We start from the raw sequence: 69,211 nt of genomic DNA, 5'->3' as shown, positions 1-69,211 counted from the left end.
ATGAGTGTGAGTGTGAGGATGAGTGTGAGTGTGAGTGTGAGGGTGAGTGTGAGGATAAGTGTGAGTGTGAAGGTGAAAGTTCTGTTGGTAGTTCTGACACTGCCCCGGTAGCCAGATGGAAGACACCACAAAAGTAGTTCTACCTGCTTTCTGGGCTGAGATGGGCAATCGCTGACTTTTGGAGTTGGCTGATGACAAATGTTGCAAACACACCCCATGCACAACTCCCCCGGGGAAGGTGCCAGAAAGGAGTTCTGTTGGTAGTTCTGACACTGCCCCGGTAGCCAGATGAAAGACACCACAAAAGTGGTTCTACCTGCTTTCTGGGCTGAGATGGGGAACCGCGGACTTTTGGAGTCGGCCTGTGACAAAACGTTCCAAACACACCCCATGCACAACTCCACCGGGGAAGGTGCCAGCAAGGAGTTCTCTGGTAGTTTTTACATTGCTCCGCTAGGCAGCTGAAAGACACCACGAGTGTGAGTGTTAGTGTGAGGGTGAGGGTTAGGATTAGGGTTACGGTGAGTGTGAGTGTGAGGGTGAGAGTGAGTGTGAGGGTGAGTGTGAGTGTGAGGGTGAGGGTGAGTGTGAGGGTGAGGGTGAGGGTGAGTGTGAGTGTGAGGGTGAGTGTGAGTGTGAGTGTGAGGGTGAGGGTTAGGGTTAGTGTGAGGGTGAGTGTGAGGCTGAGTGTGAGTGTGAGTGTGAGGGTGAGTGTGAGGGTTAGGGTTAGGGTTAGGGTTAGGGTTAGGGTTAGGGTGAGTGTGAGGGTGAGTGTGAGGCTGAGTGTGAGTGTGACTGTGAGGGAGAGGGTGAGTGTGAGGGTGAGTGTGAGGGTGAGTGTGAGTGTGAGGGAGAGGGTGAAGGTGAGTGTGAGTGTGATTGTGAGGCGGAGGGTGAGGGTTAGTGTGTGTGTGAGTGTGAGTGTGAGGCGGAGGGTGAGTGTGAGGGTGAGTGTGAGTGTTAGTTTCAGTGTGAGTGTGAGGGTGAGTGTGAGGGTGACGGTAAGTGTGAGTGTGAGGGTTAGGGTTAGGGTTAGGGTGAGGGTGAGTGTGATTGTGAGGGTGAGTGTGAGGGTGAGTGTGAGTGTGTGTGTGAGTGTGAGGGTGAAGGTGAGGGTTAGGGTTAGGGTGAGTGTTAGTGTGAGTGTGAGTGTGAGTTTGAGTGTGAGGGTTAGGTTTAGGGTTAGCGTGAGTTTGAGGGTGAGTGTGAGGGTGAGTGTGAGTATGAGTGTGAGTGTGAGGATGAGTGTGAGTGTGAGTGTGAGGGTGAGTGTGAGGATAAGTGTGAGTGTGAAGGTGAAAGTTCTGTTGGTAGTTCTGACACTGCCCCGGTAGCCAGATGAAAGACACCACAAAAGTGGTTCTACCTGCTTGCTGGGCTGAGATGGGCAATCGCTGACTTTTGGAGTCGGCTGGTGACAAAATGTTCCAAACACACCCCATGCACAACTCCACTGGGGAAGGTGCAAGAAAGGAGTTCTGTTGATAGTTCTTACACTGCCCCGGTAGCCAGATGGAAGACACCACAAAAGTAGTTCTACCTGCTTTCTGGGCTGAGATGGGGAATCGTTGACTTTTGGAGTCGGCTGGTGACAAAATGTTCCAAAGACACCCCATGCACAACTCTACCGGGGAAGGTGCCAGCAAGGAGTTCTGTTGGTAGTTCTGACACTGCCCCGGTAGCCAGATGAAAGACACCACAAAAGTGGTTCTACCTGCTTTCTGGGCTGAGATGGGGAATCGCTGACTTACGGAGTTGGCTGATGACAAATGTTGCAAACACACCCCATGCACAACTCCACCGGGGAAGGTGTCAGAAAGGGGTTCTGTTGGCAGTTCTGACACTGCCCCGGTAGCCAGATGAAAGACACCACAAAAGTGGTTCTACCTGCTTTCTGGGCTGAGATGGGGAATCGCTGACTTTTGGAGTCGGCTGGTGACAAAACGTTCCAAAGACACCCCATGCACAACTCCACCGGGGAAGGTGCCAGAAAGGAGTTCTGTTGGTAGTTCTGACACTGCCCCGGTAGCCAGATGAAAGACACCACAAAAGTGGTTCTACCTGCTTTCTGGGCTGAGATGGGGAACCGCGGACTTTTGGAGTCGGCCTGTGACAAAACGTTCCAAACACACCCCATGCACAACTCCACCGGGGAAGGTGCCAGCAAGGAGTTCTCTGGTAGTTTTTACATTGCTCCGCTAGGCAGCTGAAAGACACCACGAGTGTGAGTGTTAGTGTGAGGGTGAGGGTTAGGATTAGGGTTAGGGTGAGTGTGAGTGTGAGGGTGAGAGTGAGTGTGAGGGTGAGTGTGAGTGTGAGGGTGAGGGTGAGTGTGAGGGTGAGTGTGAGGGTGAGGGTGAGGGTGAGTGTGAGGGTGAGTGTGAGTGTGAGGGTGAGTGTGAGTGTGAGGGTGAGGGTTAGGGTTAGTGTGAGAGTGAGTGTGAGGCTGAGTGTGAGTGTGAGTGTGAGGGTGAGTGTGAGGGTTAGGGTTAGGGTTAGGGTTAGGCTGAGTGTGAGGGTGAGTGTGAGGGAGAGGGTGAGTGTGAGGGTGAGTGTGAGTGTGAGTGTGAGGGTTAGGGTTAGGGTTAGGGTTACGGTGAGTGTGAGGGTGAGTGTGAGGGAGAGGGTGAGTGTGAGGGTGAGTGTGAGGGTGAGTGTGAGTGTGAGGGAGAGGGTGAGGGTGAGGGTGAGGGTTAGGGTTAAGGTTAGGGTGAATGTGAGGGTGAGTGTGAGTTTGAGTGTAAGGGTGAGTGTGAGGGTGAGTGTAAGTGTGAGTGTGAGTTTGAGTGTGAGGGTGAGTGTGAGGGTTAGGGTTAAGATTAGTTTGAGTGTGAGGGTGAGTGTGAGTGTGAGTGTGATGGTGAGTGTGAGCGCGAGGGTGAGTGTGAGGGTGAGTTTGAGGGTTAGGGTTAGGGTTAGGGTGAGTGTGAGGGTGAGTGTGAGGGAGAGGGTGAGGGTGAGTGTGAGTGTGATTGTGAGGCGGAGGGTGAGGGTTAGTGTGTGTGTGAGTGTGAGTGTGAGGCGGAGGGTGAGTGTGAGGGTGAGTGTGAGTGTTAGTTTCAGTGTGAGTGTGAGGGTGAGTGTGAGGGTGACGGTAAGTGTGAGTGTGAGGGTTAGGGTTAGGGTTAGGGTGAGGGTGAGTGTGATTGTGAGGGTGAGTGTGAGGGTGAGTGTGAGTGTGTGTGTGAGTGTGAGGGTGAAGGTGAGGGTTAGGGTTAGGGTGAGTGTTAGTGTGAGTGTGAGTGTGAGTTTGAGTGTGAGGGTTAGGTTTAGGGTTAGCGTGAGTTTGAGGGTGAGTGTGAGGATGAGTGTGAGTCTGAGTGTGAGGATGAGTGTGAGTGTGAGTGTGAGTGTGAGGGTGAGTGTGAGGATAAGTGTGAGTGTGAAGGTGAAAGTTCTGTTGGTAGTTCTGACACTGCCCCGGTAGCCAGCTAAAAGACACCAGAAAAGTTGTTCTACCTGCTTTCTGGGCTGAGATGGGCAATCGCTGACTTTTGGAGTCGGCTGGTGACAAAACGTTCCAAACACACCCCATGCACAACTCCACCGGGGAAGGTGCCAGCAAGGAGTTCTGTTGGTGGTTCTTACACTGCCCCGGTAGCCAGATGAAAGACACCACAAAAGTGGTTCTACCTGCTTTCTGGGCTGAGATGGGGAATCGCTGTCTTTTGGAGTCGGCTGGTGACAAAATGTTCCAAACACACCCCATGCACAACTCCACCGGGGAAGGTGCCAGCAAGGAGTTCTCTGGTAATTTTACATTGCTCCGCTAGGCAGCTGAAAGACACCACAAAAGTTGTTCTACCCGCTTTCTGGGCTGAGATGGGGAACCGCTGACTTTTGGAGTCGGCCGGAGACAAAACGTTCCAAACACACACCATGCACAACTCCACCGGGGAAGGTGCCAGCAAGGAGTTCTCTGGTAGTTTTTATATTGCTCCGCTAGGCAGCTGAAAGACACCACGAGTGTGAGTGTGAGTGTGAGGCGGAGGGTGAGTGTGAGGGTGAGTGTGAGTGTGAGTTTGAGTGTGAGTGTGAGGGTGAGTGTGAGGGTGACGGTAAGTGTGAGTGTGAGGGTTAGGGTTAGGGTTAGGGTGAGGGTGAGTGTGATTGTGAGTGTGAGTGTGAGGGTTAGGGTGAGGGTTAGGGTGAGTGTGAGGGTGAGGGTGAGGGTTAGGGTTAGAGTGAGTGTGAGTGTTAGTATGAGTGTGAGTGTGAGTTTGAGTGTGAGGGTTAGGTTTAGGGTTAGCGTGAGTGTGAGGGTGAGTGTGAGTATGAGTGTGAGTGTGAGGATGAGTGTGAGTGTGAGTGTGAGGGTGAGTGTGAGGATAAGTGTGAGTGTGAAGGTGAAAGTTCTGTTGGTAGTTCTGACACTGCCCCGGTAGCCAGATGAAAGACACCACAAAAGTGGTTCTACCTGCTTGCTGGGCTGAGATGGGCAATCGCTGACTTTTGGAGTCGGCTGGTGACAAAATGTTCCAAACACACCCCATGCACAACTCCAGCGGGGAAGGTGCCAGAAAGGAGTTCTGTTGGTAGTTCTGACACTGCCCCGGTAGCCAGATGAAAGACACCACAAAAGTGGTTCTGCCTGCTTTCTGGACTGAGATGGGGAATCGCTGTCTTTTGGAGTCGGATGGTGACAAAATGTTCCAAAGACACCCCATGCACAACTCCACCGGGGAAGGTGCCAGAAAGGAGTTCTTTTGGCAGTTCTGACACTGCCCCGGTAGCCAGATGAAAGACACCACAAAAGTGGTTCTACCTGCTTTCTGGGCTGAGATGGGGAACCGCTGACTTTTGGAGTCGGCCGGTGACAAAACGTTCCAAACACACCCCATGCACAACTCCACCGGGGAAGGTGCCAGCAAGGAGTTCTCTGGTAGTTTTTACATTGCTCCGCTAGGCAGCTGAAAGACACCACAAAAGTTGTTCTACCGACTTTCTGGGCTGAGATGGGGAATCGCTGACTTTTGGAGTTGGCTTATGACAAATGTTGCAAACACACCCCATGCACAACTCCACCGGGGAAGGTGCCAGAAAGGGGTTCTGTTGGTAGTTCTTACACTGCCCCGGTAGCCAGATGAAAGACACCACAAAAGTGGTTCTACCTGCTTTCTGGGCTGAGATGGGGAACCGCTGACTTTTGGAGTCGGCCTGTGACAAAACGTTCCAAACACACCCCATGCACAACTCCACCGGGGAAGGTGCCAGCAAGGAGTTCTCTGGTAGTTTTTACATTGCTCCGCTAGGCAGCTGAAAGACACCACGAGTGTGAGTGTTAGTGTGAGGGTGAGTGTGAGGGTGAGGGTTAGGATTAGGGTTAGGGTGAGTGTGAGTGTGAGGGTGAGAGTGAGTGTGAGGGTGAGTGTGAGTGTTAGGGTGAGGGTGAGTGTGAGGGTGAGTGTGAGGGTGAGTGTGAGGGTGAGTGTGAGGGTGAGTGTGAGGGTGAGGGTTAGGGTTAGTGTGAGGGTGAGTGTGAGGCTGAGTGTGAGTGTGAGGGTGAGTGTGAGTGTGAGGGTTAGGGTTAGGGTTAGGGTTAGGGTTAGGGTTAGGGTGAGTGTGAGGGTGAGTGTGAGGCTGAGTGTGAGTGTGAGTGTGAGGGAGAGGGTGAGTGTGAGGGTGAGTGTGAGGGTGAGTGTGAATGTGAGGGAGAGGGTGAGGGTGAGGGTTAGGGTTAGGGTTAAGGTTAGGGTGAATGTGAGGGTGAGTGTGAGTTTGAGTGTAAGGGTGAGTGTGAGGGTGAGTGTGAGTGTGAGTGTGAGTTTGAGTGTGAGGGTGAGTGTGAGGGTTAGGGTTAAGATTAGTTTGAGTGTGAGGGTGAGTGTGAGTGTGATGGTGAGTGTGAGTGCGAGGGTGAGTGTGAGGGTGAGTTTGAGGGTTAGGGTTAGGGTTAGGGTGAGTGTGAGGGTGAGGGTGAGTGTGAGGGTGAGTGTGAGGGTGAGTGTGAGGGAGAGGGTGAGGGTGAGGGTGAGGGTGAGGTTGAGTGTGAGTGTGAGTGTGAGGCGGAGGGTGAGTGTGAGGGTGAGGGTGAGTGTGAGGGTGACGGTAAGTGTGAGTGTGAGGGTTAGGGTTAGGGTTAGGGTGAGGGTGAGTGTGATTGTGAGTGTGAGTGTGAGGGTTAGGGTGAGGGTGTGTGTGAGTGTGAGGGTGAGGGTGAGGGTTAGGGTTAGGGTGAGTGTGAGTGTTAGTGTGAGTGTGAGTGTGAGTTTGAGTGTGAGGGTTAGGTTTAGGGTTAGCGTGAGTGTGAGGGTGAGTGTGAGTATGAGTGTGAGTGTGAGGATGAGTGTGAGTGTGAGTGTGAGGGTGAGTGTGAGGATAAGTGTGAGTGTGAAGGTGAAAGTTCTGTTGGTAGTTCTGAAACTACCCCGGTAGCCAGATGAAAGACACCACAAAAGTGGTTCTACCTGCTTGCTGGGCTGAGATGGGCAATCGCTGACTTTTGGAGTCGGCCGGAGACAAAACGTTCCAAACACACCCCATGCACAACTCCACCGGGGAAGGTGCCAGCAAGGAGTTCTCTGGTAGTTTTTATATTGCTCCGCTAGGCAGCTGAAAGACACCACAAAAGTTGTTCTACCTGCTTTCTGGGCTGAGATGGGGAACCGCTGACTCTTTGAATAAGCCTGTGAAAAAACGTTCCAAACACACCCCATGCACAACTCCACCGGGGAAGGTGCCAGCAAGGAGTTCTCTGGTAGTTTTTACATTGCTCCGCTAGGCAGCTGAAAGACACCACAAAAGTTGTTCTACCTGCTTTCTGGGCTGAGATGGGGAATCGCTGTCTTTTGGAGTCGGCCTGTGACAAAACGTTCCAAACACACCCCATGCACAACTCCAGCGGGGAAGGTGCCAGAAAGGAGTTCTTTTGGCAGTTCTGACACTGCCCCGGTAGCCAGATGAAAGACACCACAAAAGTGGTTCTGCCTGCTTTCTGGGCTGAGATGGGGAATCGCTGTCTTTTGGAGTCGGCCGGTGACAAAACATTCCAAACACATCCCATGCACAACTCCACCGGGGAAGGTGCCAGCAAGGAGTTCTCTGGTAGTTTTTACATTGCTCCACTAGGCAGCTGAAAGACACCACAAAAGTTGTTCTACCGGCTTTCTGGGCTGAGATGGGGAACCGCTGACTCTTTGAATAAGCCTGTGAAAAAACGTTCGAAACACACCCCATGCACAACTCCACCGGGGAAGGTGCCAGCAAGGAGTTCTCTGGTAGTTTTTACATTGCTCCGCTAGGCAGCTGAAAGACACCACAAAAGTTGTTCTACCTGCTTTCTGGGCTGAGATGGGGAATCGCTGACTTATGGAGTTGGCTGATGACAAATGTTGCAAACACACCCCATGCACAACTCCAGCGGGGAAGGTGCCAGAAAGGAGTTCTTTTGGCAGTTCTGACACTGCCCCGGTAGCCAGATGAAAGACACCACAAAAGTGGTTCTACCTGCTTTCTGGGCTGAGATGGGGAATCGCTGTCTTTTGGAGTCGGCCTGTGACAAAACGTTCCAAACACACCCCATGCACAACTCCACCGGGGAAGGTGCCAGAAAGGAGTTCTCTGGTAGTTTTTACATTGCTCCACTAGGCAGCTGAAAGACACCACAAAAGTTGTTCTACCGGCTTTCTGGGCTGAGATGGGGAATCGCTGTCTTTTGGAGTCGGCCGGTGACAAAACATTCCAAACTCATCCCATGCACAACTCCACCGGCGAAGGTGCCAGCAAGGAGTTCTCTGGTAGTTTTTACATTGCTCCGCTAGGCAGCTGAAAGACACCACAAAAGTTGTTCTACCGGCTTTCTGGGCTGAGATGGGGAACCGCGGACTCTTTGAATAAGCCTGTGAAAAAACGTTCCAAACACACCCCATGCACAACTCCACCGGGGAAGGTGCCAGCAAGGAGTTCTCTGGTAGTTTTTACATTGCTCCGCTAGGCAGCTGAAAGACACCACAAAAGTTGTTCTACCTGCTTTCTGGGCTGAGATGGGGAACCGCTGACTTTTGGAGTCGGCTGGTGACAAAATGATCCAAAGATACCCCATGCACTACTCCACCGGGGAAGCTGCCAGAAAGGAGTTCTTTTGGTAGTTCTGACACTACCCCGGTAGCCAGATGAAAGACACCACAAAAGTGGTTCTACCTGCTTTCTGGGCTGAGATGGGCAATCGCTGTCTTTTGGAGTCGGCTGTTGACAAAATTTTCCAAAGATACCCCATGCACAACTCCACCGGGGAAGGTGCCAGAAAGGAGTTCTGTTGATAGTTCTGACACTGCCCCGGTAGCCAGATGAAAGACACCACAAAAGTGGTTCTGCCTGCTTTCTGGGCTGAGATGGGGAATCGCTGTCTTTTGGAGTCGGCTGGTGACAAAATGTTCCAAACACACCCCATGCACAACTCCACCGGGGAAGGTGCAAGAAAGGAGTTCTGTTGATAGTTCTTACACTGCCCCGGTAGCCAGATGGAAGACACCACAAAAGTGGTTCTACCTGCTTTCTGGGCTGAGATGGGGAATCGCTGTCTTTTGGAGTCGGCTGGTGACAAAATGTTCCAAAGACACCCCATGCACAACTCCACCGGGGAAGGTGCCAGAAAGGAGTTCTTTTGGCAGTTCTGACACTGCCCCGGTAGCCAGATGAAAGACACCACAAAAGTGGTTCTACCTGCTTTCTGGGCTGAGATGGGGAACCGCTGACTTTTGGAGTCGGCCTGTGACAAAATGTTCCAAACACACCCCATGCACAACTCCACCGGGGAAGGTGCCAGCAAGGAGTTCTCTGGTAGTTTTTACATTGCTCCGCTAGGCAGCTGAAAGACACCACGAGTGTGAGTGTTAGTGTGAGGGTGAGTGTGAGGGTGAGGGTTAGGATTAGGGTTAGGGTGAGTGTGAGTGTGAGGGTGAGGGTGAGTGTGAGTGTTAGGGTGAGGGTGAGTGTGAGGGTGAGTGTGAGGGTGAGTGTGAGGGTGAGTGTGAGGGTGAGTGTGAGGGTGAGTGTGAGGGTGAGGGTTAGGGTTAGTGTGAGGGTGAGTGTGAGGCTGAGTGTGAGGCTGAGTGTGAGTGTGAGTGTGAGGGAGAGGGTGAGTGTGAGGGTGAGTGTGAGGGTGAGTGTGAGTGTGAGGGAGAGGGTGAGGGTGAGGGTTAGGGTTAGGGTTAAGGTTAGGGTGAATGTGAGGGTGAGTGTGAGTTTGAGTGTAAGGGTGAGTGTGAGGGTGAGTGTGAGTGTGAGTGTGAGTGCGAGGGTGAGTGTGAGGGTGAGTTTGAGGGTTAGGGTTAGGGTTAGGGTGAGTGTGAGGGTGAGGGTGAGTGTGAGGGTGAGTGTGAGGGTGAGTGTGAGGGAGAGGGTGAGGGTGAGGGTGAGTGTGAGTGTGAGTGTGAGGCGGAGGGTGAGTGTGAGGGTGAGGGTGACGGTAAGTGTGAGTGTGAGGGTTAGGGTTAGGGTGAGGGTGAGTGTGATTGTGAGTGTGAGTGTGAGGGTTAGGGTAAGGGTGTGTGTGAGTGTGAGGGTGAGGGTTAGGGTTAGGGTGAGTGTGAGTGTTAGTGTGAGTGTGAGTGTGAGTTTGAGTGTGAGGGTTAGGTTTAGGGTTAGCGTGAGTGTGAGGGTGAGTGTGAGTATGAGTGTGAGTGTGAGGATGAGTGTGAGTGTGAGTGTGAGGGTGAGTGTGAGGATAAGTGTGAGTGTGAAGGTGAAAGTTCTGTTGGTAGTTCTGACACTGCCCCGGTAGCCAGATGAAAGACACCACAAAAGTGGTTCTACCTGCTTGCTGGGCTGAGATGGGCAATCGCTGACTTTTGGAGTCGGCTGGTGACAAAATGTTCCAAAGACACCCCATGCACAACTCCACCGGGGAAGGTGCCAGAAAGGGGTTCTGTTGGTTGCTCTTACACTGCTCCGGTAGCCAGATGAAAGACACCACAAAAGTAGTTCTCCCTGCTTTCTGGGCTGAGATGGGGAATCGCTGACTTTTGGAGTCGGCTGGTGACAAATTTTGCAAACACACCCCATGCACAACTCCACCGGGGAAGGTGCCAGAAAGGAGTTCTGTTGGTAGTTCTGACACTGCCCCGGTAGCCAGATGAAAGACACCACAAAAGTGGTTCTACCTGCTTTCTGGGCTGAGATGGGGAATCGCTGACTTTTGGAGTCGGCCGGTGACAAAACGTTCCAAACACACCCCATGCACAACTCCACCGGGGAAGGTGCCAGCAAGGAGTTCTCTGGTAGTTTTTACATTGCTCCGCTAGGCAGCTGAAAGACACCACAAAAGTTGTTCTACCTGCTTTCTGGGCTGAGATGGGGAATCGCTGACTTATGGAGTTGGCTGATGACAAATGTTCCAAACACACCCCATGCACAACTCCACCGGGGAAGGTGCCAGAAAGGAGTTCTTTTGGCAGTTCTGACACTGCCCCGGTAGCCAGATGAAAGACACCACAAAAGTGGTTCTACCTGCTTTCTGGGCTGAGATGGGGAATCGCTGTCTTTTGGAGTCGGCCTGTGACAAAACGTTCCAAACACACCCCATGCACAACTCCACCGGGGAAGGTGCCAGAAAGGAGTTCTTTTGGCAGTTCTGACACTGCCCCGGTAGCCAGATGAAAGACACCACAAAAGTGGTTCTGCCTGCTTTCTGGGCTGAGATGGGGAATCGCTGTCTTTTGGAGTCGGCCGGTGACAAAACATTCCAAACACATCCCATGCACAACTCCACCGGCGAAGGTGCCAGCAAGGAGTTCTCTGGTAGTTTTTACATTGCTCCACTAGGCAGCTGAAAGACACCACAAAAGTTGTTCTACCGGCTTTCTGGGCTGAGATGGGGAACCTCTGACTCTTTGAATAAGCCTGTGAAAAAACGTTCCAAACACACCCCATGCACAACTCCACCGGGGAAGGTGCCAGCAAGGAGTTCTCTGGTAGTTTTTACATTGCTCCGCTAGGCAGCTGAAAGACACCACAAAAGTTGTTCTACCGGCTTTCTGGGCTGAGATGGGGAATCGCTGACTTATGGAGTTGGCTGATGACAAATGTTGCAAACACACCCCATGCACAACTCCAGCAGGGAAGGTGCCAGAAAGGAGTTCTTTTGGCAGTTCTGACACTGCCCCGGTAGCCAGATGAAAGACACCACAAAAGTGGTTCTACCTGCTTTCTGGGCTGAGATGGGGAACCGCTGACTTTTGGAGTCGGCCGGAGACAAAACGTTCCAAACACACCCCATGCACAACTCCACCGGGGAAGGTGCCAGCAAGGAGTTCTCTGGTAGTATTTACATTGCTCCGCTAGGCAGCTGAAAGACACCCCAAAAGTTGTTCTACCGGCTTTCTGGGCTTTGATGGGGAACCGCTGACTTTTGGAGTCGGCCTGTGACAAAACGTTCCAAACACCCCTCCATGCACATCTCCACCGGGGAAGGTGTCAGCAAGGAGTTCTCTGGTAGTGTTTACATTGCTCCGCTAGGTAGCTGAAGGACACCACAAAAGTGGTTCTACCTGCTTTCTGGGCTGAGATGGGGAATCGCTGACTTTTGGAGTCGGCTGGTGACAAAATGTTCCAAAGACACCCCATGCACAACTCCACCGGGGAAGGTGCAAGAAAGGAGTTCTGTTGATACTTCTTACACTGCCCCGGTAGCCAGATGGAAGACACCACAAAAGTAGTTCTACCTGCTTTCTGGGCTGAGATGGGGAATCGTTGACTTTTGGAGTCGGCTGGTGACAAAATGTTCCAAAGACACCCCATGCACAACTCCACCGGGGAAGGTGCCAGCAAGGAGTTCTGTTGGTAGTTCTGACACTGCCCCGGTAGCCAGATGAAAGACACCACAAAAGTGGTTCTACCTGCTTCCTGGCCTGAGACGAAGAATCCCTGAATTTTGGAGTCGGCCGGTGACAAAACGTTGAAAACACCCCCCATGCACATCTCCACCGGGGAAGGTGCCAGCAAGGAGTTCTCTGGTAATTTTACATTGCTCCGCTAGGCAGCTGAAAGACACCACAAAAGTTGTTCTACCGGCTTTCTGGGCTGAGATGGGGAACCGCTGACTTTTTGAATAAGCCTGTGAAAAAACGTTCCAAACACACCCCATGCACAACTCCACCGGGGAAGGTGCCAGCAAGGAGTTCTCTGGTAGTTTTTACATTGCTCCGCTAGGCAGCTGAAAGACACCACAAAAGTTGTTCTACCGGCTTTCTGGGCTGAGATGGGGAACCGCTGACTTTTTGACTAAGCCGGTGAAAAAACGTTCCAAACACACCCCATGCACAACTCTACCGGGGAAGGTGCAGCAAGGAGTTCTCTGGTAGTTTTTACATTGCTCCGCTAGGCAGCTGAAAGACACCACAAAAGTTGTTCTACCTGCTTTCTGGGCTGAGATGGGGAATCGCTGACTTATGGTGTTGGCTGATGACAAATGTTGCAAACACACCCCATGCACAACTCCCCCGGGGAAGGTGCCAGAAAGGAGTTCTTTTGGTAGTTCTGACACTGCCCCGGTAGCCAGCTGAAAGACACCACAAAAGTGGTTATACCTGCTTTCTGGGCTGAGATGGGGAACCGCGGACTTTTGGAGTCGGCCTGTGACAAAACGTTCCAAACACACCCCATGCACAACTCCACCGGGGAAGGTGCCAGCAAGGAGTTCTCTGGTAGTTTTTACATTGCTCCGCTAGGCAGCTGAAAGACACCACGAGTGTGAGTGTTAGTGTGAGGGTGAGGGTTAGGATTAGGGTTAGGGTGAGTGTGAGTGTGAGGGTGAGAGTGAGTGTGAGGGTGAGTGTGAGTGTGAGGGTGAGTGTGAGTGTGAGGGTGAGTGTGAGGGTGAGGGTGAGGGGGAGTGTGAGGGTGAGTGTGAGTGTGAGGGTGAGTGTGAGTGTGAGTGTGAGGGTGAGGGTTAGGGTTAGTGTGAGGGTGAGTGTGAGGCTGAGTGTGAGTGTGAGGGTGAGTGTGAGTGTGAGTGTGAGGGAGAGGGTGAGTGTGAGGGTGAGTGTGAGTGTGAGTGTGAGTGTGAGGGAGAGGGTGAAGATGAGGGTGAGGGTTAGGGTTAAGGTTAGGGTGAATGTGAGTGTGAGTGTGAGTTTGAGTGTGAGGGTGAGTGTGAGGGTTAGGGTTAAGATTAGTTTGAGTGTGAGGGTGAGTGTGAGTGTGAGTGTGATGGTGAGTGTGAGCGCGAGGGTGAGTGTGAGGGTGAGTTTGAGGGTTAGGGTTAGGGTTAGGGTGAGTGTGAGGGTGAGTGTGAGGGAGAGGGTGAGGGTGAGTGTGAGTGTGATTTTGAGGCGGAGGGTGAGGGTGAGTGTGGGTGTGAGTGTGAGTGTGAGGCGGAGGGTGAGTGTGAGTGTGAGTGTTAGTTTCAGTGTGAGTGTGAGGGTGACGGTAAGTGTGAGTGTGAGGGTTAGGGTTAGGGTTAGGGTGAGGGTGAGTGTGACTGTGAGGGTGAGTGTGAGTGTGTGTGTGAGTGTGAGGGTGAAGGTGAGGGTTAGGGTTAGGGTGAGTGTTAGTGTGAGTGTGAGTGTGAGTTTGAGTGTGAGGGTTAGGTTTAGGGTTAGCGTGAGTTTGAGGGTGAGTGTGAGGATGAGTGTGAGTCTGAGTGTGAGGATGAGTGTGAGTGTGAGTGTGAGGGTGAGTGTGAGGATAAGTGTGAGTGTGAAGGTGAAAGTTCTGTTGGTAGTTCTTACACTGCCCCGGTAGCCAGATGAAAGACACCAGAAAAGTTGTTCTACCTGCTTGCTGGGCTGAGATGGGCAATCGCTGACTTTTGGAGTCGGCCGGAGACAAAACGTTCCAAACACACCCCATGCACAGCTCCACCGGGGAAGGTGCCAGAAAGGAGTTCTTTTGGCAGTTCTGACACTGCCCCGGTAGCCAGATGAAAGACACCACAAAAGTGGTTCTACCTGCTTTCTGTGCTGAGATGGGGAATCGCTGACTTTTGGAGTCGGCCGGAGACAAAACGTTCCAAACACACCCCATGCACAACTTCACCGGGGAAGGTGCCAGCAAGGAGTTCTGTTGGTGGTTCTTACACTGCCCCGGTAGCCAGATGAAAGACACCACAAAAGTGGTTCTACCTGCTTTGTGGGCTGAGATGGGGAATCGCTGTCTTTTGGAGTCGGCTGGTGACAAAATGTTCCAAACACACCCCATGCACAACTCCACCGGGGAAGGTGCCAGCAAGGAGTTCTCTGGTAGTTTTTATATTGCTCCGCTAGGCAGCTGAAAGACACCACAAAAGTTGTTCTACCTGCTTTCTGGGCTGAGATGGGGAAACGCTGACTTTTGGAGTCGGCCGGTGACAAAACGTTCCAAACACACCCCATGCACAACTCCACCGGGGAAGGTGCCAGCAAGGAGTTCTCTGGTAGTTTTTACATTGCTCCGCTAGGCAGCTGAAAGACACCACAAAAGTTGTTCTACCGACTTTCTGGGCTGAGATGGGGAATCGCTGACTTATGGAGTTGGCTGATGACAAATGTTGCAAACACACCCCATGCACAACTCCAGCGGGGAAGGTGCCAGAAAGGAGTTCTTTTGGCAGTTCTGACACTGCCCCGGTAGCCAGATGAAAGACACCACAAAAGTGGTTCTACCTGCTTTCTGGGCTGAGATGGGGAACCGCTGACTTTTGGAGTCGGCCTGTGACAAAACGTTCCAAACACACCCCATGCACAACTCCCCCGGGGAAGGTGCAAGCAAGGAGTTCTCTGGTACTTTTTACATTGCTCCGCTAGGCAGCTGAAAGACACCACGAGTGTGAGTGTTAGTGTGAGTGTGAGGGTGAGTGTGAGGGTGAGGGTTAGGATTAGGGTTAGGGTGAGTGTGAGTGTGAGGGTGAGAGTGAGTGTGAGGGTGAGTGTGAGTGTGAGGGTGAGGGTGAGTGTGAGGGTGAGTGTGAGGGTGAGGGTGAGGGTGAGTGTGAGGGTGAGTGTGAGTGTGAGTGTGAGGGTTAGGGTTAGTGTGAGGGTGAGTGTGTGTGTGAGTGTGAGTGTGAAGGGTGAGTGTGAGTGTGAGGGTTAGGGTTAGGGTGAGTGTGAGGGTGAGTGTGAGGCTGAGTGTGAGTGTGAGTGTGAGGGAGAGGGTGAGTGTGAGGGTGAGTGTGAGGGTGAGTGTGAGGGTGAGTGTGAGGGTGAGTGTGAGTTTGAGTGTGAGGGTGAGTGTGAGGGTTAGGGTTAAGATTAGTTTGAGTGTGAGGGTGAGTGTGAGTGTGAATTTGAGTGTGAGTGTGAGGGTGAGTGTGAAGGTGACGGTAAGTGTGAGTGTGAGGGTTAGGGTTAGGGTTAGGGTGAGGGTGAGTGTGATTGTGAGGGTGAGTGTGAGGGTGAGTGTGAGTGTGTGTGTGAGTGTGAGGGTGAGGGTGAGGGTTAGGGTTAGGGTGAGTGTGAGTGTGAGTGTTAGTGTGAGTGTGAGTGTGAGTTTGAGTGTGAGGGTTAGGTTTAGGGTTAGCGTGAGTTTGAGGGTGAGTGTGAGTATGAGTGTGAGTGTGAGTGTGAGGATGAGTGTGAGTGTGAGGGTGAGGGTGAGTGTGAGGGTGAGTGTGAGGGTGAGTGTGAGGGAGAGGGTGAGGGTGAGTGTGAGTGTGAGTGTGAGTGTGAGGCGGAGGGAGAGTGTGAGCTGAGTGTGAGTGTGAGTTTGAGTGTGTGAGGGTGAGTGTGAGGGTGACGGTAAGTGTGAGTGTGAGGGTTAGGGTTAGGGTTAGGGTGAGGGTGAGTGTGAGTGTGAGGGTTAGGGTGAGGTTGAGTGTAAGGGTGAGTGTGAGTGTGTGTGTGAGTGTGAGGGTGAGGGTGAGGGTTATGGTTAGGTTGAGTGTGAGTGTGAGTGTTAGTGTGAGTGTGAGTGTGAGTTTGAGTGTGAGGGTTAGGTTTAGGGTTAGCGTGAGTGTGCGTGTGAGTGTGAGTATGAGTGTGAGTGTGAGGGTGAGTGTGAGGGTAAGTGTGAGTGTGAAGGTGAAAGTTCTGTTGGTAGTTCTGACACTGCCCCGGTAGCCAGCTAAAAGACACCAGAAAAGTTGTTCTACCTGCTTCCTGGCCTGAGACGAAGAATCCCTGAATTTTGGAGTCGGCCGGTGACAAAACCTTGAAAACACCCCCCATGCACATCTCCACCGGGGAAGGTGCCAGCAAGGAGTTCTCTGGTAATTTTACATTGCTCCGCTAGGCAGCTGAAAGACACCACAAAAGTTGTTCTACCGGCTTTCTGGGCTGAGATGGGGAACCGCTGACTTTTTGAATAAGCCTGTGAAAAAACGTTCCAAACACACCCCATGCACAACTCCACCGGGGAAGGTGCCAGCAAGGAGTTCTCTGGTAGTATTTACATTGCTCCGCTAGGCAGCTGAAAGACACCCCAAAAGTTGTTCTACCGGCTTTCTGGGCTTTGATGGGGAACCGCTGACTTTTGGAGTCGGCCTGTGACAAAACGTTCCAAACACCCCTCCATGCACATCTCCACCGGGGAAGGTGCCAGCAAGGAGTTCTCTGGTAGTGTTTACATTGCTCCGCTAGGTAGCTGAAGGACACCACAAAAGTGGTTCTACCTGCTTTCTGGGCTGAGATGGGGAATCGCTGACTTTTGGAGTCGGCTGGTGACAAAATGTTCCAAAGACACCCCATGCACAACTCCAGCGGGGAAGGTGCAAGAAAGGAGTTCTGTTGATACTTCTTACACTGCCCCGGTAGCCAGATGGAAGACACCACAAAAGTAGTTCTACCTGCTTTCTGGGCTGAGATGGGGAATCGTTGACTTTTGGAGTCGGCTGGTGACAAAATGTTCCAAAGACACCCCATGCACAACTCCACCGGGGAAGGTGCCAGCAAGGAGTTCTGTTGGTAGTTCTGACACTGCCCCGGTAGCCAGATGAAAGACACCACAAAAGTGGTTCTACCTGCTTCCTGGCCTGAGACGAAGAATCCCTGAATTTTGGAGTCGGCCGGTGACAAAACGTTGAAAACACCCCCCATGCACATCTCCACCGGTGAAGGTGCCAGCAAGGAGTTCTCTGGTAATTTTACATTGCTCCGCTAGGCAGCTGAAAGACACCACAAAAGTTGTTCTACCGGCTTTCTGGGCTGAGATGGGGAACCGCTGACTTTTGGAGTCGGCCGGAGACAAAACGTTCCAAACACACCCCATGCACAACTCCACCGGGGAAGGTGCCAGCAAGGAGTTCTCTGGTAGTATTTACATTGCTCCGCTAGGCAGCTGAAAGACACCCCAAAAGTTGTTCTACCGGCTTTCTGGGCTTTGATGGGGAACCGCTGACTTTTGGAGTCGGCCTGTGACAAAACGTTCCAAACACCCCTCCATGCACATCTCCACCGGGGAAGGTGCCAGCAAGGAGTTCTCTGGTAGTGTTTACATTGCTCCGCTAGGTAGCTGAAGGACACCACAAAAGTGGTTCTACCTGCTTTCTGGGCTGAGATGGGGAATCGCTGACTTTTGGAGTCGGCTGGTGACAAAATGTTCCAAAGACACCCCATGCACAACTCCACCGGGGAAGGTGCAAGAAAGGAGTTCTGTTGATACTTCTTACACTGCCCCGGTAGCCAGATGGAAGACACCACAAAAGTAGTTCTACCTGCTTTCTGGGCTGAGATGGGGAATCGTTGACTTTTGGAGTCGGCTGGTGACAAAATGTTCCAAAGACACCCCATGCACAACTCCACCGGGGAAGGTGCCAGCAAGGAGTTCTGTTGGTAGTTCTGACACTGCCCCGGTAGCCAGATGAAAGACACCACAAAAGTGGTTCTACCTGCTTCCTGGCCTGAGACGAAGAATCCCTGAATTTTGGAGTCGGCCGGTGACAAAACGTTGAAAACACCCCCCATGCACATCTCCACCGGGGAAGGTGCCAGCAAGGAGTTCTCTGGTAATTTTACATTGCTCCGCTAGGCAGCTGAAAGACACCACAAAAGTTGTTCTACCGGCTTTCTGGGCTGAGATGGGGAACCGCTGACTTTTTGAATAAGCCTGTGAAAAAACGTTCCAAACACACCCCATGCACAACTCCACCGGGGAAGGTGCCAGCAAGGAGTTCTCTGGTAGTTTTTACATTGCTCCGCTAGGCAGCTGAAAGACACCACAAAAGTTGTTCTACCGGCTTTCTGGGCTGAGATGGGGAACCGCTGACTTTTTGACTAAGCCGGTGAAAAAACGTTCCAAACACACCCCATGCACAACTCTACCGGGGAAGGTGCAGCAAGGAGTTCTCTGGTAGTTTTTACATTGCTCCGCTAGGCAGCTGAAAGACACCACAAAAGTTGTTCTACCTGCTTTCTGGGCTGAGATGGGGAATCGCTGACTTATGGTGTTGGCTGATGACAAATGTTGCAAACACACCCCATGCACAACTCCCCCGGGGAAGGTGCCAGAAAGGAGTTCTTTTGGCAGTTCTGACACTGCCCCGGTAGCCAGCTGAAAGACACCACAAAAGTGGTTATACCTGCTTTCTGGGCTGAGATGGGGAACCGCGGACTTTTGGAGTCGGCCTGTGACAAAACGTTCCAAACACACCCCATGCACAACTCCACCGGGGAAGGTGCCAGCAAGGAGTTCTCTGGTAGTTTTTACATTGCTCCGCTAGGCAGCTGAAAGACACCACGAGTGTGAGTGTTAGTGTGAGGGTGAGGGTTAGGATTAGGGTTACGGTGAGTGTGAGTGTGAGGGTGAGGGTGAGTGTGAGGGTGAGAGTGAGTGTGAGGGTGAGTGTGAGTGTGAGGGTGAAAGTGAGTGTGAGGGTGAGTGTGAGGGTGAGGGTGAGTGTGAGGGTGAGTGTGAGTGTGAGGGTGAGTGTGAGTGTGAGTGTGAGGGTGAGGGTTAGGGTTAGTGTGAGGGTGAGTGTGAGGCTGAGTGTGAGTGTGAGGGTGAGTGTGAGTGTGAGTGTGAGGGTGAGGGTGAGGGTTAGGGTTAGGGTTAGGGTTAGGGTGAGTGTGAGGGTGAGTGTGAGGCTGAGTGTGAGTGTGAGTGTGAGGGAGAGGGTGAGTGTGAGGGTGAGTGTGAGGGTGAGTGTGAGTGTGAGGGAGAGGGTGAAGGTGAGGGTGAGGGTTAGGGTTAAGGTTAGGGTGAATGTGAGTGTGAGTGTGAGGATGAGTGTGAGTCTGAGTGTGAGGGTTAGGGTTAAGATTAGTTTGAGTGTGAGGGTGAGTGTGAGTGTGAGTGTGATGGTGAGTGTGAGCGCGAGGGTGAGTGTGAGGGTGAGTTTGAGGGTTAGGGTTAGGGTTAGGGTGAGTGTGAGGGTGAGTGTGAGGGAGAGGGTGAGGGTGAGTGTGAGTGTGATTGTGAGGCGGAGGGTGAGGGTGAGTGTGTGTGTGAGTGTGAGTGTGAGGCGGAGGGTGAGTGTGAGTGTGAGTGTTAGTTTCAGTGTGAGTGTGAGGGTGACGGTAAGTGTGAGTGTGAGGGTTAGGGTTAGGGTTAGGGTGAGGGTGAGTGTGATTGTGAGGGTGAGTGTGAGTGTGTGTGTGAGTGTGAGGGTGAAGGTGAGGGTTAGGGTTAGGGTGAGTGTTAGTGTGAGTGTGAGTGTGAGTTTGAGTGTGAGGGTTAGGTTTAGGGTTAGCGTGAGTTTGAGGGTGAGTGTGAGGATGAGTGTGAGTCTGAGTGTGAGGATGAGTGTGAGTGTGAGTGTGAGGGTGAGTGTGAGGATAAGTGTGAGTGTGAAGGTGAAAGTTCTGTTGGTAGTTCTTACACTGCCCCGGTAGCCAGATGAAAGACACCAGAAAAGTTGTTCTACCTGCTTGCTGGGCTGAGATGGGCAATCGCTGACTTTTGGAGTCGGCCGGAGACAAAACGTTCCAAACACACCCCAAGCACAGCTCCACCGGGGAAGGTGCCAGAAAGGAGTTCTTTTGGCAGTTCTGACACTGCCCCGGTAGCCAGATGAAAGACACCACAAAAGTGGTTCTACCTGCTTTCTGTGCTGAGATGGGGAATCGCTGACTTTTGGAGTCGGCTGGTGACAAAACGTTCCAAACACACCCCATGCACAACTTCACCGGGGAAGGTGCCAGCAAGGAGTTCTGTTGGTGGTTCTTACACTGCCCCGGTAGCCAGATGAAAGACACCACAAAAGTGGTTCTACCTGCTTTGTGGGCTGAGATGGGGAATCGCTGTCTTTTGGAGTCGGCTGGTGACAAAATGTTCCAAACACACCCCATGCACAACTCCACCGGGGAAGGTGCCAGCAAGGAGTTCTCTGGTAGTTTTTATATTGCTCCGCTAGGCAGCTGAAAGACACCACAAAAGTTGTTCTACCTGCTTTCTGGGCTGAGATGGGGAAACGCTGACTTTTGGAGTCGGCCGGTGACAAAACGTTCCAAACACACCCCATGCACAACTCCACCGGGGAAGGTGCCAGCAAGGAGTTCTCTGGTAGTTTTTACATTGCTCCGCTAGGCAGCTGAAAGACACCACAAAAGTTGTTCTACCGACTTTCTGGGCTGAGATGGGGAATCGCTGACTTATGGAGTTGGCTGATGACAAATGTTGCAAACACACCCCATGCACAACTCCAGCGGGGAAGGTGCCAGAAAGGAGTTCTTTTGGCAGTTCTGACACTGCCCCGGTAGCCAGATGAAAGACACCACAAAAGTGGTTCTACCTGCTTTCTGGGCTGAGATGGGGAACCGCTGACTTTTGGAGTCGGCCGGTGACAAAACGTTCCAAACACACCCCATGCACAACTCCCCCGGGGAAGGTGCAAGCAAGGAGTTCTCTGGTACTTTTTACATTGCTCCGCTAGGCAGCTGAAAGACACCACGAGTGTGAGTGTTAGTGTGAGTGTGAGGGTGAGTGTGAGGGTGAGGGTTAGGATTAGGGTTAGGGTGAGTGTGAGTGTGAGGGTGAGAGTGAGTGTGAGGGTGAGTGTGAGTGTGAGGGTGAGGGTGAGTGTGAGGGTGAGTGTGAGGGTGAGGGTGAGGGTGAGTGTGAGGGTGAGTGTGAGTGTGAGGGTGAGGGTTAGGGTTAGTGTGAGGGTGAGTGTGTGTGTGAGTGTGAGTGTGAAGGGTGAGTGTGAGTGTGAGGGTTAGGGTTAGGGTGAGTGTGAGGGTGAGTGTGAGGCTGAGTGTGAGTGTGAGTGTGAGGGAGAGGGTGAGTGTGAGGGTGAGTGTGAGGGTGAGTGTGAGGGTGAGTGTGAGGGAGAGGGTGAGGGTGAGTGTGAGTGTGAGTGTGAGTGTGAGTGTGAGGGGGAGGGGGAGGGTGAGTGTGAGGGTGAGTGTGAGTGTGAGTTTGAGTGTGAGTGTGAGGGTGAGTGTGAAGGTGACGGTAAGTGTGAGTTTGAGGGTTAGGGTTAGGGTTAGGGTGAGGGTGAGTGTGATTGTGAGGGTGAGTGTGAGGGTGAGTGTGAGTGTGTGTGTGAGTGTGAGGGTGAGGGTGAGGGTTAGGGTTAGGGTGAGTGTGAGTGTGAGTGTTAGTGTGAGTGTGAGTGTGAGTTTGAGTGTGAGGGTTAGGTTTAGGGTTAGCGTGAGTTTGAGGGTGAGTGTGAGTATGAGTGTGAGTGTGAGTGTGAGGATGAGTGTGAGTGTGAGGGTGAGTGTGAGGGTGAGTGTGAGGGAGAGGGTGAGGGTGAGTGTGAGTGTGAGTGTGAGTGTGAGGCGGAGGGAGAGTGTGAGCTGAGTGTGAGTGTGAGTTTGAGTGTGTGAGGGTGAGTGTGAGGGTGACGGTAAGTGTGAGTGTGAGGGTTAGGGTTAGGGTTAGGGTGAGGGTGAGTGTGAGTGTGAGGGTTAGGGTGAGGTTGAGTGTAAGGGTGAGTGTGAGTGTGTGTGTGAGTGTGAGGGTGAGGGTGAGGGTTAGGGTTAGGTTGAGTGTGAGTGTGAGTGTTAGTGTGAGTGTGAGTGTGAGTGTGAGTTTGAGTGTGAGGGTTAGGTTTAGGGTTAGCGTGAGTTTGAGGGTGAGTGTGAGTATGAGTGTGAGTGTGAGGGTGAGTTTGAGGGTAAGTGTGAGTGTGAAGGTGAAAGTTCTGTTGGTAGTTCTGACACTGCCCCGGTAGCCAGATGAAAGACACCACAAAAGTTGTTCTACCTGCTTCCTGGCCTGAGACGAAGAATCCCTGAATTTTGGAGTCGGCCGGTGACAAAACGTTGAAAACACCCCCCATGCACATCTCCACCGGGGAAGGTGCCAGCAAGGAGTTCTCTGGTAATTTTACATTGCTCCGCTAGGCAGCTGAAAGACACCACAAAAGTTGTTCTACCGGCTTTCTGGGCTGAGATGGGGAACCGCTGACTTTTGGAGTCGGCCGGTGACAAAACGTTCCAAACACACCCCATGCACAACTCCACCGGGGAAGGTGCCAGCAAGGAGTTCTCTGGTAGTTTTTACATTGCTCCGCTAGGCAGCTGAAAGACACCACAAAAGTTGTTCTACCGGCTTTCTGGGCTGAGATGGGGAATCGCTGACTTATGGACTTGGCTGATGACAAATGTTGCAAACACACCCCATGCACAACTCCAGCAGGGAAGGTGCCAGAAAGGAGTTCTTTTGGCAGTTCTGACACTGCCCCGGTAGCCAGATGAAAGACACCACAAAAGTGGTTCTACCTGCTTTCTGGGCTGAGATGGGGAACCGCTGACTTTTGGAGTCGGCCGGAGACAAAACGTTCCAAACACACCCCATGCACAACTCCACCGGGGAAGGTGCCAGCAAGGAGTTCTCTGGTAGTATTTACATTGCTCCGCTAGGCAGCTGAAAGACACCCCAAAAGTTGTTCTACCGGCTTTCTGGGCTTTGATGGGGAACCGCTGACTTTTGGAGTCGGCCTGTGACAAAACGTTCCAAACACCCCTCCATGCACATCTCCACCGGGGAAGGTGCCAGCAAGGAGTTCTCTGGTAGTGTTTACATTGCTCCGCTAGGTAGCTGAAAGACACCACAAAAGTGGTTCTACCTGCTTTCTGGGCTGAGATGGGGAATCGCTGACTTTTGGAGTCGGCTGGTGACAAAATGTTCCAAAGACACCCCATGCACAACTCCAGCGGGGAAGGTGCAAGAAAGGAGTTCTGTTGATACTTCTTACACTGCCCCGGTAGCCAGATGGAAGACACCACAAAAGTAGTTCTACCTGCTTTCTGGGCTGAGATGGGGAATCGTTGACTTTTGGAGTCGGCTGGTGACAAAATGTTCCAAAGACACCCCATGCACAACTCCACCGGGGAAGGTGCCAGCAAGGAGTTCTGTTGGTAGTTCTGACACTGCCCCGGTAGCCAGATGAAAGACACCACAAAAGTGGTTCTACCTGCTTCCTGGCCTGAGACGAAGAATCCCTGAATTTTGGAGTCGGCCGGTGACAAAACGTTGAAAACACATCCCATGCACATCTCCACCGGTGAAGGTGCCAGCAAGGAGTTCTCTGGTAATTTTACATTGCTCCGCTAGGCAGCTGAAAGACACCACAAAAGTTGTTCTACCGGCTTTCTGGGCTGAGATGGGGAACCGCTGACTTTTTGAATAAGCCTGTGAAAAAACGTTCCAAACACACCCCATGCACAACTCCACCGGGGAAGGTGCCAGCAAGGAGTTCTCTGGTAGTTTTTACATTGCTCCGCTAGGCAGCTGAAAGACACCACGAGTGTGAGTGTTAGTGTGAGTGTGAGGGTGAGTGTGAGGGTGAGGGTTAGGATTAGGGTTAGGGTGAGTGTGAGTGTGAGGGTGAGAGTGAGTGTGAGGGTGAGTGTGAGTGTGAGGGTGAGGGTGAGTGTGAGGGTGAGTGTGAGGGTGAGGGTGAGGGTGAGTGTGAGGGTGAGTGTGAGTGTGAGGGTGAGGGTTAGGGTTAGTGTGAGGGTGAGTGTGTGTGTGAGTGTGAGTGTGAAGGGTGAGTGTGAGTGTGAGGGTTAGGGTTAGGGTGAGTGTGAGGGTGAGTGTGAGGCTGAGTGTGAGTGTGAGTGTGAGGGAGAGGGTGAGTGTGAGGGTGAGTGTGAGGGTGAGTGTGAGGGTGAGTGTGAGGGAGAGGGTGAGGGTGAGTGTGAGTGTGAGTGTGAGTGTGAGTGTGAGTGTGAGGGGGAGGGTGAGTGTGAGGGTGAGTGTGAGTGTGAGTTTGAGTGTGAGTGTGAGGGTGAGTGTGAAGGTGACGGTAAGTGTGAGTGTGAGGGTTAGGGTTAGGGTTAGGGTGAGGGTGAGTGTGATTGTGAGGGTGAGTGTGAGGGTGAGTGTGAGTGTGTGTGTGAGTGTGAGGGTGAGGGTGAGGGTTAGGGTTAGGGTGAGTGTGAGTGTGAGTGTTAGTGTGAGTGTGAGTGTGAGTTTGAGTGTGAGGGTTAGGTTTAGGGTTAGCGTGAGTTTGAGGGTGAGTGTGAGTATGAGTGTGAGTGTGAGTGTGAGGATGAGTGTGAGTGTGAGGGTGAGTGTGAGGGTGAGTGTGAGGGAGAGGGTGAGGGTGAGTGTGAGTGTGAGTGTGAGTGTGAGGCGGAGGGAGAGTGTGAGCTGAGTGTGAGTGTGAGTTTGAGTGTGTGAGGGTGAGTGTGAGGGTGACGGTAAGTGTGAGTGTGAGGGTTAGGGTTAGGGTTAGGGTGAGGGTGAGTGTGAGTGTGAGGGTTAGGGTGAGGTTGAGTGTAAGGGTGAGTGTGAGTGTGTGTGTGAGTGTGAGGGTGAGGGTGAGGGTTAGGGTTAGGTTGAGTGTGAGTGTGAGTGTTAGTGTGAGTGTGAGTGTGAGTTTGAGTGTGAGGGTTAGGTTTAGGGTTAGCGTGAGTTTGAGGGTGAGTGTGAGTATGAGTGTGAGTGTGAGGGTGAGTGTGAGGGTAAGTGTGAGTGTGAAGGTGAAAGTTCTGTTGGTAGTTCTGACACTGCCCCGGTAGCCAGATGAAAGACACCACAAAAGTTGTTCTACCTGCTTCCTGGCCTGAGACGAAGAATCCCTGAATTTTGGAGTCGGCCGGTGACAAAACGTTGAAAACACCCCCCATGCACATCTCCACCGGGGAAGGTGCCAGCAAGGAGTTCTCTGGTAATTTTACATTGCTCCGCTAGGCAGCTGAAAGACACCACAAAAGTTGTTCTACCGGCTTTCTGGGCTGAGATGGGGAACCGCTGACTTTTGGAGTCGGCCGGTGACAAAACGTTCCAAACACACCCCATGCACAACTCCACCGGGGAAGGTGCCAGCAAGGAGTTCTCTGGTAGTTTTTACATTGCTCCGCTAGGCAGCTGAAAGACACCACAAAAGTTGTTCTACCGGCTTTCTGGGCTGAGATGGGGAATCGCTGACTTATGGACTTGGCTGATGACAAATGTTGCAAACACACCCCATGCACAACTCCAGCAGGGAAGGTGCCAGAAAGGAGTTCTTTTGGCAGTTCTGACACTGCCCCGGTAGCCAGATGAAAGACACCACAAAAGTGGTTCTACCTGCTTTCTGGGCTGAGATGGGGAACCGCTGACTTTTGGAGTCGGCCGGAGACAAAACGTTCCAAACACACCCCATGCACAACTCCACCGGGGAAGGTGCCAGCAAGGAGTTCTCTGGTAGTATTTACATTGCTCCGCTAGGCAGCTGAAAGACACCCCAAAAGTTGTTCTACCGGCTTTCTGGGCTTTGATGGGGAACCGCTGACTTTTGGAGTCGGCCTGTGACAAAACGTTCCAAACACCCCTCCATGCACATCTCCACCGGGGAAGGTGCCAGCAAGGAGTTCTCTGGTAGTGTTTACATTGCTCCGCTAGGTAGCTGAAAGACACCACAAAAGTGGTTCTACCTGCTTTCTGGGCTGAGATGGGGAATCGCTGACTTTTGGAGTCGGCTGGTGACAAAATGTTCCAAAGACACCCCATGCACAACTCCAGCGGGGAAGGTGCAAGAAAGGAGTTCTGTTGATACTTCTTACACTGCCCCGGTAGCCAGATGGAAGACACCACAAAAGTAGTTCTACCTGCTTTCTGGGCTGAGATGGGGAATCGTTGACTTTTGGAGTCGGCTGGTGACAAAATGTTCCAAAGACACCCCATGCACAACTCCACCGGGGAAGGTGCCAGCAAGGAGTTCTGTTGGTAGTTCTGACACTGCCCCGGTAGCCAGATGAAAGACACCACAAAAGTGGTTCTACCTGCTTCCTGGCCTGAGACGAAGAATCCCTGAATTTTGGAGTCGGCCGGTGACAAAACGTTGAAAACACATCCCATGCACATCTCCACCGGTGAAGGTGCCAGCAAGGAGTTCTCTGGTAATTTTACATTGCTCCGCTAGGCAGCTGAAAGACACCACAAAAGTTGTTCTACCGGCTTTCTGGGCTGAGATGGGGAACCGCTGACTTTTTGAATAAGCCTGTGAAAAAACGTTCCAAACACACCCCATGCACAACTCCACCGGGGAAGGTGCCAGCAAGGAGTTCTCTGGTAGTTTTTACATTGCTCCGCTAGGCAGCTGAAAGACACCACAAAAGTTGTTCTACCGGCTTTCTGGGCTGAGATGGGGAACCGCTGACTTTTTGACTAAGCCGGTGAAAAAACGTTCCAAACACACCCCATGCACAACTCTACCGGGGAAGGTGCAGCAAGGAGTTCTCTGGTAGTTTTTACATTGCTCCGCTAGGCAGCTGAAAGACACCACAAAAGTTGTTCTACCTGCTTTCTGGGCTGAGATGGGGAATCGCTGACTTATGGTGTTGGCTGATGACAAATGTTGCAAACACACCCCATGCACAACTCCCCCGGGGAAGGTGCCAGAAAGGAGTTCTTTTGGCAGTTCTGACACTGCCCCGGTAGCCAGATGAAAGACACCACAAAAGTGGTTCTACCTGCTTTCTGGGCTGAGATGGGGAACCGCGGACTTTTGGAGTCGGCCTGTGACAAAACGTTCCAAACACACCCCATGCACAACTCCACCGGGGAAGGTGCCAGCAAGGAGTTCTCTGGTACTTTTTACATTGCTCCGCTAGGCAGCTGAAAGACACCACGAGTGTGAGTGTTAGTGTGAGGGTGAGGGTTAGGATTAGGGTTGCGGTGAGTGTGAGTGTGAGGGTGAGAGTGAGTGTGAGGGTGAGTGTGAGTGTGAGGGTGAGGGTTAGGGTTAGGGTGAGTGTGAGGGTGAGTGTGAGGCTGAGTGTGAGTGTGAGTGTGAGTGTGAGGGTGAGTGTGAGGGTGAGTGTGAGGGTGAGTGTGAGTGTGAGGGAGAGGGTGAAGATGAGGGTGAGGGTTAGGGTTAAGGTTAGGGTGAATGTGAGTGTGAGTGTGAGTTTGAGTGTGAGGGTGAGTGTGAGGGTTAGGGTTAAGATTAGTTTGAGTGTGAGGGTGAGTGTGAGTGTGAGTGTGATGGTGAGTGTGAGCGCGAGGGTGAGTGTGAGGGTGAGTTTGAGGGTTAGGGTTAGGGTTAGGGTGAGTGTGAGGGTGAGTGTGAGGGAGAGGGTGAGGGTGAGTGTGAGTGTGATTGTGAGGCGGAGGGTGAGGGTTAGTGTGTGTGTGAGTGTGAGTGTGAGGCGGAGGGTAAGTGTGAGTGTGAGTGTGAGTGTTAGTTTCAGTGTGAGTGTGAGGGTGAGTGTGAGGGTGACGGTAAGTGTGAGTGTGAGGGTTAGGGTTAGGGTTAGGGTGAGGGTGAGTGTGATTGTGAGGGTGAGTGTGAGTGTGTGTGTGAGTGTGAGGGTGAAGGTGAGGGTTAGGGTTAGGGTGAGTGTTAGTGTGAGTGTGAGTGTGAGTTTGAGTGTGAGGGTTAGGTTTAGGGTTAGCGTGAGTTTGAGGGTGAGTGTGAGGATGAGTGTGAGTCTGAGTGTGAGGATGAGTGTGAGTGTGAGTGTGAGGGTGAGTGTGAGGATAAGTGTGAGTGTGAAGGTGAAAGTTCTGTTGGTAGTTCTTACACTGCCCCGGTAGCCAGATGAAAGACACCAGAAAAGTTGTTCTACCTGCTTGCTGGGCTGAGATGGGCAATCGCTGACTTTTGGAGTCGGCCGGAGACAAAACGTTCCAAACACACCCCATGCACAGCTCCACCGGGGAAGGTGCCAGAAAGGAGTTCTTTTGGCAGTTCTGACACTGCCCCGGTAGCCAGATGAAAGACACCACAAAAGTGGTTCTACCTGCTTTCTGTGCTGAGATGGGGAATCGCTGACTTTTGGAGTCGGCTGGTGACAAAACGTTCCAAACACACCCCATGCACAACTTCACCGGGGAAGGTGCCAGCAAGGAGTTCTGTTGGTGGTTCTTACACTGCCCCGGTAGCCAGATGAAAGACACCACAAAAGTGGTTCTACCTGCTTTGTGGGCTGAGATGGGGAATCGCTGTCTTTTGGAGTCGGCTGGTGACAAAATGTTCCAAACACACCCCATGCACAACTCCACCGGGGAAGGTGCCAGCAAGGAGTTCTCTGGTAGTTTTTATATTGCTCCGCTAGGCAGCTGAAAGACACCACAAAAGTTGTTCTACCTGCTTTCTGGGCTGAGATGGGGAAACGCTGACTTTTGGAGTCGGCCGGTGACAAAACGTTCCAAACACACCCCATGCACAACTCCACCGGGGAAGGTGCCAGCAAGGAGTTCTCTGGTAGTTTTTACATTGCTCCGCTAGGCAGCTGAAAGACACCACAAAAGTTGTTCTACCGGCTTTCTGGGCTGAGATGGGGAATCGCTGACTTATGGAGTTGGCTGATGACAAATGTTGCAAACACACCCCATGCACAACTCCACCGGGGAAGGTGCCAGAAAGGAGTTCTTTTGGCAGTTCTGACACTGCCCCGGTAGCCAGTTGAAAGACACCACAAAAGTGGTTCTACCTGCTTTCTGGGCTGAGATGGGGAACCGCTGACTTTTGGAGTCGGCCTGTGACAAAACGTTCCAAACACACCCCATGCACAACTCCCCCGGGGAAGGTGCAAGCAAGGAGTTCTCTGGTACTTTTTACATTGCTCCGCTAGGCAGCTGAAAGACACCACGAGTGTGAGTGTTAGTGTGAGTGTGAGGGTGAGTGTGAGGGTGAGGGTTAGGATTAGGGTTAGGGTGAGTGTGAGTGTGAGGGTGAGAGTGAGTGTGAGGGTGAGTGTGAGTGTGAGGGTGAGGGTGAGTGTGAGGGTGAGTGTGAGGGTGAGGGTGAGGGTGAGTGTGAGGGTGAGTGTGAGTGTGAGGGTGAGGGTTAGGGTTAGTGTGAGGGTGAGTGTGTGTGTGAGTGTGAGTGTGAAGGGTGAGTGTGAGTGTGAGGGTTAGGGTTAGGGTGAGTGTGAGGGTGAGTGTGAGGCTGAGTGTGAGTGTGAGTGTGAGGGAGAGGGTGAGTGTGAGGGTGAGTGTGAGGGTGAGTGTGAGGGTGAGTGTGAGGGTGAGTGTGAGTTTGAGTGTGAGGGTGAGTGTGAGGGTTAGGGTTAAGATTAGTTTGAGTGTGAGGGTGAGTGTGAGTGTGAATTTGAGTGTGAGTGTGAGGGTGAGTGTGAAGGTGACGGTAAGTGTGAGTGTGAGGGTTAGGGTTAGGGTTAGGGTGAGGGTGAGTGTGATTGTGAGGGTGAGTGTGAGGGTGAGTGTGAGTGTGTGTGTGAGTGTGAGGGTGAGGGTGAGGGTTAGGGTTAGGGTGAGTGTGAGTGTGAGTGTTAGTGTGAGTGTGAGTGTGAGTTTGAGTGTGAGGGTTAGATTTAGGGTTAGCGTGAGTTTGAGGGTGAGTGTGAGTATGAGTGTGAGTGTGAGTGTGAGGATGAGTGTGAGTGTGAGGGTGAGGGTGAGGGTGAGGGTGAGTGTGAGGGTGAGTGTGAGGGAGAGGGTGAGGGTGAGTGTGAGTGTGAGTGTGAGTGTGAGGCGGAGGGAGAGTGTGAGCTGAGTGTGAGTGTGAGTTTGAGTGTGTGAGGGTGAGTGTGAGGGTGACGGTAAGTGTGAGTGTGAGGGTTAGGGTTAGGGTTAGGGTGAGGGTGAGTGTGAGTGTGAGGGTTAGGGTGAGGTTGAGTGTAAGGGTGAGTGTGAGTGTGTGTGTGAGTGTGAGGGTGAGGGTGAGGGTTAGGGTTAGGTTGAGTGTGAGTGTGAGTGTTAGTGTGAGTGTGAGTGTGAGTTTGAGTGTGAGGGTTAGGTTTAGGGTTAGCGTGAGTGTGAGGGTGAGTGTGAGTATGAGTGTGAGTGTGAGGGTGAGTGTGAGGGTAAGTGTGAGTGTGAAGGTGAAAGTTCTGTTGGTAGTTCTGACACTGCCCCGGTAGCCAGATGAAAGACACCACAAAAGTTGTTCTACCTGCTTCCTGGCCTGAGACGAAGAATCCCTGAATTTTGGAGTCGGCCGGTGACAAAACCTTGAAAACACCCCCCATGCACATCTCCACCGGGGAACGTGCCAGCAAGGAGTTCTCTGGTAATTTTACATTGCTCCGCTAGGCAGCTGAAAGACACCACAAAAGTTGTTCTACCGGCTTTCTGGGCTGAGATGGGGAACCGCTGACTTTTGGAGTCGGCCGGTGACAAAACGTTCCAAACACACCCCATGCACAACTCCACCGGGGAAGGTGCCAGCAAGGAGTTCTCTGGTAGTTTTTACATTGCTCCGCTAGGCAGCTGAAAGACACCACAAAAGTTGTTCTACCGGCTTTCTGGGCTGAGATGGGGAATCGCTGACTTATGGACTTGGCTGATGACAAATGTTGCAAACACACCCCATGCACAACTCCAGCAGGGAAGGTGCCAGAAAGGAGTTCTTTTGGCAGTTCTGACACTGCCCCGGTAGCCAGATGAAAGACACCACAAAAGTGGTTCTACCTGCTTTCTGGGCTGAGATGGGGAATCGCTGACTTTTGGAGTCGGCTGGTGACAAAACGTTCCAAGCACACCCCATGCACAACTCCACCGGGGAAGGAGCCAGAAAGAGTTCTGTTGGCAGTTCTGACTCTGCCCCGGTAGCCAGATGAAAGACACCACAAAAGTGGTTCTACCTGCTTTCTGGGCTGAGATGGGGAATCGCTGACTTTTGGAGTCGGCTGGTGACAAAATGTTCCAAAGATACCCCATGCACAACTCCAGCGGGGAAGGTGCCAGAAAGGAGCTCTGTTGGTAGTTTTTACACTGCCCCGGTAGCCAGATGAAAGACACCACAAAAGTGGTTCCACCTGCTTTCTGGGCTGAGATGGGGAATCGCTGACTTTTGGATTCGGCTGGTGACAAAATGTTCCAAACACACCCCATGCACAACTCCACCGGGGAAGGTGCCAGCAAGGAGTTCTCTGGTAGTTTTTACATTGCTCCGCTAGGCAGCTGAAAGACACCACGAGTGTGAGTGTTAGTGTGAGGGTGAGTGTGAGGGTGAGGGTTAGGATTAGGGTTAGGGTGAGTGTGAGTGTGAGGGTGAGAGTGAGTGTGAGGGTGAGTGTGAGTGTGAGGGTGAGGGTGAGTGTGAGGGTGAGTGTGAGGGTGAGGGTGAGTGTGAGTGTGAGGGTGAGTGTGAGTGTGAGGGTGAGTGTGAGTGTGAGGGTGAGGGTTAGGGTTAGTGTGAGAGTGAGTGTGAGGCTGAGTGTGAGTGTGAGTGTGAGGGTGAGTGTGAGGGTTAGGGTTAGGGTTAGGGTTAGGCTGAGTGTGAGGGTGAGTGTGAGGGAGAGGGTGAGTGTGAGGGTGAGTGTGAGGGTGAGTGTGAGTGTGAGGGAGAGGGTGAGGGTGAGGGTGAGGGTTAGGGTTAAGGTTAGGGTGAATGTGAGGGTGAGTGTGAGTTTGATTGTAAGGGTGAGTGTGAGGGTGAGTGTGAGTGTGAGTGTGAGGGTGAGTGTGAGGGTGAGTGTGAGGGTTAGGGTTAAGATTAGTTTGAGTGTGAGGGTGAGTGTGAGGGTGAGTTTGAGGGTTAGGGTTAGGGTTAGGGTGAGTGTGAGGGTGAGGGTGAGTGTGAGGGTGAGTGTGAGGGTGAGTGTGAGGGAGAGGGTGAGGGTGAGGGTGAGTGTGAGTGTGAGTGTGAGTGTGAGGCGGAGGGTGAGTGTGAGGGTGAGTGTGAGTGTGAGTTTGAGTGTTAGTGTGAGTGTGAGTGTGAGTTTGAGTGTGAGGGTTAGGTTTAGGGTTAGCGTGAGTGTGAGGGTGAGTGTGAGGATGAGTGTGAGTGTGAGTGTGAGGATGAGTGTGAGTGTGAGTGTGAGGGTGAGTGTGAGTGTGAGGATAAGTGTGAGTGTGAAGGTGAAAGTTCTGTTGGTAGTTCTGACACTGCCCCGGTAGCCAATTGAAAGACACCACAAAAGTAGTTCTACCTGCTTGCTGGGCTGAGATGGGCAATCGCTGACTTTTGGAGTCGGCCGGAGACAAAACGTTCCAAACACACCCCATGCACAACTCCACCGGGGAAGGTGCAAGAAAGGAGTTCTGTTGATAGTTCTTACACTGCCCCGGTAGCCAGATGGAAGACACCACAAAAGTGGTTCTACCTGCTTTCTGGGCTGAGATGGGGAATCGTTGACTTTAGGAGTTGGCTGATGACAAATGTTGCAAACACACCCCATGCACAACTCCACCGGGGAAGGTGCCAGAAAGGAGTTCTTTTGGCAGTTCTGACACTGCCCCGGTAGCCAGATGAAAGACACCACAAAAGTGGTTCTACCTGCTTTCTGGGCTGAGATGGGGAATCGCTGACTTTTGGAGTCGGCTGGTGACAAAACGTTCCAAACACACCCCATGCACAACTCCAGCGGGGAAGGTGCCAGAAAGGAGTTCTGTTGGTAGTTCTTACACTGCCCCGGTAGCCAGATGAAAGACACCACAAAAGTGGTTCTGCCTGCTTTCTGGGCTGAGATGGGGAATCGCTGTCTTTTGGAGTCGGCTGGTGACAAAATGTTCCAAAGATACCCCATGCACAACTCCACCGGGGAAGGTACCAGAAAGGAGTTCTGTTGGTGGTTCTTACACTGCTCCAGTAGCCAGATGAAAGACACCGCAAAAGTTGTTCTACCTGCTTTCTGGGCTGAGATGGGGAACCGCTGACTTTTGGAGTCGGCCTGTGACAAAACGTTCCAAACACATCCCATGCACAACTCCACCGGCGAAGGTGCCAGAAAGGAGTTCTCTGGTAGTTTTTACATTGCTCCGCTAGGCAGCTGAAAGACACCACAAAAGTGGTTCTACCTGCTTTCTGGGCTGAGATGGGGAATCGCTGACTTTTGGAGTCGGCCGGTGACAAAACGTTCCAAACACACCCCATGCACAACTCCACCGGGGAAGGTGCCAGAAAGGAGTTCTGTTGATAGTTCTTACACTGCCCCGGTAGCCAGATGGAAGACACCGCAAAAGTGGTTCTACCTGCTTTCTGGGCTGAGATGGGGAACCGCTGACTCTTTGAATAAGCCTGTGAAAAAACGTTCCAAACACACCCCATCCACAACTCCACCGGGGAAGGTGCCAGCAAGGAGTTCTCTGGTAGTTTTTACATTGCTCCGCTAGGCAGCTGAAAGACACCACAAAAGTTGTTCTACCCGCTTTCTGGGCTGAGATGGGGAACCGCTGACTTTTGGAGTCGGCCGGAGACAAAACGTTCCAAACACACCCCATGCACAACTCCACCGGGGAAGGTGCCAGAAAGGAGTTCTGTTGGTAGTTCTTACACTGCCCCGGTAGCCAGATGAAAGACACCACAAAAGTGGTTCTACCTGCTTTCTGGGCTGAGATGGGGAATCGCTGTCTTTTGGAGTCGGCCTGTGACAAAACGTTCCAAACACACCCCATGCACAACTCCACCGGGGAAGGTGCCAGCAAGGAGTTCTCTGGTAGTTTTTACATTGCTCCGCTAGGCAGCTGAAAGACACCACGAGTGTGAGTGTTAGTGTGAGGGTGAGGGTTAGGATTAGGGTTACGGTGAGTGTGAGTGTGAGGGTGAGAGTGAGTGTGAGGGTGAGTGTGAGTGTGAGGGTGAGAGTGAGTGTGAGGGTGAGTGTGAGGGTGAGGGTGAGGGTGAGTGTGAGGGTGAGTGTGAGTGTGAGGGTGAGTGTGAGTGTGAGTGTGAGGGTGAGGGTTAGGGTTAGTGTGAGGGTGAGTGTGAGGCTGAGTGTGAGTGTGAGTGTGAGGGTGAGGGTGAGTGTGAGGGTTAGTGTTAGGGTTAGGGTTAGGGTGAGTGTGAGGGTGAGTGTGAGTGTGTGTGTGAGTGTGAGTGTGAGGGAGAGGGTGAGTGTGAGGGTGAGTGTGAGTGTGAGGGAGAGGGTGAAGGTGAGGGTGAGGGTTAGGGTTAAGGTTAGGGTGAATGTGAGGGTGAGTGTGAGTTTGAGTGTAAGGGTGAGTGTGAGGGTGAGTGTGAGTGTGAGTGCGAGTTTGAGTGTGAGGGTGAGTGTGAGGGTTAAGGTTAAGATCAGTTTGAGTGTGAGGGTGAGTGTGAGTGTGAGTGTGATGGTGAGTGTGAGCGCGAGGGTGAGTGTGAGGGTGAGTTTGAGGGTTAGGGTTAGGGTTAGGGTGAGTGTGAGGGTGAGTGTGAGGGAGAGGGTGAGGGTGAGTGTGAGTGTGATTGTGAGGCGGAGGGTGAGGGTGAGTGTGTGTGTGAGTGTGAGTGTGAGGCGGAGGGTGAGTGTGAGTGTGAGTGTTAGTTTCAGTGTGAGTGTGAGGGTGAGTGTGAGGGTGACGGTAAGTGTGAGTGTGAGGGTTAGGGTTAGGGTTAGGGTGAGGGTGAGTGTGATTGTGAGGGTGAGTGTGAGTGTGTGTGTGAGTGTGAGGGTGAAGGTGAGGGTTAGGGTTAGGGTGAGTGTTAGTGTGAGTGTGAGTGTGAGTTTGAGTGTGAGGGTTAGGTTTAGGGTTAGCGTGAGTTTGAGGGTGAGTGTGAGGATGAGTGTGAGTCTGAGTGTGAGGATGAGTGTGAGTGTGAGTGTGAGGGTGAGTGTGAGGATAAGTGTGAGTGTGAAGGTGAAAGTTCTGTTGGTAGTTCTTACACTGCCCCGGTAGCCAGCTAAAAGACACCAGAAAAGTTGTTCTACCTGCTTGCTGGGCTGAGATGGGCAATCGCTGACTTTTGGAGTCGGACGGAGACAAAACGTTCCAAACACACCCCATGCACAACTCCACCGGGGAAGGTGCCAGAAAGGAGTTCTTTTGGCAGTTCTGACACTGCCCCGGTAGCCAGATGAAAGACACCACAAAAGTGGTTCTACCTGCTTTCTGGGCTGAGATGGGGAATCGCTGACTTTTGGAGTCGGCTGGTGACAAAATGTTCCAAAGATACCCCATGCACAACTCCCCCGGAAAAGGTGCCAGAAAGGAGTTCTGTTGGTGGTTCTTACACTGCCCCAGTAGCCAGATGAGAGACACCACAAAAGTGGTTCTCCCTGCTTTCTGGGCTGAGATGGGGAATCGCTGACTTTTGGAGTCGGCCTGTGACAAAATGTTCCAAACACACCCCATGCACAACTCCACCGGGGAAGGTGCCAGCAAGGAGTTCTCTGGTAATTTTACATTGCTCCGCTAGGCAGCTGAAAGACACCACAAAAGTTGTTCTACCCGCTTTCTGGGCTGAGATGGGGAACCGCTGACTTTTGGAGTCGGCCGGAGACAAAACGTTCCAAACACACCCCATGCACAACTCCACCGGGGAAGGTGCCAGCAAGGAGTTCTCTGGTAGTTTTTACATTGCTCCGCTAGGCAGCTGAAAGACACCACAAAAGTTGTTCTACCTGCTTTCTGGGCTGAGATGGGGAATCGCTGACTTTTGGAGTCGGCTGGTGACAAAATGTTCCAAAGATACCCCATGCACAACTCCCCCGGAAAAGGTGCCAGAAAGGAGTTCTGTTGGTGGTTCTTACACTGCCCCAGTAGCCAGATGAGAGACACCACAAAAGTGGTTCTCCCTGCTTTCTGGGCTGAGATGGGGAATCGCTGACTTTTGGAGTCGGCCTGTGACAAAATGTTCCAAACACACCCCATGCACAACTCCACCGGGGAAGGTGCCAGCAAGGAGTTCTCTGGTAATTTTACATTGCTCCGCTAGGCAGCTGAAAGACACCACAAAAGTTGTTCTACCGGCTTTCTGGGCTGAGATGGGGAACCGCTGACTTTTGGAGTCGGCCGGAGACAAAACGTTCCAAACACACCCCATGCACAACTCCACCGGGGAAGGTGCCAGCAAGGAGTTCTCTGGTAGTTTTTATATTGCTCCGCTAGGCAGCTGAAAGACACCACAAAAGTTGTTCTACCTGCTTTCTGGGCTGAGATGGGGAATCGCTGACTTATGGAGTTGGCTGATGACAAATGTGGCAAACACACCCCATGCACAACTCCACCGGGGAAGGTGCCAGAAAGGAGTTCTGTTGGCAGTTCTGACACTGCCCCGGTAGCCAGATGAAAGACACCACAAAAGTGGTTCTACCTGCTTTCTGGGCTGAGATGGGGAATCGCTGACTTTTGGAGTCGGCTGGTGACAAAACGTTCCAAACACACCCCATGCACAACTCCCCCGGGGAAGGTGCCAGAAAGGAGTTCTGTTGGTTGCTCTTACACTGCTCCGGTAGCCAGATGAAAGACACCGCAAAAGTGGTTCTACCTGCTTTCTGGGCTGAGATGGGGAACCGCTGACTTTTGGAGTCGGCCGGTGACAAAACGTTCCAAAAACATCCCATGCACAACTCCACCGGCGAAGGTGCCAGCAAGGAGTTCTCTGGTACTTTTTACATTGCTCCACTAGGCAGCTGAAAGACACCACAAAAGTTGTTCTACCGGCTTTCTGGGCTGAGATGGGGAACCGCTGACTCTTTGAATAAGCCTGTGAAAAAACGTTCCAAACACACCCCATGCACAACTCCACCGGGGAAGGTGCCAGCAAGGAGTTCTCTGGTAGTTTTTACATTGCTCCGCTAGGCAGCTGAAAGACACCACAAAAGTTGTTCTACCTGCTTTCTGGGCTGAGATGGGGAATCGCTGACTTATGGAGTTGGCTGATGACAAATGTTGCAAACACACCCCATGCACAACTCCACCGGGGAAGGTGCCAGAAAGGAGTTCTGTTGGTAGTTCTTACACTGCCCCGGTAGCCAGATGAAAGACACCACAAAAGTGGTTCTACCTGCTTTCTGGGCTGAGATGGGGAATCGCTGACTTTTGGAGTCGGCCTGTGACAAAACGTTCCAAACACACCCCATGCACAACTCCACCGGGAAAGGTGCCAGCAAGGAGTTCTCTGGTAGTTTTTACATTGCTCCGCTAGGCAGCTGAAAGACACCACGAGAGTGAGTGTTAGTGTGAGGGTGAGGGTTAGGATTAGGGTTACGGTGAGTGTGAGTGTGAGGGTGAGAGTGAGTGTGAGGGTGAGTGTGAGTGTGAGGGTGAGGGTGAGTGTGAGGGTGAGTGTGAGGGTGAGGGTGAGGGTGAGTGTGAGGGTGAGTGTGAGTGTGAGGGTGAGTGTGAGTGTGAGTGTGAGGGTGAGGGTTAGGGTTAGTGTGAGGGTGAGTGTGAGGCTGAGTGTGAGTGTGAGTGTGAGGGTGAGTGTGAGTGTGAGTGTGAGGGTTAGGGTTAGGGTTAGGGTTAGGGTGAGTGTGAGGGTGAGTGTGAGGCTGAGTGTGAGTGTGAGTGTGAGGGAGAGGGTGAGTGTGAGGGTGAGTGTGAGGGTGAGTGTGAGGGTGAGTGTGAGTGTGAGGGAGAGGGTGAAGGTGAGGGTGAGGGTTAGGGTTAAGGTTAGGGTGAATGTGAGGGTGAGTGTGAGTTTGAGTGTAAGGGTGAGTGTGAGGGTGAGTGTGAGTGTGAGTGCGAGTTTGAGTGTGAGGGTGAGTGTGAGGGTTAGGGTTAAGATCAGTTTGAGTGTGAGGGTGAGTGTGAGTGTGAGTGTGATGGTGAGTGTGAGCGCGAGGGTGAGTGTGAGGGTGAGTTTGAGGGTTAGGGTTAGGGTTAGGGTGAGTGTGAGGGTGAGTGTGAGGGAGAGGGTGAGGGTGAGTGTGAGTGTGATTGTGAGGCGGAGGGTGAGGGTTAGTGTGTGTGTGAGTGTGAGTGTGAGGCGGAGGGTAAGTGTGAGTGTGAGTGTGAGTGTTAGTTTCAGTGTGAGTGTGAGGGTGAGTGTGAGGGTGACGGTAAGTGTGAGTGTGAGGGTTAGGGTTAGGGTTAGGGTGAGGGTGAGTGTGATTGTGAGGGTGAGTGTGAGTGTGTGTGTGAGTGTGAGGGTGAAGGTGAGGGTTAGGGTTAGGGTGAGTGTTAGTGTGAGTGTGAGTGTGAGTTTGAGTGTGAGGGTTAGGTTTAGGGTTAGCGTGAGTTTGAGGGTGAGTGTGAGGATGCGTGTGAGTCTGAGTGTGAGGATGAGTGTGAGTGTGAGTGTGAGGGTGAGTGTGAGGATAAGTGTGAGTGTGAAGGTGAAAGTTCTGTTGGTAGTTCTTACACTGCCCCGCTAGCCAGCTAAAAGACACCAGAAAAGTTGTTCTACCTGCTTTCTGGGCTGAGATGGGCAATCGCTGACTTTTGGAGTCGGCCGGAGAAAAAACGTTCCAAACACACCCCATGCACAACTCCACCGGGGAAGGTGCCAGAAAGGAGTTCTTTTGGCAGTTCTGACACTGCCCCGGTAGCCAGATGAAAGACACCACAAAAGTGGTTCTACCTGCTTTCTGGGCTGAGATGGGGAATCGATGACTTTTGGAGTCGGCTGGTGACAAAACGTTCCAAACACACCCCATGCACAACTCCACCGGGGAAGGTGCCAGCAAGGAGTTCTGTTGGTGGTTCTTACACTGCCCCGGTAGCCAGATGAAAGACACCACAAAAGTGGTTCTACCGACTTTCTGGGCTGAGATGGGGAATCGCTGTCTTTTGGAGTCGGCTGGTGACAAAATGTTCCAAACACACCCCATGCACAACTCCACCGGGGAAGGTGCCAGCAAGGAGTTCTCTGGTAATTTTACATTGCTCCGCTAGGCAGCTGAAAGACACCACAAAAGTTGTTCTACCTGCTTTCTGGGCTGAGATGGGGAACCGCTGACTTTTGGAGTCGGCCGGAGACAAAACGTTCCAAACACACCCCATGCACAACTCCACCGGGGAAGGTGCCAGCAAGGAGTTCTCTGGTAGTTTTTATATTGCTCCGCTAGGCAGCTGAAAGACACCACAAAAGTTGTTCTACCTGCTTTCTGGGCTGAGATGGGGAATCGCTGACTTATGGAGTTGGCTGATGACAAATGTGGCAAACACACCCCATGCACAACTCCACCGGGGAAGGTGCCAGAAAGGAGTTCTGTTGGCAGTTCTGACACTGCCCCGGTAGCCAGATGAAAGACACCACAAAAGTGGTTCTACCTGCTTTCTGGGCTGAGATGGGGAATCGCTGACTTTTGGAGTCGGCTGGTGACAAAACGTTCCAAACACACCCCATGCACAACTCCCCCGGAAAAGGTGCCAGAAAGGAGTTCTGTTGGTTGCTCTTACACTGCTCCGGTAGCCAGATGAAAGACACCGCAAAAGTGGTTCTACCTGCTTTCTGGGCTGAGATGGGGAACCGCTGACTTTTGGAGTCGGCTGGTGACAAAACGTTCCAAAAACATCCCATGCACAACTCCACCGGCGAAGGTGCCAGCAAGGAGTTCTCTGGTACTTTTTACATTGCTCCACTAGGCAGCTGAAAGACACCACAAAAGTTGTTCTACCGGCTTTCTGGGCTGAGATGGGGAACCGCTGACTCTTTGAATAAGCCTGTGAAAAAACGTTCCAAACACACCCCATGCACAACTCCACCGGGGAAGGTGCCAGCAAGGAGTTCTCTGGTAGTTTTTACATTGCTCCGCTAGGCAGCTGAAAGACACCACAAAAGTTGTTCTACCTGCTTTCTGGGCTGAGATGGGGAATCGCTGACTTATGGAGTTGGCTGATGACAAATGTTGCAAACACACCCCATGCACAACTCCACCGGGGAAGGTGCCAGAAAGGAGTTCTGTTGGTAGTTCTTACACTGCCCCGGTAGCCAGATGAAAGACACCACAAAAGTGTTTCTACCTGCTTTCTGGGCTGAGATGGGGAACCGCGGACTTTTGGAGTCGGCCTGTGACAAAACGTTCCAAACACACCCCATGCACAACTCCACCGGGGAAGGTGCCAGCAAGGAGTTCTCTGGTAGTTTTTACATTGCTCCGCTAGGCAGCTGAAAGACACCACGAGAGTGAGTGTTAGTGTGAGGGTGAGGGTTAGGATTAGGGTTACGGTGAGTGTGAGTGTGAGGGTGAGAGTGAGTGTGAGGGTGAGTGTGAGTGTGAGGGTGAGGGTGAGTGTGAGGGTGAGTGTGAGGGTGAGGGTGAGTGTGAGTGTGAGGGTGAGTGTGAGTGTGAGGGTGAGTGTGAGTGTGAGTGTGAGGGTGAGGGTTAGGGTTAGTGTGAGGGTGAGTGTGAGGCTGAGTGTGAGTGTGAGTGTGAGGGTGAGTGTGAGTGTGAGTGTGAGGGTTAGGGTTAGGGTTAGGGTTAGGGTGAGTGTGAGGGTGAGTGTGAGGCTGAGTGTGAGTGTGAGTGTGAGGGAGAGGGTGAGTGTGAGGGTGAGTGTGAGGGTGAGTGTGAGGGTGAGTGTGAGTGTGAGGGAGAGGGTGAAGGTGAGGGTGAGGGTTAGGGTTAAGGTTAGGGTGACTGTGAGGGTGAGTGTGAGTTTGAGTGTAAGGGTGAGTGTGAGGGTGAGTGTGAGTGTGAGTGCGAGTTTGAGTGTGAGGGTGAGTGTGAGGGTTAGGGTTAAGATCAGTTTGAGTGTGAGGGTGAGTGTGAGTGTGAGTGTGATGGTGAGTGTGAGCGCGAGGGTGAGTGTGAGGGTGAGTTTGAGGGTTAGGGTTAGGGTTAGGGTGAGTGTGAGGGTGAGTGTGAGGGAGAGGGTGAGGGTGAGTGTGAGTGTGATTGTGAGGCGGAGGGTGAGGGTTAGTGTGTGTGTGAGTGTGAGTGTGAGGCGGAGGGTGAGTGTGAGGGTGAGTGTGAGTGTTAGTTTCAGTGTGAGTGTGAGGGTGAGTGTGAGGGTGACGGTAAGTGTGAGTGTGAGGGTTAGGGTTAGGGTTAGGGTGAGGGTGAGTGTGATTGTGAGGGTGAGTGTGAGTGTGTGTGTGAGTGTGAGGGTGAAGGTGAGGGTTAGGGTTAGGGTGAGTGTTAGTGTGAGTGTGAGTGTGAGTTTGAGTGTGAGGGTTAGGTTTAGGGTTAGCGTGAGTTTGAGGGTGAGTGTGAGGATGAGTGTGAGTCTGAGTGTGAGGATGAGTGTGAGTGTGAGTGTGAGGGTGAGTGTGAGGATAAGTGTGAGTGTGAAGGTGAAAGTTCTGTTGGTAGTTCTTACACTGCCCCGGTAGCCAGCTAAAAGACACCAGAAAAGTTGTTCTACCTGCTTTCTGGGCTGAGATGGGCAATCGCTGACTTTTGGAGTCGGCCGGAGACAAAACGTTCCAAACACACCCCATGCACAACTCCAGCGGGGAAGGTGCCAGAAAGGAGTTCTTTTGGCAGTTCTGACACTGCCCCGGTAGCCAGATGAAAGACACCACAAAAGTGGTTCTACCTGCTTTCTGGGCTGAGATGGGGAATCGATGACTTTTGGAGTCGGCTGGTGACAAAACGTTCCAAACACACCACATGCACAACTCCACCGGGGAAGGTGCCAGCAAGGAGTTCTGTTGGTGGTTCTTACACTGCCCCGGTAGCCAGATGAAAGACACCACAAAAGTGGTTCTACCTGCTTTCTGGGCTGAGATGGGGAATCGCTGTCTTTTGGAGTCGGCTGGTGACAAAATGTTCCAAACACACCCCATGCACAACTCCACCGGGGAAGGTGCCAGCAAGGAGTTCTCTGGTAATTTGACATTGCTCCGCTAGGCAGCTGAAAGACACCACAAAAGTTGTTCTACCTGCTTTCTGGGCTGAGATGGGGAACCGCTGACTTTTGGAGTCGGCCGGAGACAAAACGTTCCAAACACACCCCATGCACAACTCCACCGGGGAAGGTGCCAGCAAGGAGTTCTCTGGTAATTTTACATTGCTCCGCTAGGCAGCTGAAAGACACCACAAAAGTTGTTCTACCCGCTTTCTGGGCTGAGATGGGGAACCGCTGACTTTTGGAGTCGGCCGGAGACAAAACGTTCCAAACACACCCCATGCACAACTCCACCGGGGAAGGTGCCAGCAAGGAGTTCTCTGGTAGTTTTTATATTGCTCCGCTAGGCAGCTGAAAGACACCACAAAAGTGGTTCTACCTGCTTTCTGGGCTGAGATGGGGAACCGCTGACTTTTGGAGTCGGCCGGTGACAAAACGTTCCAAACACACCCCATGCACAACTCCACCGGGGAAGGTGCCAGCAAGGAGTTCTCTGGTAGTTTTTACATTGCTCCGCTAGGCAGCTGAAAGACACCAAAAAAGTTGTTCTACCTGCTTTCTGGGCTGAGATGGGGAATCGCTGACTTATGGAGTTGGCTGATGACAAATGTTCCAAACACACCCCATGCACAACTCCACCGGGGAAGGTGCCAGAAAGGAGTTCTTTTGGCAGTTCTGACACTGCCCCGGTAGCCAGATGAAAGACACCACAAAAGTGGTTCTACCTGCTTTCTGGGCTGAGATGGGGAACCGCTGACTTTTGGAGTCGGCCTGTGACAAAACGTTCCAAACACACCCCATGCACAACTCCCCCGGGGAAGGTGCCAGCAAGGAGTTCTCTGGTACTTTTTACATTGCTCCGCTAGGCAGCTGAAAGACACCACGAGTGTGAGTGTTAGTGTGAGTGTGAGGGTGAGTGTGAGGGTGAGGGTTAGGATTAGGGTTAGGGTGAGTGTGAGTGTGAGGGTGAGAGTGAGTGTGAGGGTGAGTGTGAGTGTGAGGGTGAGGGTGAGTGTGAGGGTGAGTGTGAGGGTGAGGGTGAGGGTGAGTGTTGAGGGTGAGTGTGAGTGTGAGGGTGAGTGTGAGGGTGAGGGTTAGGGTTAGGGTTAGGGTGAGTGTGAGGGTGAGTGTGAGGCTGAGTGTGAGTGTGAGTGTGAGGGAGAGGGTGAGTGTGAGGGTGAGTGTGAGGCTGAGTGTGAGTGTGAGTGTGAGGGAGAGGGTGAGTGTGAGGGTGAGTGTGAGGGTGAGTGTGAGGGAGAGGGTCAGGGTGAGGGTGAGGGTTAGGGTTAAGGTTAGGGTGAATGTGAGGGTGAGTGTGAGTTTGAGTGTAAGGGTGAGTGTGAGGGTGAGTGTGAGTGTGAGTTTGAGTGTGTGAGGGTGAGTGTGAGGGTGACGGTAAGTGTGAGTGTGAGGGTTAGGGTTAGGGTGAGGGTGAGTGTGAGTGTGAGGGTTAGGGTGAGGTTGAGTGTAAGGGTGAGTGTGTGTGTGAGTGTGAGTGTGAGGGTGAGGGTTAGGGTTAGGTTGAGTGTGAGTGTGAGTGTTAGTGTGAGTGTGAGTGTGAGTTTGAGTGTGAGGGTTAGGTTTAGGGTTAGCGTGAGTGTGAGGGTGAGTGTGAGTATGAGTGTGAGTGTGAGGGTGAGTGTGAGGGTAAGTGTGAGTGTGAAGGTGAAAGTTCTGTTGGTAGTTCTGACACTGCCCCGGTAGCCAGATGAAAGACACCACAAAAGTGGTTCTACCTGCTTGCTGGGCTGAGATGGGCAATCGCTGACTTTTGGAGTCGGCTGGTGACAAAATGTTCCAAAGACACCCCATGCACAACTCCAGCGGGGAAGGTGCAAGAAAGGAGTTCTGTTGATACTTCTTGCACTGCCCCGGTAGCCAGATGGAAGACACCACAAAAGTGGTTCTCCCTGCTTTCTGGGCTGAGATGGGGAATCGCTGACTTTTGGAGTCGGCCGGAGACAAAATGTTCCAAAGACACCCCATGCACAACTCCACCGGGGAAGGTGCAAGAAAGGAGTTCTGTTGGTAGTTCTGACACTGCCCCGGTAGCCAGATGAAAGACACCACAAAAGTGGTTCTACCTGCTTCCTGGCCTGAGACGAAGAATCCCTGAATTTTGGAGTCGGCCGGTGACAAAACGTTGAAAACACCCCCCATGCACATCTCCACCGGGGAAGGTGCCAGCAAGGAGTTCTCTGGTAATTTTACATTGCTCCGCTAGGCAGCTGAAAGACACCACAAAAGTTGTTCTACCGGCTTTCTGGGCTGAGATGGGGAACCGCTGACTTTTTGAATAAGCCTGTGAAAAAACGTTCCAAACACCCCCCATGCACAACTCCACCGGGGAAGGTGCCAGCAAGGAGTTCTCTGGTAGTTTTTACATTGCTCCGCTAGGCAGCTGAAAGACACCACAAAAGTTGTTCTACCGGCTTTCTGGGCTGAGATGGGGAATCGCTGACTTATGGAGTTGGCTGATGACAAATGTTGCAAACACACCCCATGCACAACTCCAGCGGGGAAGGTGCCAGAAAGGAGTTCTTTTGGCAGTTCTGACACTGCCCCGGTAGCCAGATGAAAGACACCACAAAAGTGGTTCTACCTGCTTTCTGGGCTGAGATGGGGAACCGCTGACTTTTGGAGTCGGCCGGAGACAAAACGTTCCAAACACACCCCATGCACAACTCCACCGGGGAAGGTGCCAGCAAGGAGTTCTCTGGTAGTATTTACATTGCTCCGCTAGGCAGCTGAAAGACACCCCAAAAGTTGTTCTACCGGCTTTCTGGGCTTTGATGGGGAACCGCTGACTTTTGGAGTCGGCCAGTGACAAAACGTTCCAAACACACCCCATGCACAACTCCACCGGGGAAGGTGCCAGCAAGGAGTTCTCTGGTATTTTTTACATTGCTCCGCTAGGCAGCTGAAAGACACCACAAAAGTTGTTCTACCGGCTTTCTGGGCTGAGATGGGGAACCGCTGACTTTTTGACTAAGCCGGTGAAAAAACGTTCCAAACACACCCCATGCACAACTCCACCGGGGAAGGTGCAGCAAGGAGTTCTCTGGTAGTTTTTACATTGCTCCGCTAGGCAGCTGAAAGACACCACAAAAGTTGTTCTACCTGCTTTCTGGGCTGAGATGGGGAATCGCTGTCTTTTGGAGTTGGCTGATGACAAATGTTGCAAACACACCCCATGCACAACTCCACCGGGGAAGGTGCCAGCAAGGAGTTCTGTTGGTAGTTCTTACACTGTCCCGGTAGCCAGATGAAAGACACCACAAAAGTGGTTCTACCTGCTTTCTGGGCTGAGATGGGGAATCGCTGACTTTTGGAGTCGGCTGGTGACAAAACGTTCCAAGCACACCCCATGCACAACTCCACCGGGGAAGGAGCCAGAAAGAGTTCTGTTGGCAGTTCTGACACTGCCCCGGTAGCCAGATGAAAGACACCACAAAAGTGGTTCTGCCTGCTTTCTGGGCTGAGATGGGGAATCGCTGACTTTTGGAGTCGGCTGGTGACAAAATGTTCCAAAGATACCCCATGCACAACTCCAGCGGGGAAGGTGCCAGAAAGGAGCTCTGTTGGTAGTTCTGACACTGCCCCGGTAGCCAGATGAAAGACACCACAAAAGTGGTTCTACCTGCTTTCTGGGCTGAGATGGGGAATCGCTGACTTTTGGAGTCGGCTGGTGACAAAATGTTGCAAACACACCCCATGCACAACTCCACCGGTGAAGGTGCCAGAAAGGAGTTCTGTTGGTAGTTCTGACACTGCCCCGGTAGCCAGATGAAAGACACCACAAAAGTGGTTCCACCTGCTTTCTGGGCTGAGATGGGGAATCGCTGACTTTTGGATTCGGCTGGTGACAAAATGTTCCAAACACACCCCATGCACAACTCCACCGGGGAAGGTGCCAGCAAGGAGTTTTCTGGTAGTTTTTACATTGCTCCGCTAGGCAGCTGAAAGACACCACGAGTGTGAGTGTTAGTGTGAGGGTGAGTGTGAGGGTGAGGGTTAGGATTAGGGTTAGGGTGAGTGTGAGTGTGAGGGTGAGAGTGAGTGTGAGGGTGAGTGTGAGTGTGAGGGTGAGGGTGAGTGTGAGGGTGAGTGTGAGGGTGAGGGTGAGGGTGAGTGTGAGGGTGAGTGTGAGTGTGAGGGTGAGTGTGAGTGTGAGGGTGAGGGTTAGGGTTAGTGTGAGAGTGAGTGTGAGGGTGAGTGTGAGTGTGAGTGTGAGGGTGAGTGTGAGGGTTAGGGTTAGGGTTAGGCTGAGTGTGAGGGTGAGTGTGAGGGAGAGGGTGAGTGTGAGGGTGAGTGTGAGGGTGAGTGTGAGTGTGAGGGTGAGGGTGAGGGTGAGGGTGAGGGTTAGGGTTAAGGTTAGGGTGAATGTGAGGCTGAGTGTGAGTTTGATTGTAAGGGTGAGTGTGAGGGTGAGTGTGAGTGTGAGGGTGAGTGTGAGGGTGAGTGTGAGGGTTAGGGTTAAGATTAGTTTGAGTGTGAGGGTGAGTGTGAGTGTGAGTGTGATGGTGAGTGTGAGTGCGAGGGTGAGTGTGAGGGTGAGTTTGAGGGTTAGGGTTAGGGTTAGGGTGAGTGTGAGGGTGAGTGTGAGGGTGAGTGTGAGGGTGAGTGTGAGGGAGAGTGTGAGTGTGAGTGTGAGTGTGAGTGTGAGTGTGAGTGTGAGGCGGAGGGTGAGTGTGAGGGTGAGTGTGAGTGTGAGTTTGAGTGTTAGTGTGAGTGTGAGTGTGAGTTTGAGTGTGAGGGTTAGGTTTAGGGTTAGCGTGAGTGTGAGGGTGAGTGTGAGGATGAGTGTGAGTGTGAGTGTGAGGATGAGTGTGAGTGTGAGTGTGAGTGTGAGGGTGAGTGTGAGGATAAGTGTGAGTGTTAAGGTGAAAGTTCTGTTGGTAGTTCTGACACTGCCCCGGTAGCCAAATGAAAGACACCACAAAAGTTGTTCTACCTGCTTGCTGGGCTGAGATGGGCAATCGCTGACTTTTGGAGTCGGCAGGAGACAAAATGTTCCAAACACACCCCATGCACAACTCCACCGGGGAAGGTGCAAGAAAGGAGTTCTGTTGATAGTTCTTACACTGCCCCGGTAGCCAGATGGAAGACACCACAAAAGTGGTTCTACCTGCTTTCTGGGCTGAGATGGGGAATCGTTGACTTTAGGAGTTGGCTGATGACAAATGTTGCAAACACACCCCATGCACAACTCCACCGGGGAAGGTGCCAGAAAGGAGTTCTTTTGGCAGTTCTGACACTGCCCCGGTAGCCAGATGAAAGACACCACAAAAGTGGTTCTACCTGCTTTCTGGGCTGAGATGGGGAATCGCTGACTTTTGGAGTCGGCTGGTGACAAAACGTTCCAAACACACCCCATGCACAACTCCAGCGGGGAAGGTGCCAGAAAGGAGTTCTGTTGGTAGTTCTTACACTGCCCCGGTAGCCAGATGAAAGACACCACAAAAGTGGTTCTGCCTGCTTTCTGGGCTGAGATGGGGAATCGCTGTCTTTTGGAGTCGGCTGGTGACAAAATGTTCCAAAGATACCCCATGCACAACTCCACCGGGGAAGGTGCCAGAAAGGAGTTCTGTTGGTGGTTCTTACACTGCTCCAGTAGCCAGATGAAAGACACCGCAAAAGTTGTTCTACCTGCTTTCTGGGCTGAGATGGGGAACCGCTGACTTTTGGAGTCGGCCGGAGACAAAACGTTCCAAACACATCCCATGCACAACTCCAACGGGGAAGGTGCCAGCAAGGAGTTCTCTGGTAATTTTACATTGCTCCGCTAGGCAGCTGAAAGACACCACAAAAGTTGTTCTACCCGCTTTCTGGGCTGAGATGGGGAACCGCTGACTTTTGGAGTCGGCCGGAGACAAAACGTTCCAAACACATCCCATGCACAACTCCACCGGCGAAGGTGCCAGCAAGGAGTTCTCTGGTAGTTTTTACATTGCTCCGCTAGGCAGCTGAAAGACACCACAAAAGTTGTTCTACCTGCTTTCTGGGCTGAGATGGGGAATCGCTGACTTATGGAGTTGGCTGATGACAAATGTTGCAAACACACCCCATGCACAACTCCAGCGGGGAAGGTGCCAGAAAGGAGTTCTGTTGGCAGTTCTGACACTGCCCCGGTAGCCAGATGAAAGACACCACAAAAGTGGTTCTACCTGCTTTCTGGGCTGAGATGGGGAATCGCTGACTTTTGGAGTCGGCTGGTGACAAAACGTTCCAAACACACCCCATGCACAACTCCACCGGGGAAGGTGCCAGAAAGGAGTTCTGTTGATAGTTCTTACACTGCCCCGGTAGCCAGATGGAAGACACCACAAAAGTGGTTCTACCTGCTTTCTGGGCTGAGATGGGGAATCGCTGTCTTTTGGAGTCGGCTGGTGACAAAATGTTCCAAAGATACCCCATGCACAACTCCCCCGGAAAAGGTGCCAGAAAGGAGTTCTGTTGGTGGTTCTTACACTGCCCCAGTAGCCAGATGAGAGACACCACAAAAGTGGTTCTACCTGCTTTCTGGGCTGAGATGGGGAATCGCTGACTTTTGGAGTCGGCCTGTGACAAAATGTTCCAAACACACCCCATGCACAACTCCCCCGGGGAAGGTGCCAGAAAGGAGTTCTCTGGTAGTTTTTACATTGCTCCGCTAGGCAGCTGAAAGACACCACGAGTGTGAGTGTTAGTGTGAGGGTGAGGGTTAGGATTAGGGTTACGGTGAGTGTGAGTGTGAGGGTGAGAGTGAGTGTGAGGGTGAGTGTGAGTGTGAGGGTGAGGGTGAGTGTGAGGGTGAGTGTGAGGGTGAGGGTGAGGGTGAGTGTGAGGGTGAGTGTGAGTGTGAGGGTGAGTGTGAGTGTGAGTGTGAGGGTGAGGGTTAGGGTTAGTGTGAGGGTGAGTGTGAGGCTGAGTGTGAGTGTGAGTGTGAGGGTGAGTGTGAGTGTGAGTGTGAGGGTTAGGGTTAGGGTTAGGGTTAGGGTGAGTGTGAGGGTGAGTGTGAGGCTGAGTGTGAGTGTGAGTGTGAGGGAGAGGGTGAGTGTGAGGGTGAGTGTGAGTGTCAGGGAGAGGGTGAAGATGAGGGTGAGGGTTAGGGTTAAGGTTAGGGTGAATGTGAGGGTGAGTGTGAGTTTGAGTGTAAGGGTGAGTGTGAGGGTGAGTGTGAGTGTGAGTGCGAGTTTGAGTGTGAGGGTGAGTGTGAGGGTTAGGGTTAAGATCAGTTTGAGTGTGAGGGTGAGTGTGAGTGTGAGTGTGATGGTGAGTGTGAGCGCGAGGGTGAGTGTGAGGGTGAGTTTGAGGGTTAGGGTTAGGGTTAGGGTGAGTGTGAGGGTGAGTGTGAGGGAGAGGGTGAGTGTGAGTGTGAGTGTGATTGTGAGGCGGAGGGTGAGGGTGAGTGTGTGTGTGAGTGTGAGTGTGAGGCGGAGGGTGAGTGTGAGGGTGAGTGTGAGTGTTAGTTTCAGTGTGAGTGTGAGGGTGAGTGTGAGGGTGACGGTAAGTGTGAGTGTGAGGGTTAGGGTTAGGGTTAGGGTGAGGGTGAGTGTGATTGTGAGGGTGAGTGTGAGGGTGAGTGTGAGTGTGTGTGTGAGTGTGAGGGTGAGTGTGAGGGTGAGTGTTAGTGTGAGTGTGAGTGTGAGTGTGAGTTTGAGTGTGAGGGTTAGGTTTAGGGTTAGCGTGAGTTTGAGGGTGAGTGTGAGGATGAGTGTGAGTCTGAGTGTGAGGATGAGTGTGAGTGTGAGTGTGAGGGTGAGTGTGAGGATAAGTGTGAGTGTGAAGGTGAAAGTTCTGTTGGTAGTTCTTACACTGCCCCGGTAGCCAGCTAAAAGACACCAGAAAAGTTGTTCTACCTGCTTTCTGGGCTGAGATGGGGAATCGCTGACTTATGGAGTTGGCTGGTGACAAAATGTTGCAAACACACCCCAAGCACAACTCCACCGGGGAAGGTGCCAGAAAGGAGTTCTTTTGGCAGTTCTGACACTGCCCCGGTAGCCAGATGAAAGACACCACAAAAGTGGTTCTACCTGCTTTCTGGGCTGAGATGGGGAATCGCTGACTTTTGGAGTCGGCTGGTGACAAAACGTTCCAAAGACACCCCATGCACAACTCCACCGGGGAAGGTGCCAGAAAGGAGTTCTGTTGGTGGTTCTTACACTGCCCCGGTAGCCAGATGAAAGACACCACAAAAGTGGTTCTACCTGCTTTCTGGGCTGAGATGGGGAATCGCTGTCTTTTGGAGTCGGCTGGTGACAAAATGTTCCAAACACACCCCATGCACAACTCCACCGGGGAAGGTGCCAGCAAGGAGTTCTCTGGTAATTTTACATTGCTCCGCTAGGCAGCTGAAAGACACCACAAAAGTTGTTCTACCCGCTTTCTGGGCTGAGATGGGGAACCGCTGACTTTTGGAGTCGGCCGGAGACAAAACGTTCCAAACACACCCCATGCACAACTCCACCGGGGAAGGTGCCAGCAAGGAGTTCTCTGGTAGTTTTTATATTGCTCCGCTAGGCAGCTGAAAGACACCACAAAAGTTGTTCTACCTGCTTTCTGGGCTGAGATGGGGAACCGCTGACTTTTGGAGTCGGCCGGTGACAAAACGTTCCAAACACACCCCATGCACAACTCCACCGGGGAAGGTGCCAGCAAGGAGTTCTCTGGTAGTTTTTACATTGCTCCGCTAGGCAGCTGAAAGACACCACAAAAGTTGTTCTACCGACTTTCTGGGCTGAGATGGGGAATCGCTGACTTATGGAGTTGGCTGATGACAAATGTTGCAAACACACCCCATGCACAACTCCACCGGGGAAGGTGCCAGAAAGGAGTTCTTTTGGCAGTTCTGACACTGCCCCGGTAGCCAGATGAAAGACACCACAAAAGTGGTTCTACCTGCTTTCTGGGCTGAGATGGGGAACCGCTGACTTTTGGAGTCGGCCGGAGACAAAACGTTCCAAACACACCCCATGCACAACTCCCCCGGGGAAGGTGCAAGCAAGGAGTTCTCTGGTACTTTTTACATTGCTCCGCTAGGCAGCTGAAAGACACCACGAGTGTGAGTGTTAGTGTGAGTGTGAGTGTGAGTGTGAGGGTGAGGGTTAGGATTAGGGTTAGGGTGAGTGTGAGTGTGAGGGTGAGAGTGAGTGTGAGGGTGAGTGTGAGTGTGAGGGTGAGGGTGAGTGTGAGGGTGAGTGTGAGGGTGAGGGTTAGGGTTAGTGTGAGGGTGAGTGTGAGTGTGAGTGTGAGTGTGAGGGTGAGTGTGAGTGTGAGGGTTAGGGTTAGGGTGAGTGTGAGGGTGAGTGTGAGGCTGAGTGTGAGTGTGAGTGTGAGGGAGAGGGTGAGTGTGAGGGTGAGTGTGAGGGAGAGGGTCAGGGTGAGGGTGAGGGTTAGGGTTAAGGTTAGGGTGAATGTGAGGGTGAGTGTGAGTTTGAGTGTAAGGGTGAGTGTGAGGGTGAGTGTGAGTGTGAGTTTGAGTGTGTGAGGGTGAGTGTGAGGGTGACGGTAAGTGTGAGTGTGAGGGTTAGGGTTAGGGTTAGGGTGAGGGTGAGTGTGAGTGTGAGGGTTAGGGTGAGGTTGAGTGTAAGGGTGAGTGTGAGTGTGAGGGTTAGGGTTAGGTTGAGTGTGAGTGTTAGTGTTAGTGTGAGTGTGAGTGTGAGTTTGAGTGTGAGGGTTAGGTTTAGGGTTAGCGTGAGTGTGAGGGTGAGTGTGAGTATGAGTGTGAGTGTGAGGGTGAGTGTGAGGGTAAGTGTGAGTGTGAAGGTGGAAGTTCTGTTGGCAGTTCTGACACTGCCCCGGTAGCCAGATGAAAGACACCACAAAAGTGGTTCTACCTGCTTTCTGGGCTCAGATGGGGAATCGCTGACTTTTGGAGTCGGCTGGTGACAAAATGTTCCAAAGATACCCCATGCACAACTCCAGCGGGGAAGGTGCCAGAAAGGAGCTCTGTTGGTAGTTTTTACACTGCCCCGGTAGCCAGATGAAAGACACCACAAAAGTGGTTCCACCTGCTTTCTGGGCTGAGATGGGGAATCGCTGACTTTTGGATTCGGCTGGTGACAAAATGTTCCAAACACACCCCATGCACAACTCCACCGGGGAAGGTGCCAGCAAGGAGTTCTCTGGTAGTTTTTACATTGCTCCGCTAGGCAGCTGAAAGACACCACGAGTGTGAGTGTTAGTGTGAGGGTGAGTGTGAGGGTGAGGGTTAGGATTAGGGTTAGGGTGAGTGTGAGTGTGAGGGTGAGATTGAGTGTGAGAGTGAGTGTGAGTGTGAGGGTGAGGGTGAGTGTGAGGGTGAGTGTGAAGGTGAGGGTGAGGGTGAGTGTGAGGGTGAGTGTGAGTGTGAGGGTGAGTGTGAGGGTGAGTGTGAGGCTGAGTGTGACTGTGAGTGTGAGGGAGAGGGTGAGTGTGAGGCTGAGTGTGAGTGTGAGGGAGAGGGTGAGGGTTAGGGTTAGGGTTAGGGTTAGGCTGAGTTTGAGGGTGAGTGTGAGGGAGAGGGTGAGTGTGAGGGTGAGTGTGAGGGTGAGTGTGAGTGTGAGGGAGAGGGTGAGGGTGAGGGTGAGGGTTAGGGTTAAGGTTAGGGTGAATGTGAGGGTGAGTGTGAGTTTGATTGTAAGGGTGAGTGTGAGGGTGAGTGTGAGTGTGAGTGTGAGTGTGAGGGTGAGTGTGAGGGTGAGTGTGAGGGTGAGTGTGAGGGTTAGGGTTAAGATTAGTTTGAGTGTGAGGGTGAGTGTGAGTGTGAGTGTGATGGTGAGTGTGAGTGCGAGGGTGAGTGTGAGGGTGAGTTTGAGGGTTAGGGTTAGGGTTAGGGTGAGTGTGAGGGTGAGTGTGAGGGTGAGTGTGAGGGAGAGTGTGAGTGTGAGTGTGAGTGTGAGTGTGAGGCGGAGGGTGAGTGTGAGGGTCAGTGTGAGTGTGAGTTTGAGTGTTAGTGTGAGTGTGAGTGTGAGTTTGAGTGTGAGGGTTAGGTTTAGGGTTAGCGTGAGTGTGAGGGTGAGTGTGAGGATGAGTGTGAGTGTGAGTGTGAGGATGAGTGTGAGTGTGAGTGTGAGGGTGAGTGTGAGGATAAGTGTGAGTGTGAAGGTGAAAGTTCTGTTGGTAGTTCTGACACTGCCCCGGTAGCCAAATGAAAGACACCACAAAAGTTGTTCTACCTGCTTGCTGGGCTGAGATGGGCAATCGCTGACTTTTGGAGTCGGCCGGAGACAAAACGTTCCAAACACACCCCATGCACAACTCCACCGGGGAAGGTGCAAGAAAGGAGTTCTGTTGATAGTTCTTACACTGCCCCGGTAGCCAGATGGAAGACACCACAAAAGTGGTTCTACCTGCTTTCTGGGCTGAGATGGGGAACCGCTGACTTTTGGAGTCGGCCAGTGACAAAACGTTCCAAACACACCCCATGCACAACTCCACCGGGGAAGGTGCCAGCAAGGAGTTCTCTGGTATTTTTTACATTGCTCCGCTAGGCAGCTGAAAGACACCACAAAAGTTGTTCTACCGGCTTTCTGGGCTGAGATGGGGAACCGCTGACTTTTTGACTAAGCCGGTGAAAAAACGTTCCAAACACACCCCATGCACAACTCCACCGGGGAAGGTGCAGCAAGGAGTTCTCTGGTAGTTTTTACATTGCTCCGCTAGGCAGCTGAAAGACACCACAAAAGTTGTTCTACCTGCTTTCTGGGCTGAGATGGGGAATCGCTGACTTATGGTGTTGGCTGATGACAAATGTTGCAAACACACCCCATGCACAACTCCACCGGGGAAGGTGCCAGAAAGGAGTTCTTTTGGCAGTTCTGACACTGCCCCGGTAGCCAGATGAAAGACACCACAAAAGTGGTTCTACCTGCTTTCTGGGCTGAGATGGGGAATCGCTGACTTTTGGAGTCGGCTGGTGACAAAACGTTCCAAGCACACCCCATGCACAACTCCACCGGGGAAGGAGTCAGAAAGGAGTTCTGTTGGCAGTTCTGACACTGCCCCGGTAGCCAGATGAAAGACACCACAAAAGTGGTTCTACCTTCTTTCTGGGCTGAGATGGGGAATCGCTGACTTTTGGAGTCGGCTGGTGACAAAATGTTCCAAAGATACCCCATGCACAACTCCAGCGGGGAAGGTGCCAGAAAGGAGCTCTGTTGGTAGTTTTTACACTGCCCCGGTAGCCAGATGAAAGACACCACAAAAGTGGTTCCACCTGCTTTCTGGGCTGAGATGGGGAATCGCTGACTTTTGGATTCGGCTGGTGACAAAATGTTCCAAACACACCCCATGCACAACTCCACCGGGGAAGGTGCCAGCAAGGAGTTCTCTGGTAGTTTTTACATTGCTCCGCTAGGCAGCTGAAAGACACCACGAGTGTGAGTGTTAGTGTGAGGGTGAGGGTTAGGATTAGGTTTAGGGTGAGTGTGAGTGTGAGGGTGAGAGTGAGTGTGAGGGTGAGTGTGAGTGTGAGGGTGAGGGTGAGTGTGAGGGTGAGTGTGAGGGTGAGGGTGAGGGTGAGTGTGAGGGTGAGTGTGAGTGTGAGGGTGAGTGTGAGTGTGAGTGTGAGGGTGAGGGTTAGGGTTAGTGTGAGAGTGAGTGTGAGGCTGAGTGTGAGTGTGAGTGTGAGGGTGAGTGTGAGGGTTAGGGTTAGGGTTAGGGTTAGGCTGAGTGTGAGGGTGAGTGTGAGGGAGAGGGTGAGTGTGAGGGTGAGTGTGAGGGTGAGTGTGAGTGTGAGGGAGAGGGTGAGGGTGAGGGTGAGGGTTAGGGTTAAGGTTAGGGTGAATGTGAGGGTGAGTGTGAGTTTGATTGTAAGGGTGAGTGTGAGGGTGAGTGTGAGTGTGAGTGTGAGTGTGAGGGTGAGTGTGAGGGTGAGTGTGAGGGTTAGGGTTAAGATTAGTTTGAGTGTGAGGGTGAGTGTGAGTGTGAGTGTGATGGTGAGTGTGAGTGCGAGGGTGAGTGTGAGGGTGAGTTTGAGGGTTAGGGTTAGGGTTAGGGTGAGTGTGAGGGTGAGTGTGAGGGTGAGTGTGAGGGAGAGTGTGAGTGTGAGTGTGAGTGTGAGTGTGAGTGTGAGTGTGAGGCGGAGGGTGAGTGTGAGGGTGAGTGTGAGTGTGAGTTTGAGTGTTAGTGTGAGTGTGAGTGTGAGTTTGAGTGTGAGGGTTAGGTTTAGGGTTAGCGTGAGTGTGAGGGTGAGTGTGAGGATGAGTGTGAGTGTGAGTGTGAGGATGAGTGTGAGTGTGAGTGTGAGGGTGAGTTTGAGGATAAGTGTGAGTGTGAAGGTGAAAGTTCTGTTGGTAGTTCTGACACTGCCCCGGTAGCCAAATGAAAGACACCACAAAAGTTGTTCTACCTGCTTGCTGGGCTGAGATGGGCAATCGCTGACTTTTGGAGTCGGCCTGTGACAAAACGTTCCAAACACACCCCATGCACAACTCCACCGGGGAAGGTGCAAGAAAGGAGTTCTGTTGATAGTTCTTACACTGCCCCGGTAGCCAGATGGAAGACACCACAAAAGTGGTTCTACCTGCTTTCTGGGCTGAGATGGGGAATCGTTGACTTTAGGAGTCGGCTGGTGACAAAATGTTCCAAAGATACCCCATGCACAACTCCCCCGTAAAAGGTGCCAGAAAGGAGTTCTGTTGGTGGTTCTTACACTGCCCCGGTAGCCAGATGAGAGACACCACAAAAGTGGTTCTCCCTGCTTTCTGGGCTGAGATGGGCAATCGCTGACTTTTGGAGTCGGCTGGTGACAAAATGTTCCAAACACACCCCATGCACAACTCCACCGGGGAAGGTGCCAGAAAGGAGTTCTGTTGGTTGCTCTTACACTGCTCCGGTAGCCAGATGAAAGACACCGCAAAAGTGGTTCTACCTGCTTTCTGGGCTGAGATGGGGAACCGCTGACTTTTGGAGTCGGCCGGTGACAAAACGTTCCAAACACATCCCATGCACAACTCCACCGGCGAAGGTGCCAGCAAGGAGTTCTCTGGTACTTTTTACATTGCTCCACTAGGCAGCTGAAAGACACCACAAAAGTTGTTCTACCGGCTTTCTGGGCTGAGATGGGGAACCGCTGACTCTTTGAATAAGCCTGTGAAAAAACGTTCCAAACACACCCCATGCACAACTCCACCGGGGAAGGTGCCAGCAAGGAGTTCTCTGGTAGTTTTTACATTGCTCCGCTAGGCAGCTGAAAGACACCACAAAAGTTGTTCTACCGGCTTTCTGGGCTGAGATGGGGAACCGCTGACTTTTTGACTAAGCCGGTGAAAAAACGTTCCAAACACACCCCATGCACAACTCCACCGGGGAAGGTGCAGCAAGGAGTTCTCTGGTAGTTTTTACATTGCTCCGCTAGGCATCTGAAAGACACCACAAAAGTTGTTCTACCTGCTTTCTGGGCTGAGATGGGGAATCGCTGACTTATGGTGTTGGCTGATGACAAATGTTGCAAACACACCCCATGCACAACTCCCCCGGGGAAGGTGCCAGAAAGGAGTTCTTTTGGCAGTTCTGACACTGCCCCGGTAGCCAGATGAAAGACACCACAAAAGTGGTTCTACCTGCTTTCTGGGCTGAGATGGGGAATCGCTGACTTTTGGAGTCGGCTGGTGACAAAATGTTCCAAACATACCCCATGCACAACTCCAGCGGGGAAGGTGCCAGAAAGGAGCTCTGTTGGTAGTTTTTACACTGCCCCGGTAGCCAGATGAAAGACACCACAAAAGTGGTTCCACCTGCTTTCTGGGCTGAGATGGGGAATCGCTGACTTTTGGATTCGGCTGGTGACAAAATGTTCCAAACACACCCCATGCACAACTCCACCGGGGAAGGTGCCAGCAAGGAGTTCTCTGGTAGTTTTTACATTGCTCCGCTAGGCAGCTGAAAGACACCACGAGTGTGAGTGTTAGTGTGAGGGTGAGGGTTAGGATTAGGGTTAGGGTGAGTGTGAGTGTGAGGGTGAGAGTGAGTGTGAGGGTGAGTGTGAGTGTGAGGGTGAGGGTGAGTGTGAGGGTGAGTGTGAGGGTGAGGGTGAGGGTGAGTGTGAGGGTGAGTGTGAGTGTGAGGGTGAGTGTGAGTGTGAGTGTGAGGGTGAGGGTTAGGGTTAGTGTGAGAGTGAGTGTGAGGCTGAGTGTGAGTGTGAGTGTGAGGGTGAGTGTGAGGGTTAGGGTTAGGGTTAGGGTTAGGCTGAGTGTGAGGGTGAGTGTGAGGGAGAGGGTGAGTGTGAGGGTGAGTGTGAGGGTGAGTGTGAGTGTGAGGGAGAGGGTGAGGGTGAGGGTGAGTGTTAGGGTTAAGGTTAGGGTGAATGTGAGGGTGAGTGTGAGTTTGATTGTAAGGGTGAGTGTGAGTGTGAGTGTGAGTGTGAGGGTGAGTGTGAGGGTTAGGGTTAAGATTAGTTTGAGTGTGAGGGTGAGTGTGAGTGTGAGTGTGATGGTGAGTGTGAGTGCGAGGGTGAGTGTGAGGGTGAGTTTGAGGGTTAGGGTTAGGGTTAGGGTGAGTGTGAGGGTGAGTGTGAGGGTGAGTGTGAGGGAGAGTGTGAGTGTGAGTGTGAGGCGGAGGGTGAGTGTGAGGGTGAGTGTGAGTGTGAGTTTGAGTGTTAGTGTGAGTGTGAGTGTGAGTTTGAGTGTGAGGGTTAGGTTTAGGGTTAGCGTGAGTGTGAGGGTGAGTGTGAGGATGAGTGTGAGTGTGAGGATGAGTGTGAGTGTGAGTGTGAGGGTGAGTTTGAGGATAAGTGTGAGTGTGAAGGTGAAAGTTCTGTTGGTAGTTCTGACACTGCCCCGGTAGCCAAATGAAAGACACCACAAAAGTTGTTCTACCTGCTTGCTGGGCTGAGATGGGCAATCGCTGACTTTTGGAGTCGGCCGGAGACAAAACGTTCCAAACACACCCCATGCACAACTCCACCGGGGAAGGTGCAAGAAAGGAGTTCTGTTGATAGTTCTTACACTGCCCCGTTAGCCAGATGGAAGACACCACAAAAGTGGTTCTACCTGCTTTCTTGGCTGAGATGGGGAATCGATGACTTTAGGAGTCGGCTGGTGACAAAATGTTCCAAAGACACCCCATGCACAACTCCACCGGCGAAGGTGCCAGAAAGGAGTTCTGTTGGTGGTTCTTACACTGCCCCAGTAGCCAGATGAGAGACACCACAAAAGTGGTTCTCCCTGCTTTCTGGGCTGAGATGGGGAATCGCTGACTTTTGGAGTCGGCTGGTGACAAAATGTTCCAAACACACCCCATGCACAACTCCACCGGGGAAGGTGCCAGAAAGGAGTTCTGTTGGTTGCTCTTACACTGCCCCGGTAGCCAGATGAAAGACACCGCAAAAGTGGTTCTACCTGCTTTCTGGGCTGAGATGGGGATCCGCTGACTTTTGGAGTCGGCCGGTGACAAAACGTTCCAAACACACCCCATGCACAACTCCACCGGGGAAGGTGCCAGCAAGGAGTTCTCTGGTATTTTTTACATTGCTCCGCTAGGCAGGTGAAAGACACCACAAAAGTTGTTCTACCGGCTTTCTGGGCTGAGATGGGGAACCGCTGACTCTTTGAATAAGCCTGTGAAAAAACGTTCCAAACACACCCCATGCACAACTCCACCGGGGAAGGTGCCAGCAAGGAGTTCTCTGGTAGTTTTTACATTGCTCCGCTAGGCAGCTGAAAGACACCACAAAAGTTGTTCTACCGGCTTTCTGGGCTGAGATGGGGAACCGCTGACTTTTTGACTAAGCTGGTGAAAAAACGTTCCAAACACACCCCATGCACAACTCCACCGGGGAAGGTGCCTGCAAGGAGTTCTCTGGTAGTTTTTACATTGCTCCGCTAGGCATCTGAAAGACACCACAAAAGTTGTTCTACCTGCTTTCTGGGCTGAGATGGGGAATCGCTGACTTATGGTGTTGGCTGATGACAAATGTTGCAAACACACCCCATGCACAACTCCCCCGGGGAAGGTGCCAGAAAGGAGTTCTTTTGGCAGTTCTGACACTGCCCCGGTAGCCAGATGAAAGACACCACAAAAGTGGTTCTACCTGCTTTCTGGGCTGAGATGGGGAATCGCTGACTTTTGGAGTCGGCTGGTGACAAAACGTTCCAAGCACACCCCATGCACAACTCCACCGGGGAAGGAGCCAGAAAGAGTTCTGTTGGCAGTTCTGACACTGCCCCGGTAGCCAGATGAAAGACACCACAAAAGTGGTTCTACCTGCTTTCTGGGCTGAGATGGGGAATCGCTGACTTTTGGAGTCGGCTGGTGACAAAATGTTCCAAAGATACCCCATGCACAACTCCAGCGGGGAAGGTGCCAGAAAGGAGCTCTGTTGGTAGTTTTTACACTGCCCCGGTAGCCAGATGAAAGACACCACAAAAGTGGTTCCACCTGCTTTCTGGGCTGAGATGGGGAATCGCTGACTTTTGGATTCGGCTGGTGACAAAATGTTCCAAACACACCCCATGCACAACTCCACCGGGGAAGGTGCCAGCAAGGAGTTCTCTGGTAGTTTTTACATTGCTCCGCTAGGCAGCTGAAAGACACCACGAGTGTGAGTGTTAGTGTGAGGGTGAGTGTGAGGGTGAGGGTTAGGATTAGGGTTAGGGTGAGTGTGAGTGTGAGGGTGAGAGTGAGTGTGAGGGTGAGTGTGAGTGTGAGGGTGAGGGTGAGTGTGAGGGTGAGTGTGAGGGTGAGGGTGAGGGTGAGTGTGAGGGTGAGTGTGAGTGTGAGGGTGAGTGTGAGTGTGAGGGTGAGGGTTAGGGTTAGTGTGAGAGTGAGTGTGAGGCTGAGTGTGAGTGTGAGTGTGAGGGTGAGTGTGAGGGTTAGGGTTAGGGTTAGGCTGAGTGTGAGGGTGAGTGTGAGGGAGAGGGTGAGTGTGAGGGTGAGTGTGAGGGTGAGTGTGAGTGTGAGGGAGAGGGTGAGGGTGAGGGTGAGGGTTAGGGTTAAGGTTAGGGTGAATGTGAGGGTGAGTGTGAGTTTGATTGTAAGGGTGAGTGTGAGGGTGAGTGTGAGTGTGAGTGTGAGGGTGAGTGTGAGGGTGAGTGTGAGGGTTAGGGTTAAGATTAGTTTGAGTGTGAGGGTGAGTGTGAGTGTGAGTGTGATGGTGAGTGTGAGTGTGAGGGTGAGTGTGAGGGTGAGTGTGAGGGAGAGTGTGAGTGTGAGTGTGAGTGTAGAGTGTGAGGCGGAGGGTGAGTGTGAGGGTGAGTGTGAGTGTGAGTTTGAGTGTTAGTGTGAGTGTGAGTGTGAGTTTGAGTGTGAGGGTTAGGTTTAGGGTTAGCGTGAGTGTGAGGGTGAGTGTGAGGATGAGTGTGAGTGTGAGTGTGAGGATGAGTGTGAGTGTGAGTGTGAGTGTGAGGGTGAGTGTGAGGATAAGTGTGAGTGTGAAGGTGAAAGTTCTGTTGGTAGTTCTGACACTGCCCCGGTAGCCAAATGAAAGACACCACAAAAGTTGTTCTACCTGCTTGCTGGGCTGAGATGGGCAATCGCTGACTTTTGGAGTCGGCCTGTGACAAAACGTTCCAAACACACCCCATGCACAACTCCACCGGGGAAGGTGCAAGAAAGGAGTTCTGTTGATAGTTCTTACACTGCCCCGGTAGCCAGATGGAAGACACCACAAAAGTGGTTCTACCTGCTTTCTGGGCTGAGATGGGGAATCGTTGACTTTAGGAGTTGGCTGATGACAAATGTTGCAAACACACCCCATGCACAACTCCACCGGGGAAGGTGCCAGAAAGGAGTTCTTTTGGCAGTTCTGACACTGCCCCGGTAGCCAGATGAAAGACACCACAAAAGTGGTTCTACCTGCTTTCTGGGCTGAGATGGGGAATAGATGACTTTTGGAGTCGGCTGGTGACAAAACGTTCCAAACACACCCCATGCACAACTCCACCGGGGAAGGTGCCAGAAAGGAGTTCTGTTGGTAGTTCTTACACTGCCCCGGTAGCCAGATGAAAGACACCACAAAAGTGGTTCTGCCTGCTTTCTGGGCTGAGATGGGGAATCGCTGTCTTTTGGAGTCGGCTGGTGACAAAATGTTCCAAAGATACTCCATGCACAATTCCACCGGGGAAGGTGCCAGAAAGGAGTTCTGTTGGTGGTTCTTACACTGCTCCAGTAGCCAGATGAAAGACACCGCAAAAGTGGTTCTACCTGCTTTCTGGGCTGAGATGGGGAATCGCTGACTTTTGGAGTCGGCCGGTGACAAAACGTTCCAAACACATCCCATGCACAACTCCACCGGGGAAGGTGCCAGCAAGGAGTTCTCTGGTAGTTTTTACATTGCTCCACTAGGCAGCTGAAAGACACCACAAAAGTTGTTCTACCGGCTTTCTGGGCTGAGATGGGGAACCGCTGACTCTTTGAATAAGCCTGTGAAAAAACGTTCCAAACACACCCCATGCACATCTCCACCGGGGAAGGTGCCAGCAAGGAGTTCTCTGGTAGTTTTTACATTGCTCCGCTAGGCAGCTGAAAGACACCACAAAAGTTGTTCTACCTGCTTTCTGGGCTGAGATGGGGAATCGCTGACTTATGGAGTTGGCTGATGACAAATGTTGCAAACACACCCCATGCACAACTCCAGCGGGGAAGGTGCCAGAAAGGAGCTCTGTTGGTAGTTTTTACACTGCCCCGGTAGCCAGATGAAAGACACCACAAAAGTGGTTCTACCTGCTTTCTGGGCTGAGATGGGGAACCGCTGACTTTTGGAGTCGGCCTGTGACAAAACGTTCCAAACACACCCCATGCACAACTCCACCGGGGAAGGTGCCAGCAAGGAGTTCTCTGGTAGTTTTTACATTGCTCCGCTAGGCAGCTGAAAGACACCACGAGTGTGAGTGTTAGTGTGAGGGTGAGGGTTAGGATTAGGGTTACGGTGAGTGTGAGTGGGAGGGTGAGAATGAGTGTGAGGGTGAGTGTGAGTGTGAGGGTGAGGGTGAGTGTGAGGGTGAGTGTGAGGGTGAGGGTGAGGGTGAGTGTGAGGGTGAGTGTGAGTGTGAGGGTGAGTGTGAGTGTGAGTGTGAGGGTGAGGGTTAGGGTTAGTGTGAGGGTGAGTGTGAGGCTGAGTGTGAGTGTGAGTGTGAGGGTGAGTGTGAGTGTGAGTGTGAGGGTTAGGGTTAGGGTTAGGGTTAGGGTGAGTGTGAGGGTGAGTGTGAGGCTGAGTGTGAGTGTGAGTGTGAGGGAGAGGGTTAGTGTGAGGGTGAGTGTGAGGCTGAGTGTGAGTTTGAGTGTTAGTGTGAGTGTGAGTGTGAGTTTGAGTGTGAGGGTTAGGTTTAGGGTTAGCGTGAGTGTGAGGGTGAGTGTGAGGATGAGTGTGAGTGTGAGTGTGAGGATGAGTGTGAGTGTGAGTGTGAGGGTGAGTGTGAGGATAAGTGTGAGTGTGAAGGTGAAAGTTCTGTTGGTAGTTCTTACACTGCCCCGGTAGCCAGCTAAAAGACACCAGAAAAGTTGTTCTACCTGCTTGCTGGGCTGAGATGGGCAATCGCTGACTTTTGGAGTCGGCCGGAGACAAAACGTTCCAAACACACCCCATGAACAACTCCACCGGGGAAGGTGCCAGAAAGGAGTTCTTTTGGCAGTTCTGACACTGCCCCGGTAGCCAGATGAAAGACACCACAAAAGAGGTTCTACCTGCTTTCTGGGCTGAGATGGGGAATCGATGACTTTTGGAGTCGGCTGGTGACAAAACGTTCCAAACACACCCCATGCACAACTCCACCGGGGAAGGTGCCAGCAAGGAGTTCTGTTGGTGGTTCTTACACTGCCCCGGTAGCCAGATGAAAGACACCACAAAAGTGGTTCTGCCTGCTTTCTGGGCTGAGATGAGGAATCGCTGTCTTTTGGAGTCGGCTGGTGACAAAATGTTCCAAACACACCCCATGCACAACTCCACCGGGGAAGGTGCCAGAAAGGAGTTCTGTTGGTGGTTCTTACACTGCTCCAGTAGCCAGATGAAAGACACCGCAAAAGTTGTTCTACCTGCTTTCTGGGCTGAGATGGGGAACCGCTGACTTTTGGAGTCGGCCTGTGACAAAACGTTCCAAACACATCCCATGCACAACTCCACCGGGGAAGGTGCCAGAAAGGAGTTCTCTGGTAGTTTTTACATTGCTCCGCTAGGCAGCTGAAAGACACCACAAAAGTTGTTCTACCGGCTTTCTGGGCTGAGATGGGGAACCGCTGACTTTTTGACTAAGCTGGTGAAAAAACGTTCCAAACACACCCCATGCACAACTCCACCGGGGAAGGTGCCTGCAAGGAGTTCTCTGGTAGTTTTTACATTGCTCCGCTAGGCAGCTGAAAGACACCACAAAAGTTGTTCTACCTGCTTTCTGGGCTGAGATGGGGAATCGCTGACTTATGGTGTTGGCTGATGACAAATGTTGCAAACACACCCCATGCACAACTCCCCCGGGGAAGGTGCCAGAAAGGAGTTCTGTTGGTGGTTCTTACACTGCTCCAGTAGCCAGATGAAAGACACCGCAAAAGTGGTTCTACCTGCTTTCTGGGCTGAGATGGGGAATCGCTGACTTTTGGAGTCGGCCGGTGACAAAACGTTCCAAACACATCCCATGCACAACTCCACCGGGGAAGGTGCCAGCAAGGAGTTCTCTGGTAGTTTTTACATTGCTCCACTAGGCAGCTGAAAGACACCACAAAAGTTGTTCTACCGGCTTTCTGGGCTGAGATGGGGAACCGCTGACTCTTTGAATAAGCCTGTGAAAAAACGTTCCAAACACACCCCATGCACATCTCCACCGGGGAAGGTGCCAGCAAGGAGTTCTCTGGTAGTTTTTACATTGCTCCGCTAGGCAGCTGAAAGACACCACAAAAGTTGTTCTACCTGCTTTCTGGGCTGAGATGGGGAATCGCTGACTTATGGAGTTGGCTGATGACAAATGTTGCAAACACACCCCATGCACAACTCCAGCGGGGAAGGTGCCAGAAAGGAGCTCTGTTGGTAGTTTTTACACTGCCCCGGTAGCCAGATGAAAGACACCACAAAAGTGGTTCTACCTGCTTTCTGGGCTGAGATGGGGAACCGCTGACTTTTGGAGTCGGCCTGTGACAAAACGTTCCAAACACACCCCATGCACAACTCCACCGGGGAAGGTGCCAGCAAGGAGTTCTCTGGTAGTTTTTACATTGCTCCGCTAGGCAGCTGAAAGACACCACGAGTGTGAGTGTTAGTGTGAGGGTGAGGGTTAGGATTAGGGTTACGGTGAGTGTGAGTGGGAGGGTGAGAGTGAGTGTGAGGGTGAGTGTGAGTGTGAGGGTGAGGGTGAGTGTGAGGGTGAGTGTGAGGGTGAGGGTGAGGGTGAGTGTGAGGGTGAGTGTGAGTGTGAGGGTGAGTGTGAGTGTGAGTGTGAGGGTGAGGGTTAGGGTTAGTGTGAGGGTGAGTGTGAGGCTGAGTGTGAGTGTGAGTGTGAGGGTGAGTGTGAGTGTGAGTGTGAGGGTTAGGGTTAGGGTTAGGGTTAGGGTGAGTGTGAGGGTGAGTGTGAGGCTGAGTGTGAGTGTGAGTGTGAGGGAGAGGGTTAGTGTGAGGGTGAGTGTGAGGCTGAGTGTGAGTTTGAGTGTTAGTGTGAGTGTGAGTGTGAGTTTGAGTGTGAGGGTTAGGTTTAGGGTTAGCGTGAGTGTGAGGGTGAGTGTGAGGATGAGTGTGAGTGTGAGTGTGAGGATGAGTGTGAGTGTGAGTGTGAGGGTGAGTGTGAGGATAAGTGTGAGTGTGAAGGTGAAAGTTCTGTTGGTAGTTCTTACACTGCCCCGGTAGCCAGCTAAAAGACACCAGAAAAGTTGTTCTACCTGCTTGCTGGGCTGAGATGGGCAATCGCTGACTTTTGGAGTCGGCCGGAGACAAAACGTTCCAAACACACCCCATGAACAACTCCACCGGGGAAGGTGCCAGAAAGGAGTTCTTTTGGCAGTTCTGACACTGCCCCGGTAGCCAGATGAAAGACACCACAAAAGAGGTTCTACCTGCTTTCTGGGCTGAGATGGGGAATCGATGACTTTTGGAGTCGGCTGGTGACAAAACGTTCCAAACACACCCCATGCACAACTCCACCGGGGAAGGTGCCAGCAAGGAGTTCTGTTGGTGGTTCTTACACTGCCCCGGTAGCCAGATGAAAGACACCACAAAAGTGGTTCTGCCTGCTTTCTGGGCTGAGATGAGGAATCGCTGTCTTTTGGAGTCGGCTGGTGACAAAATGTTCCAAACACACCCCATGCACAACTCCACCGGGGAAGGTGCCAGAAAGGAGTTCTGTTTTTGGTTCTTACACTGCTCCAGTAGCCAGATGAAAGACACCGCAAAAGTTGTTCTACCTGCTTTCTGGGCTGAGATGGGGAACCGCTGACTTTTGGAGTCGGCCTGTGACAAAACGTTCCAAACACATCCCATGCACAACTCCACCGGGGAAGGTGCCAGAAAGGAGTTCTCTGGTAGTTTTTACATTGCTCCGCTAGGCAGCTGAAAGACACCACAAAAGTTGTTCTACCGGCTTTCTGGGCTGAGATGGGGAACCGCTGACTTTTTGACTAAGCTGGTGAAAAAACGTTCCAAACACACCCCATGCACAACTCCACCGGGGAAGGTGCCTGCAAGGAGTTCTCTGGTAGTTTTTACATTGCTCCGCTAGGCAGCTGAAAGACACCACAAAAGTTGTTCTACCTGCTTTCTGGGCTGAGATGGGGAATCGCTGACTTATGGTGTTGGCTGATGACAAATGTTGCAAACACACCCCATGCACAACTCCCCCGGGGAAGGTGCCAGAAAGGAGTTCTTTTGGCAGTTCTGACACTGCCCCGGTAGCCAGATGAAAGACACCACAAAAGTGGTTCTACCTGCTTTCTGGGCTGAGATGGGGAATCGCTGTCTTTTGGAGTCGGCTGGTGACAAAACGTTCCAAGCACACCCCATGCACAACTCCACCGGGGAAGGAGCCAGAAAGAGTTCTGTTGGCAGTTCTGACACTGCCCCGGTAGCCAGATGAAAGACACCACAAAAGTGGTTCTACCTGCTTTCTGGGCTGAGATGGGGAATCGCTGACTTTTGGAGTCGGCTGGTGACAAAATGTTCCAAAGATACCCCATGCACAACTCCAGCGGGGAAGGTGCCAGAAAGGAGCTCTGTTGGTAGTTTTTACACTGCCCCGGTAGCCAGATGAAAGACACCACAAAAGTGGTTCCACCTGCTTTCTGGGCTGAGATGGGGAATCGCTGACTTTTGGAGTCGGCCGGAGACAAAACGTTCCAAACACACCCCATGCACAACTCCACCGGGGAAGGTGCCAGCAAGGAGTTCTCTGGTAGTTTTTACATTGCTCCGCTAGGCAGCTGAAAGACACCACGAGTGTGAGTGTTAGTGTGAGGGTGAGTGTGAGGGTGAGGGTTAGGATTAGGGTTAGGGTGAGTGTGAGTGTGAGGGTGAGAGTGAGTGTGAGGGTGAGTGTGAGTGTGAGGGTGAGGGTGAGTGTGAGGGTGAGTGTGAGGGTGAGGGTGAGGGTGAGTGTGAGGGTGAGTGTGAGTGTGAGGGTGAGTGTGAGTGTGAGGGTGAGGGTTAGGGTTAGTGTGAGAGTGAGTGTGAGGCTGAGTGTGAGTGTGAGTGTGAGGGTGAGTGTGAGGGTTAGGGTTAGGGTTAGGGTTAGGCTGAGTGTGAGGGTGAGTGTGAGGGAGAGGGTGAGTGTGAGGGTGAGTGTGAGGGTGAGTGTGAGTGTGAGGGAGAGGGTGAGGGTGAGGGTGAGGGTTAGGGTTAAGGTTAGGGTGAATGTGAGGGTGAGTGTGAGTTTGATTGTAAGGGTGAGTGTGAGGGTGAGTGTGAGTGTGAGTGTGAGGGTGAGTGTGAGGGTGAGTGTGAGGGTTAGGGTTAAGATTAGTTTGAGTGTGAGGGTGAGTGTGAGTGTGAGTGTGATGGTGAGTGTGAGTGCGAGGGTGAGTGTGAGGGTGAGTTTGAGGGTTAGGGTTAGGGTTAGGGTGAGTGTGAGGGTGAGTGTGAGGGTGAGTGTGAGGGAGAGTGTGAGTGTGAGTGTGAGTGTGAGTGTGAGTGTGAGTGTGAGGCGGAGGGTGAGTGTGAGGGTGAGTGTGAGTGTGAGTTTGAGTGTTAGTGTGAGTGTGAGTGTGAGTTTGAGTGTGAGGGTTAGGTTTAGGGTTAGCGTGAGTGTGAGGGTGAGTGTGAGGATGAGTGTGAGTGTGAATGTGAGGATGAGTGTGAGTGTGAGTGTGAGTGTGAGGGTGAGTGTGAGGATAAGTGTGAGTGTGAAGGTGAAAGTTCTGTTGGTAGTTCTGACACTGCCCCGGTAGCCAAATGAAAGACACCACAAAAGTTGTTCTACCTGCTTGCTGGGCTGAGATGGGCAATCGCTGACTTTTGGAGTCGGCCTGTGACAAAACGTTCCAAACACACCCCATGCACAACTCCACCGGGGAAGGTGCAAGAAAGGAGTTCTGTTGATAGTTCTTACACTGCCCCGGTAGCCAGATGGAAGACACCACAAAAGTGGTTCTACCTGCTTTCTGGGCTGAGATGGGGAATCGTTGACTTTAGGAGTTGGCTGATGACAAATGTTGCAAACACACCCCATGCACAACTCCACCGGGGAAGGTGCCAGAAAGGAGTTCTTTTGGCAGTTCTGACACTGCCCCGGTAGCCAGATGAAAGACACCACAAAAGTGGTTCTACCTGCTTTCTGGGCTGAGATGGGGAATCGCTGACTTTTGGAGTCGGCTGGTGACAAAACGTTCCAAACACACCCCATGCACAACTCCACCGGGGAAGGTGCCAGCAAGGATTCTGTTGGTGGTTCTTACACTGCCCCGGTAGCCAGATGGAAGACACCACAAAAGTGGTTCTACCTGCTTTCTGGGCTGAGATGGGGAATCGCGGACTTTTGGAGTCGGCCTGTGACAAAACGTTCCAAAGACACCCCATGCACAACTCCCCCGGGGAAGGTGCCAGAAAGGAGTTCTGTTGGTAGTTCTTACACTGCCCCGGAAGCCAGATGAAAGACACCACAAAAATGGTTCTACCTGCTTTCTGGGCTGAGATGGGGAACCGCTGACTTTTGGAATCGGCCTGTGACAAAACGTTCCAAACACAACCCATGCACAACTCCACCGGGGAAGGTGCCAGCAAGGAGTTCTCTGGTAGTTTTTATATTGCTCCGCTAGGCAGCTGAAAGACACCACAAAAGTTGTTCTACCTGCTTTCTGGGCTGAGATGGGGAACCGCTGACTTTTGGAGTCGGCCGGTGACAAAACGTTCCAAACACACCCCATGCACAACTCCACCGGGGAAGGTGCCAGCAAGGAGTTCTCTGGTAGTTTTTACATTGCTCCGCTAGGCAGCTGAAAGACACCACAAAAGTTGTTCTACCGACTTTCTGGGCTGAGATGGGGAATCGCTGACTTATGGAGTTGGCTGATGACAAATGTTGCAAACACACCCCATGCACAACTCCACCGGGGAAGGTGCCAGAAAGGAGTTCTTTTGGCAGTTCTGACACTGCCCCGGTAGCCAGATGAAAGACACCACAAAAGTGGTTCTACCTGCTTTCTGGGCTGAGATGGGGAACCGCTGACTTTTGGAGTCGGCCGGAGACAAAACGTTCCAAACACACCCCATGCACAACTCCCCCGGGGAAGGTGCAAGCAAGGAGTTCTCTGGTACTTTTTACATTGCTCCGCTAGGCAGCTGAAAGACACCACGAGTGTGAATGTTAGTGTGAGTGTGAGGGTGAGTGTGAGGGTGAGGGTTAGGATTAGGGTTAGGGTGAGTGTGAGTGTGAGGGTGAGAGTGAGTGTGAGGGTGAGTGTGAGTGTGAGGGTGAGGGTGAGTGTGAGGGTGAGTGTGAGGGTGAGGGTGAGTGTGAGGGTGAGTGTGAGTGTGAGGGTGAGGGTTAGGGTTAGTGTGAGGGTGAGTGTGAGTGTGAGTGTGAGTGTGAGTGTGAGGGTGAGTGTGAGTGTGAGGGTTAGGGTTAGGGTGAGTGTGAGGGTGAGTGTGAGGCTGAGTGTGAGTGTGAGTGTGAGGGAGAGGGTGAGTGTGATGGTGAGTGTGAGGGTGAGTGTGAGGGAGAGGGTCAGGGTGAGGGTGAGGGTTAGGGTTAAGGTTAGGGTGAATGTGAGGGTGAGTGTGAGTTTGAGTGTAAGGGTGAGTGTGAGGGTGAGTGTGAGTGTGAGTTTGAGTGTGTGAGGGTGAGTGTGAGGGTGACGGTAAGTGTGAGTGTGAGGGTTAGGGTTAGGGTTAGGGTGAGGGTGAGTGTGAGTGTGAGGGTTAGGGTGAGGTTGAGTGTAAGGGTGAGTGTGAGTGTGTGTGTGAGTGTGAGGGTGAGGGTTAGGGTTAGGTTGAGTGTGAGTGTGAGTGTTAGTGTGAGTGTGAGTGTGAGTTTGAGTGTGAGGGTTAGGTTTAGGGTTAGCGTGAGTGTGAGGGTGAGTGTGAGTATGAGTGTGAGTGTGAGGGTGAGTGTGAGGGTAAGTGTGAGTGTGAAGGTGGAAGTTCTGTTGGTAGTTCTGACACTGCCCCGGTAGCCAGATGAAAGACACCACAAAAGTGGTTCTACCTGCTTTCTGGGCTGAGATGGGCAATCGCTGACTTTTGCAGTCGGCTGGTGACAAAATGTTCCAAAGACACCCCATGCACAACTCCACCGGGGAAGGTGCAAGAAAGGAGTTCTGTTGATACTTCTTACAC

The sequence above is a fragment of the Falco punctatus genome (genome assembly GCF_963210335.1).
Source record: "Falco punctatus genome assembly, chromosome: 10".
Taxonomy (NCBI): domain Eukaryota; kingdom Metazoa; phylum Chordata; class Aves; order Falconiformes; family Falconidae; genus Falco; species Falco punctatus.
Note: the sequence above shows the minus strand (reverse complement) of the source record.